The following is a 72,089-nucleotide window of genomic DNA, read 5'->3' on the forward strand; positions in this document are numbered from 1 at the left end:
TGACGAAATTCCATCCAATTAGTCCTTGTAATGTAAGCTATAAAATTATCTCAAAGCTTATGTGTAAAAAACTAAAGAAGACATTACCAAAACTAATTTCAGATACTCAATTAGCTTTCATGGCTATGCGTTTTATTACAGATAACATTTTGTTAGCACAAGAAAATTTTCATACCCTCCGTACAAACACTATTTGCAGAAAAAACTTCATAACCATAAAGACAGATATGGGTAAAGCATATGACCGGTTAAAATGGAGATTCATTGAAGCCCTTATGATCAAGCTAAGATTCTTCGAGAGATGGGTCAGTTTCTTGATGTTCTGCATTTCCTCGGTTTCATACCAAGTCCTTATAAATGGAGAACCGAGATGAAATATTAAACTATCGAGAGGATTGCGGCAAAGAGATCCTCTTTTTCCTTTTCTCTTTATTCTGTGTACTGAGACTTTTATATCACTACTCAATGGAGCAGAGGGGGAAAACATATTACCGGACTGAAAGTATCTCAAGCAAGTCCACCGGTCTCACACCTGTTTTTTGCCGATGATAGCCTCTTCTTTTGTAGAGCGGATATCCACCAGGGAGCCGAGATTTTTAGGATCATTAATACGCATGGATCAGCCTCGGGACAACAACTTAACCTGGACAAATCATCCATCATGTTTGGGAATAAAGTGGATCCGAATATAAAGCGAGGTATCAAAAATGCCATCGGTTAAACTTTAGAATGCGGTATGGGTATGTATCTGGGGCTTCCAGAACAAATTTGTGGATCAAAGAAGAAAGTATTCTCTTATGTCCATGACTGCCTGAGTAACCGTGACAATAATTGGTCGGCAAGACGTCTTTCCAATGGTGGAAAAGAAATTCAAATAAAATTGGTTGCAAAGGCCGTACCTACCTATTTCATGTCATGTTTTCTATTACCCCAAAGAGTGACTACCAAACTGCAGAGTGCCATTGCTAACTTTTGGTGGAGCTCGAAGCAAAATAGTGGCAGGATACACTGGATCGTCTAGGACAAGATTTGCATTCCCCAGGATATGGGATGTCTTAGATTTAAAGATTTACAGGATTTTAACTTAGCTCTTCTAGCAAAACAGCTATGGTGACTTATTCAGTACCCCTCATCTCTCTTGGCTCGGGTGCTAATAGGTAGATATTATAGAAAATCTGACCCTTTAGAGGATCGAAACGTCTATTCACCATCTTATCGGTGGCGGAATATTATAGCCGCAAAATATTTTCTGAAGATGGGCTTAAAAAAGATAATTGGGTCGGGTGAACCTTGGATCCCGGATCTTAGGGCTCGGCCGGCAAGAGCTGCCCCTCAGATCAGATATTGGGACTCGAGATTATTGTTATACTCTTTTATCTGTCAAGATACGAAACAATGGGATTTTCCCCTTTTTATAAGATTTTTTTTTCAACATGAGGATGTCTCTCTCATCTTTGGGCTGAGACCTAGCCGTAACCGCACCTTGGATGGATATACATGGAATCATTCAAAATTGGGATATGATCTGATTAAGAGGATAAAGTTAGATTGGAAAGCTGGAGCGATGAGAGAACCGAGTATTACAGCCCTTCAAAGTCAACTATAGAAAGTCCGTACGCCTGGAAAGATGAAACACTTTATGTGGCAATCTTTATCAAGGTGCGTTACTACTTGCCAAAACCTCACCTAGTCACATTTGGGCTCTAACAAAAGTTGTCCCCGTTGTGGGGATCCAGAGGAGTCTATAAATCATCTATTGTTTCTATGTCCCTCGGCCTTACAAGTCTGGGCGTTATTGGACTTTCCATCCCTTCTGAGCCTCTTCTCGAGTACCTCTATTTATCAGAATATGAGTTTACTCTTTTGGAAAATGAAAGAGCTAGGCATGACAGATCTTCAAATGGATATATATCCTTGGATCCTTTGGTTTATTTGGAAAGCAAGGAACGACAAAATCTTCAACGGGAAAGAAATTTTCCTGGAAGATACCTTGCTCCATGCAAAGGTGGAAGCAGAAAGTTAGAGAATCGCGAACCAACCTGAAGACGATGATGATATAGACAGTGGGACGTTGCTCCCTCCTCCGCCTCCGATATCTCTATCTGGGGACCAGCGGTTTCCGATATGCCGGATTGATGCTTTTTGGATCTATCACAAAACGGTTAGTAGCCTCGGGTGGAGTTTGAGAATGGCATAGGAAATGAGATTTTTGGACTACAGGCTGTCGCAGAAGCCTTTCGGTTCTTCATGTCGAGATGGATAAACTTCTATGGGTTATGTCTTGTTTGAGAGAAAGACAAATGATTTCGGTTCATTTTACTGATTGTTCGGACTTTGTGAGTATGTCTGAATCTCCAACAGATTGGTCATCCTTTATGACAGAGTTGGAAACCTTCTGTATCATTCGAGAGAGCTATTCGAAATTCACTTTATCTCATATCCCCAGAAGTTTAAATGTCTGGGCGGATAGTTTTGTAAAAAGATCTCGAACAAGAGGATTTATTTTTCTCCAAATCAATCATACCAAACCGGTCGAGAATAATTCCTGGACCATTTCTCCGACTAGTCACATGTGATGTAGTAGTTGGGTAGAGGAAATATATATATATATATATATAAGAGAATAAACACTAGAATGATCTCACAAACAGGTCAGTTTGCTAGAATGATGCATTACCCTTACATTCTTGTTGTACGAACCCTACCAGGAGAGAAAAGACTGTGTAGCCCCTGACATTTAAAAAAACTGTTTTTTATTTATTTTGATTTTTATTATTTTCGTAAATCAAATATATATATATATATATATATATATTAAAAACAGAAAATCATTATTATTATTTTAATAACTTTTCGAAATTCTGAAATTCAATATATCAATCAAAATAAATTTATTGTGTACTCGAAAAAAAACGAAAACCCTAGAAAGCGACGGCAACGGCGATTCCTGTGAGGTCGAGACCGAAGCTTCTATGTCTTTTCCGGTGGTCTGGTTCTTCGGTGCTTCTTCCGTCCTTCTAATCGGTGTGTTCTGCGTCTCCGGTAATCATATATTTGGTTCATTTTCCAGAAATTCGCAAAGTTTTTGTTTCGTTTTAAAAATCGCATTTCTTCACCTGTGTGGATCTGTCGGCGACCACCCGAGAAGAGTAAAGAGAAGTTGTGTAACCCTAATTTTTGTGTGTGTTGCAGCAAGCAGTCGTTCGGCGGTGGTTTCGTCGAAGGATTTCAGAACCGACGCGTCGAAGAGTTTTCCGATGAGATTAATAAATTTTTTGTAAAAAAAATTATATTTATATGTGGTAGACTAACATATGTTTTGTAATAGATTTATTTGTCGCTTATGGTAGAGTTATTACTTATGTCTAGTAGATTTGTTATTATAGATATGTTCGATGAATTAGTAGAAAGAACTATATGGTAGACTTATTATCTTTACGTATGATATAGTTGTATAATAGCTTTATATACGAATTCCCCGATATTGTCTCCCTTTGCTGAAACAACTTTCATCGAGAACTTGCATTAGCGATAAAACCGGCGAGTACGTCTTCTCATTTGTAGTTTGTCGATTTGTTTCCCGACGTTGCTAAACTCCGCTTCCGCTCCGTCGACTCCTCCTCACTCGTCCTGTCAGTTCGTCTTTTCTCTCCTCTCGATTATTAGAGTTTCTTGTACACTCTGTAAATTATAGTGCTATATGTTTTTCGACTTGCTAAACCAACAACCGTGTCATGTGTAACTATTCCGGCATGTATTATCGGCGAGATTTATTTTTCGTTGTTAATTGTTTCATCGTATTTGATAGACTTATTTTAGATGTGATAGACTTATATTATTTATGATAGACTTCTAGCCATATTAGGTAGAGTAGTTAGTTATGTGGTAGAGTTGTTGTTAAGATACTTACCTTATATCTTTCCGGTGGACAGGGACAATGCCGATAAGTTTTAGTGATAATTCATCTGAAGGAACTGAAATGGCTTTTAGGGGACTGGATCACATATGTGGAAATGGTGGGATGATGCTATTACAGAGGAATTTAACCGCGTGAAGAGAAACTTTGACAAGCATAACGAGAACCTGCAGATGCTTCCAGGACTCCAAACTTTGACTGTGTTTGCTGCCATTTCATATCTCTTCAGTAGAGAGATGAATTGATAACTATTTGTATCATGATAGACTTTTTATTCTTTTAAGTAGATTTCTTATCTTCTTATGTATGGTAAATTTGTTCTTATGTATGGTAAACTTGTTGTTTAGTTATGCATGGTATTTATGACTACTCTGATTACACTATTATTAATATGTTCATATGATGATTTATAAAGTAAAAGATTTCAAACAACAACAAACATATAAATTACACGATTGATCGAAAGCTTTTTAGCTTCAGTTGCTGCAACGGCATGGACGCACGGTATTTTATCAATGTCAAAACGTCGGCATGTACACGTTTATCTTGCCAAATTGACTACATATAAGGATGAGACACCGGTAACCTGTGTCAGATGGTCGTCAATCTCTTGCACTGCTAGTTGCTTAGCACCTTCAACTTTTTCTGGATACAAAAACTATACATAAGTCTATCGTGAAAATTAAAAAATCATCACTCCCAAGAAAACATGTCTACCATATATGTTTGGATAGCCAGTGATTGGATCTCTTCGAAAGCATATAACTAAATTGAATCTCATAACGTCATTGATCCAATCCTAAATCCTCTTAAACAGTTTGTCGAAAATCCACCATGCATGAAAAAGACATGTAGAAGAAAGAAATACAACATCAAGAGAGCATCTGATACATGGAAAATCATCGACGACACTTAAGGGCGGCTACCCTAGATGTAGCTAATGCAGTGGTTGAATATAGAAAATTCGGTAATAACTGTTGGACAAATACGTAATTTCGTATAAATAAGTCTACCTTCAAGTGCAGGAAAATAACTCTATCAGTTTGTATAAGTCTATCAATTTTTAAAAAGTCTACCAATTTTTACAGAACTCTATCAACATCGGTGCTCCAAGATGAACAATAAATCTACTACATTACCCTAAAATGTCAAATAATCTACCACCACCAAATATCTCTATTACATTGTATAATATATCTATCACTCAGAAAACATAACTCATGTAAGAAAATGTAAATATAAGTCTATCACTCAGAAAACAAATCTATTTAGACAGAACAAATCTACCACGCGTTTTTAAGTCTACCCAATACATAATTAAATCTATCGTTATGAATCAAAATCATTAGTAGTAGATTTATATTCTTCGTAAATAAGTCTATTTTTTATAAAACAAATCTATTTCAAAAGGGAAATAAGTCTATCAATTTCGTCAACCGAAGTCAACTTTCCGTCATTATATCTACCAAATTGAAAGAAATATACCTTACAGAACAACAAATCTATCAACAAAATAATATATCTACCAACAAAAACAAATCTACCAACAAAAAGTCTACTAACAAAAGGTCCACCAACAAAAAGTCTACCAACAAAAGGTCTACCAACAAAAAGTCTACCAACAAAAAGTCTACCAACTTTTTACAAATCTATCAACATTTACACAAATCTATCAACGGATAATATATCTACCTACACACGTTTAAGTCTATCAACAAAAATATCTCTACCATTAACGATGATAGACTTATTTTTTAGCGCGTTATTTTGACTGCTGATGTGGAAATTAAATAATAATAACATTTTCGTAAATGCGTTTTTTGTCATCAAAGCGTCTGAAAGGTAAAATCAGGGTTTTTCAAAAAACGAGATTGTTCTACTAATTTCGAGATTGTAAGCTTGTTCTCCTAATTACAAACCTTTTTAAAGTCCTTACAGCAATCCTCCCTATATATAGTTATAGAATTTATATAATATATACATTCTAAGTATGTGAAGCAGATGTGGTTATCGAAAAAGGATACGCAGATATGTGATTGGTTTAATGGGGGTGGAACGAGAATAACTAACGAATTAACGAATCACTGAGCATAGAAATGTCTCGTCCTCAAAAGGCAGTGTGTTCCGTACGGAAAGCTCATGGGCCACCACTGGTTTTATGCCGGATTTAAAGGAAATCACTCCCATTTTTGTTGCTTAGTTAATTCAATTTTCCTTCTCTTGAGAAAACAATGCACATTAATTTTCTCAGGAACCAATTACGGAGATTTGTTGACTGGCCATCATGCATGGTAATGTTTCCCTACGTTGTGGATTATCAGTTTTATCCATGCATCAACTTTTTCTGGTAAATATATTAAAAATTGTGTATATTTTACATGAAGTTTAACTTATGAAATTGGTTCAATGACTAAAAGAATAAAACACATGAAATCAATAATAAATTTGTAGTTCGGTCCATTGACAAACTACATATTTTTCAACTCACGCTGCAATAGTAATACTGTAATGATCTTAAAAATCTGACAAAAAAAAAGGATAACGATCTTGAAAATCTGACAAACAAAAAAAAAGGATAACGATCTTGAAAATCTAAAAAAAAAAAAACTAGGAGCAGTCTGAAATAAGCGGCAACACTCTGAAAATCCGTCAGAGCATCAAATTAGTAAAACCAAGTTACATTTTTGATTTTTAAAATGAACTATAATCATATAAACTTATACTAGTATCTAAAATATTTCATATATACCATTAAGAATATGTATACGAAGGTTGGTTAGTTGGTACATATACAGCACACTGTTGTGTCTCGTAATAGTAATCATGTTGTACTCATGATTTCAACCAAACGTAAATACATTTTTGGAAATATCATTATTAGACATTATACTATCTACTCAACTCAATCAATACAAAAGTTTTACGTTGAGTAAACATTAAGGATAAGACAAGTAGTGAACTGTACATTCAATTACTTTTCATTCTTTTTTTTCAGGTAAGTGTTGATCAGTCAGTTTTGGCCTTTTCTTAATTATTAGGTTTCTAAGAAGTGATTATACGGAGAAAACGTTTACGTGATTGAGAGCTGGCTTACAAAGTTCAGACTGAAATTGAAGGAAAACAAAATTTCTATATTCACATCAAAAAGTTTAACTGATTGAGAGCTGGCTTACAAAGTTCATACTGAATTTGAAGGAAAACAAAAATTGGGACATTGGAAGATTGTCCCTACCTCCAAATCTGTCGAAACAAAACCCATTGCATCTTTGGATTCGGTAAAAAAAAACCGCTAAACAAGATAAAAAAAACTTGGTAAAAGGATTAGAATATTTCCTCAGGAATAGTTCTCTTCTCAGCTTTGAAACTGAGGGAGGCGGAGATAAAATTCTCTCCTCAAAAGAGGAGGATGGTAAAAACGATCTCTTCTAGAGAGGAATTTGATCCTAATTAGTTCTCCACGGAGAATATTGGAATCAGTCTCTCCGTTGTAACAAAGGAAGGTGCAAGAAGGTACAAACCCAAATAAAATTTAGTGTTGAACTTCTTCTTAGCGGACCTTTAAATAGGGAATAACCCAGCATGTTTGATTCTTGGCCCAGGCCCAATTTGGTGAAGTCACCGAGTCGTCTCTCGGAAAGGAAGGTGACGATGATGGAGAATGAAGATGTGCATGGAAGAATTTGGAAAAAGGCAAAGGAGAGTGGTCGAGTAAATCCGACAGATGATAGTGGTCAAACGGCTGTGAGCCATTACTGGGGTAAATGGTGGACGGAATGTTGTATAAGGGCACAATGTATATAGTTTGTATAAAGATTTATTTGTCATTAGATATACCCTACAGTCTATTAGTATCTGTATAAATACTTGTACAAATATTCTTAATAATATATAACATTCAGTATCTATACGGTATCAGAGCAAATATGCTTCTAATACCTAAAGTTTTCTTTTTTTTTTCTCTTGTTAATCAAAACTCTGCCGCCGCTGCTTTCATGGCTACTCCTGACAACACCTCCTCCTCCAGCGGTGCAGAAACCATTGTGTGCAGCAGTCTTAGACCGAGACACATGGGGTTGGAGAGGAGCAGAGATCGTACCAAGGAGGGCACTATAGATGAGTCTGTCCTAGCGAACCCATAAGGTGTACTTTGATTGTCATTAATGACATCATTGGTGGTGACAGTCAGAGAAGTGGTGGCTTCATCGAGGTGACTCCGGTTGGCAATCCAACAATGACAGGTCTTACTGTCGCCCATCTTGACCGTACTTGGGCAAATGTCAGCTTTGCGGTGTTCAAGGACTTATTGCAAAGAGATGCTCTCGTTTCCAGCAGATGCAGATGACTATGGCGTCACCACAGAGTGATCCATTCCGACCATGGCAGCCAAGAGCAAATCTGGCTGTTGGATTACAATACGAACCGAGTCAGTGGCTCCTCAAAAGTGACACTACCCATCATATGACGTCGGATATCCAGAATCTAGCCTATCACTAACCCTACAATGGTGGTGATGATGTTCTTGTTGCTGATGGCTCTGGTCTTGCCATAATACACACGGTTCAAAATTCTTCCTTCTCACTCTTGTGACCTACACTTGAATAAAGTTTTATGTGTACCCGACATACATAGAAATCTAATTTCTGTCTACCACTTGTGTAAAATTAATCAAGTGTCTGTTGAATTCTTTCATGCTTCATTTCAAGTGAAGGATCTCAGCACAGGTGTTCCATTACTCCAAAACAAAACTAAGGATGAACTTTATGAATGGCCAGTGTCACCGTCACAAGCAATTGCTCTCTGTACCTCAACAAGATCAAAAGCTCCACTTCAGCTCTGGCATTCTTGTTTAAGACACCCTTCCTCTGCAGTTTTAAATACAATAATTTTTGTTTATGTTATCCCTGTTTCTAATTCTTCACAAAAACTCTTGTCTTGCTCAAATTGCCTCATGAATAAAAGGCATAAACTCTCTTTTTCTCAAACATCGATTGTCTCCTCTCATCCTCTTGTATACATCTACTCAGATGTCTGGACCTGACCTATACTTTCCATTGACAATTAAAAATAATACCTTGTTCTTGTTGATCATCACACTAGATACATATGGCTGTATCCTCTCAAAAGAAAATCAAATGTAAGACCAACCTTTATTGTGTTCAAAGCCTTGGTGGAAAACAAGTTCAAATAAAAACTTGGAACATTATTCTCGGACAATGGAGGTGAATTTGTGGGACTCTGTGATTTCTTCACCACACACGGTATCTCACATTTGAAGACCCCACCGCACATGCCAGAGCATAACGACCTGTCTGAAAGAAAACATTGACATATTGTTGACACTGGACTTACACTACTCTCGATGACATCTATTCCCACCGAGTACTGGTCATTTGCATTTGCCACTGCTGTTTACCTCATAAATCGCCTACTAACAACTGTTCTATCTCAGCAATCACCGTTCTTCAAGATGTTCAAAGCAACACTTGTGTTTCTGCTTTTCCTGGTTGCGGCCTTATACTCATCACAAAATTGAGAGCAGATCCCAACCCTGTGTTTTTCTTGGGTATTCCATTACCTAGAGTGCGTAATACTGCTTACATGTGAACACTGGTCGGGTTTACACCTCGCGACATGTCTAATTTGTGGAAAACCAGTTTCCATTCCAAGACATGGTGAAAGCGAAAACCATAGAGATTCAGGAATAAGTGTTGCTGTCTGAACCAGTGGTCTCTCCGATTCGCATACCAGTGTCGAGTAATGGACCCCCCAGCTCAGACCTTCACCAACATCAACCGACTCCGCCATTGTCGTCGCCATCACCACAAGTATCATCTTCTTCCTCTACATCAAACTCTTCTTCTTCTTCCTCCTCTCAACTTTCTGAGCCCACTGTTCCATCCAAAAATGGGCCTCAAACCTCGACCCAGACTAACCAATCTCCAATAAAGCCCACTGCTCTCACTGAGAATGAATCGCAACTTACGGTTTAGCCACAGCCACCATCAACAACCTCTGCAAATCCTTTACTGCGATTCCAATCGCCGCAAAATTTTCGAATAACCCACGCACGTGAACCACAAAATCCATAACCGTAGAACCACCTCAAAATACCCACAAGATGAAAATCCGAGCCAAAAACAATATACCTAAGCCAAACAAAAGTTTAATCTCAATGTTGCAGGACCTCAATACTCCAAAAAACCCAACACCGTTGCTCAAGCGATGAAAGATGAACACTGGCATGGCTCAATGTCGGATGAATATAATGCACAAGTTTTCAATCATTCATGGGATTTAGTGCCTCCACATCTTCTCATAATGTCATCAGTTGCAGTTTGGTGTTTACCATCAAGTATCATCCAGATGGTACAATACAGTGGGATAAATCACACTTAGTTTCCAAAGGGTTTCACCAAAGATATGGAGTAGACTACGCAGAGACTTTTAGTCCAGTGAAAAATTCCACCACCATCTGTCTTGTCCTCGATGTTGATGTGGCTCATTCATGGCAGATCAAGCAGCTCGATGTTAATAATGCTTTTCTCCAAGGTGAACTCACAGAAGAGGTTTACATGACTCAGCCATAAAGTTTTGTTGACAAAGATAGACCACATCATGTTTGTCGTCTCCGAAAGCCACTATATGGTCTAAAACAAGCTCCTCGAGCTTGGTATCTGGCTCTCAAAACACATCTTATCAACACCGGTTTTACAAAATATTTGGCTGACACATCACTGTTTCTCAAACAGACGGGAAAAGCTTTCACATATGTCCTAGTTTACGTCGACGATATACTTGTCACGGGGAGTGATCCAACATTGATTTCTGAGGTTCTATCTTTATTTTCTAACTGATTCTCGATCAAGGATCCCACTGATCTTGGTTACTTTCTAGGCATTGAAGTCACTAGGTCCAAAGACGGACTCCATCTTATGCATCACAAGTATATTCTCGATATTCTCACCAAAAATAACATGCTGGATGCCAAACTTGTTGCTACTCCACTTCCTTGCTCCCCAAAACTTACACTGACCAGTTGAACACCAATTGAAGATCCATCTCAATACCGCTCTGTCGTTTGAAGCCTGCAGTATCTATCTTTCACACGGCCAGACGTATCTTATGCGGTAAACTGACTGTCCTAGTTTATGCACAAACCGACTAACGAGCACTGGCAGGCTGCCAATCGAGTGGTTCATTACCTTTCTGGTACTCCGACTCATGGTATATTTCTCCGAGCTTCATCACCATTTTTACTTCATGCCTTCACTGATGCAGATTGGGCTGGTGATTTTGATGACTTTGTCTCCACAAATGGTTATGTCATTTACCTCGATCGTAATCCCATCTCCTGGAGCACAAAGAAGTAGCATGGAGTAGCAAGGTCTTCTACGGAAGCAGAGTACTGGGCGGTTGCCAACATGGCTTCTGAGGTGAGATGGCTCTGCTCATTACTCACTGAGCTTGGTATCTACCTTCCTACTGCTCCGGTCATCTATTGTGATAATATTGGAGCGACTTATCTATGTGCCAACCCAGTTTTCCAATCTCGAATAATACACATTGCTCTTGACTATCACTTCATACGCAATCAAATACAAGCAGGAATGCTTCGTGTGTTCGCATGTCTCCAATCAGAATCAACTGGCTAACGCTCTTACCAAACCATTACCTCGACCCCAGTTTTAACAAGAAATATCTTAGATAGGAGTCACAAGAGTCCCTTAAGGGCACAATGTATATAGTTTGTATAAGGGTTTATTTGTCATTATATATACCCTAGAGTCTACTTAGTATCTGTATAAATACTTGTACACATACTCTTAATAATATATAACATTCAGTATCTATATGTTGAACAAACTTGGAGATTTAGAAAGCGGCAACGGAGCTGGAGGCACCGTAGGGTCAGGAGGGTCTGGCGGCGCTGGATGGATTGACATCTACAAGAGAGAGAGAGTCGCGCTTGGATGCGGCGAGAGAGTTGAAAGCAGAGTAACAGACGGTGGGGCACGATCAAAAGCCATGGAGGAAAGGACGAATGTGACGTAGATCTCGTCGAAAACACAGGAAGCCCGATGGAAAGCGAGGAATGGTTCATTGGGAAGTCACGAGATGACCCGAGAGAGTAACAGTGTGTTGCTCAGGAGGAGAAACAGAATGGAAACAACAGTGGAGAAGGCTCATCCTTGCTCGGAGAAACGCAACAGTGGCTGCCTCAGTTGTCGGGTCTGGGAGGAAACTTCTAGGGCGAACTTGACCGATGTATCTTGTGGCTTTTACATTATCTCCGAAGAGGAATTGGCTTTTTTGTAGTTAAGCGGTTCCATCTGTTGACAAGGAGAAGATAATTAAAACAATAGAGAGGGCCGACCTGGAGAAGCGGACGTCGGCCGAAAACTATGAAAAAAAACGAAAAACAGATGGTTTTTATCTTATGAATTACATTAGAATCGCCAAACAAGAGAGATGGCAGACGGTTGCAATGTGTAAAATAATTAGATTATATACTTATATAAGAAAATAAGATATTGTTATATTTTTATAAAAATAAATTATATATAAATATACATATTTAAATATTTTAATAATAATACAGATGATAAATACATTGTTATATAATTTAATCATATTAAGATATAATTTTCTGAATTTCTTATATATAGGTTAGAAAACTAATCAAAAATCATAAACTCTATCATTATTGTATATTTACAAAAAATAATAAACATATGATATTAATTTAAAATTAAAATATTCAAATTTAAATAATACTAGAAAAAGTAATAAAATGTGTTTTAAAAATTGAAAAGTAATAAAACAAAAAAGTAAAGTAGGAGATATTTAAAAACTACAAATAAAAAATGTAAACTAATATATATATTTAAAAGATTCATAATATATTAAATTAGATTTGGTTTTAAGTTCTAGAAGATTTTGAATTTGTTTCTAAACCGTCGTCTCATTCATAAAAAATAATTGTTTACGGTTGATATGAATTAACTTTATTTTTTTGAAACTGTAAATTACAAAACATAATTTCTGGATAAGGAAATAAAATATAAGTTTTAAAATTAATTACACGGATCATAATTACACAAATTATTAGTTTTAAAATTTAAATATAACATACGCGTGGAATCTAATTAGATTCTTAAGAAAACAGTAGAAAATAATTTACTTTTGAAATTAATTTAATTAATATTTTTATTAATATCGTAAAAACATCATAGGAAAAAAGTCATAGAAAAAAAGATAAAAAAAATTGGTAGGAAAGTGATAAGAGAATGGTCAGATATTTTCTACAACTTTCCTACCAAATTTTTCGTCAAAATTTTCCTACCAACATTTTGTAGGAAACGTCCTATCATTTTTCTACCTTTTACATTTTTCGACGGTCAATTTTAACAAAATTTTATAGGAATTTGATAAGAAAAAGCTGTTTTCTATGCTTTTTCGATGATATAGTCTATATACTTATTTGTGTAATGATTTGCTGATGTGTCATGCTCACAACGAGTTTCACAGTGTTTCGTTTACGTGTCAGCTCCAGAATGAGTTTTGGCTGCAAAAAAAACCGTTTAGTCCATTTACAATTACGTATCATTTTTTTATTGGTTCTTATCTGATGATATGTAAAAAAAACTTAAAACAAACCAGTCTTAATTATTATGGTTTAGTACTTAATTCCATAGTCAAAAAACTGTTACCGAAATTTAGAAAAAATTAGACAAAAACGTTTTAAAAAAATAGAAATTTACCATTTCTTATGTTTCCGAAATTTAGAAAAAAAATATTTCAAAAATGTTAAAAGAAACAAAAATTGGAATAAAATTTAGAATGTCGTTTCAAACAAAACAAAAAAATAAATTTTATGCTAGAATATCACTAATTATTATAGTGTTTACGATTTCATATATTTATAGGGTTTTTCGTTTTTTTATAATTTTATAAAACTAAAATTTTGTAAAAATCTAAGAAATAAGTTAAAAAAAAACAATAAATGAAATGCATATGTTAATTATGATATCTAGAATAGGATTTTCGATTTCTTATCTATATACTTCAAAAAGATTTTTTAACTCTTTTGTTAAAATCAGAAGCTTATTTGTAAATTTTAGATTCGTCTAACTTAGAACAGAGATAAAAAGAAATTTAGTGTTTTTAAAATCATTTATATATAAAATTACACTTAGTAGACATATATAGTCTATGCGAGACGTGTGCAAATTAATTAGTCTAATATTAAATAAACGTATATTTGTATGTTTTATGATTTATTAATAGGTGAACACTTCTTTTTAGGAAACAGAGACTATAACGCACGTTTAGATTTTAATAGGTAACGCACTTTTTTAGATTTTTTGTTAATTAGTAACAACTAACAGTCTAACAGAGCTCAAGTATTCAAATGGCATATTTTCAGTAGTAAATTACACGTACGTCTAGAACCCCATAAACGTCAAACGGCATATTCTCAGTACAAAGGAAAAAGGAGAAAAAAACCACCCAATATTTCGTTATTGTCGTCAATGCTCGAGACCATCAAAACCCTACATGAATGTGGAAGTGGAACGCTGAAACCACAAGAGACAACTCGTGGATAACCATCATGGCTCCAGCAAGGGCAACATTATTCATCATCTTCACCCCTTTACTAATCATGATTACAGTGACCTCGACGTCGTTGCTTCTTGCCACCGGCGACACAATCCCCACAACTTTGGACGGCCCGTTCAAGCCATTGACCCGCCTGTTCGACCCGTCGCTTCGACGAGGCAGTGACGACTTGCCTATCGATCATCCGAGGTTGAGAAAGAGAAACGCCAACTCCGATTTACCAGAACAGATTTTTCTATCTCTTTCTACTCCAACTTCCATGTGGGTTTCTTGGGTCACTGGTAAAGTAATTCTGATTTTACAATATAATTTCAAAATCAATTGTTACTCCACTTCAAAATTATCAATTTCAAATTTGTTTTTTTTTCAATTTCTAAAACATCTAAGGCTTTGAGTTTGCCTCTTACTCGTATTTGAATAACGAGTGTTACATTTTGCTCGTATTCTTTGTGTGAGGATAGAGTAGCATATCATATTTTGGCTGAATGTTGCTTGTTTTGGAAATCACACAAGTACTATGATTCTTGAATTTTCAATATAAGGCCTTGAAATCACACAAGTACTAGGCTTTGAATATTCCTCTTTACTCCCTATATATTTGTTTGCTACTAATTGTCAGATATGTTCATAATTCTTGTTTAGGTGATGCTGTGGTTGGAAAAGATGTGAAACCGCTTGACCCGACATTGGTTTCAAGCGAGGTTTGGTATGGGAAGGAGAAAGGAAAATACCCGCAAAGAAAGAAAGGAAATGCAACATTTTATAGTCAGTTGTATCCCTTTGATGGCCTTCTCAATTACACATCAGGCATCATACACCATGTCCTCATTGACGGTAATAACGAGAAAGAACGACTTAATCAATCTCTTTTTTTTATTTTCTGGTGTGTATGGAACCATTCCGACTTCATTTTTTTGAGCCAAGCCTTACATAGCTTTAAAGAGTTGACGACAACATTTTGGCTAGGCACCTAATTGTGAAAGAAAACGTTGAAGATATACTATACGAGTGTTTGTTTTTACTATGATTAGTGACTACTCTGGAGACTTCCTTGTAGGTCTTCAACCAGAAACTAAGTACTATTACAGGTGTGGAGACAGCTCTGTTCCCGCGATGAGCGAGGAGATTTCTTTTGAGACTTTGCCATTGCCAAGCAAAGACGCATATCCTCATCGAATTGCCTTTGTTGGGGATTTGGGACTTACTAGCAACACAACCACCACCATTGACCATTTGATGGAAAACGATCCCTCACTGGTTGTGATTGTTGGGGACTTAACATATGCAAACCAGTACCGTACAACTGGTGGCAAAGGAGCTTCATGCTTCTCATGTTCGTTTCCAGATGCACCTATTAGGGAGACGTATCAACCTCGTTGGGATGCCTGGGGAAGGTAAGTGGGTTACTACAAGTTGGATTTGAAGAACTTTGGTCATGTTTGGCTTTTTGTCAAGGTTCACTCTATGTACGCTACTGATCTTCATTTTGGTGGCAAAATTATTTATTTTTGTGTAGGTTCATGGAGCCACTGACCTCCAAGGTCCCAACGATGGTCATTGAAGGCAACCATGAGATTGAGCCTCAAGCTTCCGGGATCACCTTTAAGTCATATTCTGAAAGGTTTGCGGTTCCTGCAAGTGAGAGTGGCTCCAACACCAACTTCTACTATTCTTTTGATGCCGGAGGATTGCATTTTGTTATGTTGGGTGCATATGTTGATTATAATCACACTGGTAAATCCATGGATACATTGTACTTTGATTTCAGCAAAGCACATGCATGCTTTGTACTCTAATGTTTATGAATAATTCTTGTGTTTATTTTAGGAGCGCAGTATGCATGGCTAAAGGAAGATTTATCTAGAGTTGATCGTGCAGTAACACCTTGGCTTGTTGCAACAATGCATCCACCTTGGTACAATAGCTACTCCTCGCATTACCAGGAGTTTGAATGCATGAGGCAGGAAATGGAAGAGCTTCTTTACCAAAACGGTGTGGACATAGTTTTTGCAGGACATGTAAGTTATCCAAATTTTTTTACTGGAATAGAGATTTGATCGATGTTCTTTGATCTCTTCCTCTTGTTGTCGAATTTTGTCAGTGTTTGTTTGAAACTCAGCCATATTGTAGTAGTGAGATAGTGATTTAGAAAAGTTTCTGAAATCTCTTCCCATTGTTACGGTAGGTACATGCATACGAGAGGATGAACCGTGTATACAACTACACACTAGACCCATGTGGGCCAGTTTACATAACTATTGGAGATGGTGGAAACATAGAGAAAGTTGATGTGGACTTTGCAGATGACCCTGGGAAGTGTCCATCCCCGGGTGACAACGTTCCTGAGATTGGAGGATCATGCCCTCTAAATTTCACTTATGGCCCTGCCAAAGGCAAGTTTTGCTGGGACAGACAACCCGATTGGAGTGCCTTTAGAGAGAGCAGCTTTGGGCATGGAATCCTCGAGGTAGGTTTCATAAGCTTTATATGGTTACTCTTCCAAAACACGGATGCTCTTGTAAGATAGAAAGATTCGCCTCTTGCGTTGAGAGCTGATCACTAAAATGTTAAATGTGTTGATGCAGGTTGTGAATACAACGCACGCCCTGTGGACATGGCAAAGGAATCAGGATGTTTATAAGAACGAAAGATACGGTGACCAAATCTACATTGTCCGTCAACCAAATCTCTGCATCTCCTCTTTAACTTCAAGGTACTAATCCAATATATCTTACTTCCTTCGTTTCAGAATATAAATCTTTTAAGGTTTTCACACATTCTAAGAAAATTATTTAATTTTCTATTTTATCTCTTATTAATGTACTAAATATTATATTCACACTAATTAATTAATTAAAAAAATATGGATACAAGTGAAAATTTTCAATTGCATTGAAAACCGAGAACGACAATTATTTTAAAACAAAAAATCAATCCTAAAACGATTTATATTTTGAAACAGAAATAGTATTACAGAACACTGAATCTTTCAACGTGGACTTGAAAAATATGATAATTTTTACTCACAATAGTATAATCTTTTGTTAATTAATATCACAACATTTTTTCAAAATAATAATATGAATAAAAAGAAAAAATAATATAAAATTTCTTCTTTATTGTTAATATTAATATTATGTGTTTAAATAAAGTTGGAAATTTATTTGAAAAGTGTCAAAATATAACTAAAATTTTATTAAACATGTATTAAAATCTGATCAATTAACTTAACACGTAGGACAATCAGTGGCGGAGCTACTTGGTCTAAGAGGGGGGCAGCTGCCCCCAGTCAAATTTGTTTAATTAATGCAAATTATTAAGGTATTAAATAGATGCCCCCATTCATAATATTTTTTTGCCTCCATAACTAAACTATTTGGACAACATATATTTTTGCCCCCACTAAGAAAATCTTCTGCCTCGGCCACTGAAGACAATTATATGCGAGTTCTGTTTTATATAATAAGATACTACGTGATCCATATACATTTGACATTTTGAACATATTGGCTTAATGAAAAGGGAATCAGGCAAAAGAAGGGAGAAATCAGGCGGCAAATCTGGAGTTTCCTCACCCTCATTACCAATGTTAATTTGGACAATCTTCATGTTTGGCACTTGTAGGTCCGGTTTTGCTGGACATTTTATATAAAACGTGTGTTACAACATTCATGGTTTGCTTTGTGATTGCTCTGAATTTTCTTTTAATCTCTTTTTTATCCTTTTTAATGATCTGTAGGCTGTAGCTATGAGCTATTTACAAAATACTTATTTGCTTAATTCCTAAATCTGACAGACAGCCAAAACACTCCATGGCTTTTGTATGCCAAAACACTCCATGGCTTTTGTATGCCAAAACACTCCTTCTGTGTACCCAAATGCCTTGATATGCATATAATTGCATAAATATCCTAAAAAAATAAATATTTCTTTATTCAAACTAAGATTGGCAATTTATCTGCATATGCAAGCACCTGATGAGGCAGCATCCAACTATTGTTTGGTTCTCGCCATGGGAAGTTTGTCCTCTTTTATCTGTTTTGGTCACTGGAAAACACAAGAAGATTTTGCTTGGAAATATACATGTACGACTTGTTTCATTTACATTTCATCCTCTTACATTACTTTATGTCTCATTATTGCAGTTAGCTCTAGGATTGTTCTTTTCTGGTAAAATGAGTTGGTTCACTTCTCTTGTATAGAATCTTCCTAACAAATCACAAGGCTGAGTGTCTGTTTGGGCACTCACCCCCCATCCCCCCTAGTTAAGCGGGACTGCGTGCATTTGCACTGTGTCCCAATATGTAATCCATCATAATCGGTGCTATGAAAGATCCTCATATTAGTCTCAAACTGAATAGAGGGAATGTTGATATCAAAGTAATGAATTTTCTTCACAGGGCTTTAGTTTACAAAGTAGTTTGCGTTTTCAGCGTCCAAAGGTTTCGAGATTGGACAAGCTAATAGTCTTGTATTCAATAAAAAAGAGTGAATAGCTAATAGTCTTGTATCCAATCACAAAGAATGAGTAGCTAATATCCTTGTATTCAATCACAAAGAATGATGTTTAAAAATCAATTCGGATAATGGTGGTATATTTTTAAACCCAGTAATTCGAGACCTAATTTTTTTAAGCATTTGTGTGGCGGTATTAGTGAAGAACTTGTGCTAATACAATGATTCTGATATCAAGAAACGTAACAAATCAAAATATTTTGCTGGTTTTTATGTTATGATGAGTGTTAAGATCTCTTAACCAAATAGACTGACAACTGAACAAAAGAAGAAATAAGTGACTAGCTCTTCGTGAGGTTGCACTTAATCCACTTCCAATGATTTGTTGTTCATATTCAGAACATTTTACTTATCGTTAGCCTAGGAAAAGTTTTTTCTGACCTGAACTATTGACAAATGTTAAATTCATTCGCGACTTTGTATCCGGTGCTTAAACATACTTCAAGTTCTCCAAGAACTAACTTATATCATTTTGTTTTTCTAGTTTTTTTTTGAATTGAATGTAAAATTTATTCCCGAACCAGACTTGCATTCCCTCCTCATCTTCTCTTTTTTCTTTCAACAAATGGAACCCGAAACCCGAGTCACATACACACACAATTTGGGGAATTCTTCACATAAGTGGTTAGAAACGATTGACGTATCTCCGTGATAATATTTTTTTAAGTGTAGGATAATAAGATGTCAGTGGATTTAATCAATATAAAAGTAAAGTAATCTTACTATGGTTTTGAGATGATGGTCAAAATATACTTTTTCTTTGGGATTAGAGATGGACAAATAATTTGTTTACTTTGTTTGAAAGACGGACTTGGTCAGATGAAATTTCATATATTGTTTTGCTTTGAGTTTTAGGTCTCAGACTATACGGGCCGTGTACATAAATCTACATAAAAGATGCTCTGGATATATGTAAATTTCTGATCAAATGACATATTTGCATATTGTTTTACATCTTTTACTTGTAATGCAAACGATAAATCCATATTTTCTGGTCTTAAACAACCACACACAGACATATCATTGATAAACACATATAACTGATTTTGAGGGTGGAATGGGAACTCCAAAATATAATTTTTGAATCTATTAAGAAGCATATGGTATCCCGAAATACAATTTCTCCTAGGATAAATTCGGATTATGAAGAGCATTGGTGTTATGTTAGATGGTTCCGGGAAGCAGCCTAATGTTTTTTCAGGATTATGATTATATTATTTTCAGAAGGGCGTTGAAGGAACGATAAAAGGAGTAAAGAATATTCGTAAAATTCCTCATCTCTACACGCTGAATTAAAAAAAGTTATATAGACACTGCATTCTATGATTGCATTACAATAGATAATATATAACTGTTTTTACAACAAACTGTTCCGAATTGGTGAATATAGTGTCTTGCATTGATGAACTGGTCTGCATTATATCTCCATAATATAGTTGGGTTTTACTCCATTTTAACTCTATTCTTTACTCCAAAATAAAATGATTAAACCTATTTATTATTCTACATTTGGAGTAATTATATTAATTACTCTATTTAGAGTAAAATATAGAGTGTGGTTAGATGTAATGCTTTAAACTCTATTTTGGAATCAGATTTGAAGATGGTTTACGGAGGTTTTTTTTTCTTTATTTTTTCATGCTACGTGAAAACAAAACAAAGATGGATAAATTAGCATAAGTGCTCATGTGTCATGTCTACCATTCTAAAATATCATATGTAGATTCAGTATCATCAGCTTGGATTTCTGAACTTTTTTAATTATCTTTTCTGTTTATTAAAAATAAAATTTATCAAGCGAATATATACTGGGACCCTTGCTCTCTCAAAAAATTACTAAAAATAGGAATCTTGATCTAAATAATATGACTATCTATACCATAAAAACAAAAGCATTTTCGGAATATGTTTCCAAACATTTCTTATTTTTTAAAATAAAATTAGTTAACAATTAAATTAGTTCTTAGTCCTCATTTCACATTTTATATATAACAAAATATAATTTACAAAAAAATTATATCCCAGCAATATATATATTTCAAACTTCAAGCTGGGATAAAAAAATTGAACGTAAATTAAGTTTTAACCAAATCTGACTCATCCAGAGAAATACAATGTGTGCATGTTCGAAACTCAAATTAAGAGTTATGATCGATTGGCCACTATCTAACCGAAGGCCTAATATTCAGAGTTATCAATGGTTCTGGCTTGGGTTAGTGCATTGATGGCTAGAGATGTCAAACGGGTCAACCTGCGTCCAAATAGTCTGATCCGATGCGGGTTTAAATTTTTTTTGGGTCTTGTGGGCTGCCCCATCATAAGCTGCGGTTCCAAATTGATATGTCCAAGCCCGACCCACCTATACTCTACGGGTTTGCAGGCTGGCCCGCGGATTCATATTTTCTTCTTCATCTTAAAGTTTTTATGACATTTAGACTTATAGAACCAGAAAATCTATAAGAAGAAAATAAAGTTTTGCTCGTAACTGAATCACAATATGCATAAAAAACAAGACTAAAGAAAATTCTTGTCTGAGTAAATTCGATGAACAAATAAACGAATTCGATAAATCTCTTATACAAAACTTCTAGCCCTAGGATGCTATAAGATTTGAAAAATCAGTTTAACGGTAAGAATAGACACTTAGTTTTAAAAAGCAAATAAATGAATTACAAATAATGATACACATCAAAACTGGTAATTTAAGCTAGAGAACCATCAAAATACAAGCAACAAGACATTCACATATAAAATAAAAAAAAATAGATGAACAAAGCTTATTTGTTAGTCCAGCGTACAAACAAATATGGTTCTCAAGCAAAACTATTTATTGTCAATTCAAGATTTAAATGATTCTAAATTGTCTTTACATCACTGCAGACAAAATAAAAACCACGTCCGTGATATAGTCGATGAGCAAAACTAACAAATTAAAAAAAAAAGCAAACTTATGATATTAAACTAAAATTAAAACAAACAAAAAAACTAGTTTTTGGCTGGAAAGACAACAACCAGATTTTTTCCCAAATTCAAAAATCGAGTCACAGAATCTGAATCGAATCAAATATAAAACACATACCAGTTTGATGATTCCTTGATCTCATTGAAATGAAGCTATCATAAAGCCCAATAGCTGAATGGTGTGACTCCACTAGACTTCAATTCACTCCATGAAACTACTACTTCGAAATCCACCAATCAAAGATGAAAAAATATTTCACTTTTCGATCTTTACAAGAAAACATTAAATTCTGCGGTCGGACCGCAATCCCGCAGATCTGCTCTGACCCGACCCGTAAAAACTTAACTTTCATGTGGGTTTAGACCGTAAAACCCGCTTTTTATTTGGACAAATTTTATGGAGCCCAAACCCGCACTGCTGCGGTTCTAGTTAGGCCAAACCCGCGGGTCAAAGCTCAATTTGACACCTATAATTGATGCTGATAATACGCTGTTTGAAAGGTAAGTTGGGCAAGCCTTCTAACATAAAATAGCGGAAGGGATTATCGACCAGGACAAATGCGAAAAAATTGTTTTTCCCCTTTTTGATTTTACGTGTGTTATTTTATTTTTTCCATATTACCTTAGTTTTGTTTCATTAAACAAAAAGTTAGTTTAGTTATTTTTGATGAAAAAAAAAAACACTATTGCCTTGTTAAAGGGATGATAAGTTTGTCTACAAAACTTCATTTGGTCATTTAGAGAAAAAACCTTGTCTAAGGGATCATAAGTTTGTCTACAAGACTTCATTTGGTCATTTAGAAAAATTGCCTTTAAATATATTAGATTTTAATGAATTTCGGTTAGCTCAATTGGGTTTTACATAGTTCGGAATTCGGTTCGGCTAGAAATCGGGTAATTTGATATTATTCCATTCAGATTATTTTAAAATTCGGTTTAGATTCGAGTTCAAAATTTTGGTTTGATTCGGAAAATTTTCCCAACCAGCCCTAGTCAAAAATATATCTATGTAGTTGGCGGGAAAATTTAGAGAAACTAAAAGCTAAAAACAATAAAAATCCTCTTTTCATCAGAAGGCGAGCCACGAGTAAGAGAGGAAGAACAATGAAGAAACCAATTCCTAAAATTAGGGTTTTTGGTCAGCGATCGATTGCCCCTTCTTTCCTGAATCGCACCTCGATTCCGTAAGCGTGTTGCAAATCTCTCTTGATTTGCTAAATTCGTCTGCTCCCCTTATCCCGATACTTTCTCATGTTTAGAAATCTGTTCGACAGTGATGAAGAAAATCCGTCGAAGAAATTGGACAAGTCTGCTTCGTTTTCAGATTTCCTCGACAGCAAGCTGAGCAAATCAGTGCTCTTTAAGGACAAGAACATAAAGGTATTTGATTGCCTGTGTTTGAAGAACTTTTAAGGTCGTTGCTTGAATCTATGGTTGGTCTTGAAAAAGTACTTTAAGGTTGAGTTGGTAGAAGTTAGTGTTCACCCTTTCTTACTGTCTTTTTAGTTCTTTGGGGATGTAATAGATTAAGATTGTCTGGTTCTTTTGATTCCTGAACAGGGCTCATTGGTTAGCTCTAAAGATCTGACTCCACTCTCTCATGGGTTTGGGATTGAGAAAAAATGCAGGGAAGAGAAGAAATTTAGTGATGTTGGTCTTGAAAAGACAATGCTTCAGCAATTCAAGCCAAGAGAGACTCAGGTAAGTGAAGAAATGACTAGGGATGGTACTACGGGTGACACCACAGCTCTTAAGCCGTTGGATCGAACCACTGCTGAAGAAATCGATCTTTTGACTTCGTGTTTCACTGAAATCAGTGAAGATATCATTGTGAAGGACGATAAATCAACAAAGAAAAGAAAAGATCCTTTTGAAGGTGTGTCTTTACTCTTTACTTGATGTTTTGTTCCTCAGGTCAGCATGCACTTCTTTTTCTTGTTGGCTTAGACCAATGATCTTAGTCTTTTCATGGAATGGTTAATGACCTTTTTAGGTAACAATAGTTGATAAAAGTGTATACATTGAATTGCTAGGTATGGAGAGCATGAACAGAACGGGAAAGCCTGTGATAGTCTTTGGAGACAACTCAAATGCATCAAAGCCGATGCAAGGGAAAGGCGAAATAGGAAGAAGCAGCTGTAGTAAGAAGCAGAGACCTGCATACAACCATTGTGAGTGATACTAAGTTTAAATTACTAGAAACAAAACTCTTTTGTAGTCCATACTTCTAAACTTCCCAACAGATGCAAATGGTTCAGGATTTTGGGACTGTGACATGGAAGGTGTTGACTCAGAAGAAGTTGGACATAGTGAAGTCTGGGAGGGAGTTGGTTCGACTACGTTCGGAGATATAGTTGATTGGCACTAACAAATAGCAACCGGGTCGGGCCATGTTTAAGAGTGAAAAAAGATTGTAACTAGCCTAGCTAGCAGAGTCCTTCGTTTGGTAAAAGTTTATGTTCCTGAAGTTATTTGATCTATCGACTTTCTTAAAAGTTTGTGCATTGTATATGTTGTCGCTAAACAGATGCTGATAAGTAGGATCAAAAAAGGAGATGGGGGTGAGAGATGCTCGAACTCTTGACCTCAAAATTACTCAGAAAGCTATTGAGACCTATGTGTCATTCTATGCCACCGCATTTGAACTTATGCCGAGACAATCGTGTTTTTACAAGATACAGATCAAACTTCAAACTGATATACAGAAGAGTTGTACATTTGTCTTCATAATAAACATGTATGACTACATAATTAAGAAAATGTGTCTTGTGAACGAAACATAAACCTTGATTATTTGCCATCGCAGACATCGCAAACTGTAAAGCCAAGACCTTCACAGTAGGCACACTTCGTATCTTCACCAACCCACTCTATAAACTACAACCATACAACATTGAAGAAGAGCTTCTCCGCTTTAGGATACTTGGAATATACATATACACATAATCAAAGCAAGGTCGTTTTTATTTTACTCACCTGCGGTTCGATGTTTGGTTCACCGGTTCCATCGCACTCTACATCAACCAAAATCCTCATCAGGTTTTCATTTTAATATAATCAAATAATCTACTACAACTCGGTGTGTGAAGTGTCACTAAGAATATCGATTTGTTGCCTACATTGGAAGCAAGATTCTACCGTTTTTCTACTTTCGGTTTCTATTAGCACTCTTGATTCTAGCCTTCCTTCTTAACTTTTAAAGAACTGATGATTTTCACTTAAACCAGGGTCATAAAGGGATTTACCTAGGCACAACAATCGACCTTCCCCTCGACAAGTGATGCACTTTGTTTTGGTATCTGTAGATTTACTTCCGCCTACCGGTTTGTTGAGCCTGGACGGATCTTCCCATCGGTTTTCTCCGAGAAGGTACACCCGATATTGAGAACTGTCACTTTGATCTTTTGTGATTGCCTGCTGCTTCTCAGAGACCTGTGTCTTCACCGGTCCATTACCAGCTTCCTTGATCAAGGGAGATGAAAGAATTGTTCAGCAGAAAGAATAACTCTTACAAGGTTTAAAAATATTTCTCAGAATATCTACTTTCCCTATAATCTCAAACAAGATAAAGTATTTTTCTCCTTTCATCAATGGTTTTTAACACTCATATTAGACACTAGTACACAGAAACATTATCTCAAGGACATAGCTAAGAAGGTATAAGATAACAAGCTTGTGACGCCAAACCATATTATAGGAGTCCACATTAGGTTATAGGGAGACTGCATAGAGAGACCAGACTGCATAACTAACCCAAAGGATTGCTACATAGCTAAAAGTAAGTGTGCTAGAAACGAGTCATGACTTTAAAAAAACTAATGAAGACCAAGTTGTAGTGGTTTCAGTTTTTACCACTTGCTTCCTTGTACTTGCTTCGTCCTTATCCGTTATTTGATCCATGAACAACCTCTCAAGGAGCTCTTCTGTCATTATCCCGTCCTCACGGACGCCAAGCGTTGCCTTTCGAAGCAAAACATAAATAGTCTCAGCAACCAAAAACCGCATCAGAAACACGAGAAATCAAAGGTGAGCTATATAAAAAACAAGAACATACTTGCCAAGTCATTACAGCGCTTTCTGTCCCACTTGAGAAGCTGGAAAACTCCATGTCCTCCTCTCCTGAATAGAATCCTAATTTGAGCAGAGCTTCCTGTCACATGGAGGAGACAAAAGAAATCATCAAGAAAAGAGCAATCCTCAAACACTTCCAACTTAAAGACATCTCAAAATTGTTCATTTCAATCAACAAATAGCTCGCTGAAGATGGCTAGACGAATATGACACAATTATAAGCTCTAAATCATCATTAAGCCTAATCTTTCAAAAGTATGATGAAGAAGTATTTCAAGATCATCATTAAGCCTAATCTTTAAACATTCATCTTCTATAGTTCGATCAATTTCAGCTTTGATACAACTAGATCGATGACGGGTTCACTCGCCTTTGTTCTAAAACCGAACCTGCATAGCTTGAACCTCTTCGCCTTCGCTTCCCACCTTCAATGTCCTCCTCTTCTTCTTCGTCACCGTCTCCAAAACCCTAACTTTCTCCTCAGCAATCACAGCCTTCACTTCCTCCTCCTCTTCATCTTCTTCCTCCTCGGGTTCCCTCGTATTCTCCAATACCATCGACGTTACACTCGACCCACTCTCCGAAATCCGATTTTTATCCTTCAGAACCTGTAACAGAGCAGCAATGTTCGAGATCGTATCGGGAACGGAAGTCCCCTGCTGCGGATTTCGAGATTCTAGGGTTTGGATACGGAGCTGGAGATCGGAAATTTCGCGTAGGAGCGATTCACGCTCGCGAATCCACCTCTGTTCCTCTCGAAGCCATCGCTGCTCCTCGCGAATCCATCTTTGCTCTTCTCGGAGCCACCGTACCTCTTCGCGGTCGTAGCCGGAGGGGTTTTGAGTGGAGAGGCAAACGAAGGAAGTAGGAAGAGAGAGAAAAAGAGGGGAACATCTGAAAGGAAGAGCTCGAGCTCGGGATCGAAGAGGAAACGGGAGAGCGAGAGGAAGAGACGAAGAGGCCATTGAGAGGATAAACTCGAGAAAAATGCTTTTCCATTATTTATTTACCACTCGCTTAGCTTTACCAGATGGCGGGAAGATAATATTTTTTTTTTTATCTCTTCTTTTTTTTTGATTTTAATCCTTTTCTAATTGAATTTAGAATAATTGCATTGAAGTCTAAACTCGAATTTGCGGATATAATCATGGGTTACTGTTTTAGGTACTGTTGTTTTTTTGGAGAATTTTTTTTAGAGAAAATTAGAAATTTAGGACAATTTCCCAAACCATTTGTCCTTTTAAGATTTACTAGCTTAAACATTAAACATTGTCCCTTTAAAATTTATCATATCATATATAATATATATGCAAAATAAAATTTTGAGTCAAAGCTCTCTCATTCAATCTTAGGGTGGCTAATTAATCTTTACCCCTTCTTATATTTTTTAAATTTAAATCTCATAAAAATTATTAAAAATCGTAAATTAATCATCATCATATCATATATATTATAAGTAAAGTAAAAATTTGGGTCAAAGCTCTCTCATTCAATCTTAGGGTGGTTAATTACCATTTACCCATTCTTATATTTTTTAAATTTAAATCTAATAAAAATTATTAAAAATCGTAAATTAATTAAAAAATATTAAAAAACATAAATTAATTAAAAATTATGAAAATTTTTAAAATTAATAAAAAATTATTTAAAATCGCAATTTAATAAAAAAAATTTAAATTTAATAAAAATTATTAATTAAAAATCAGAATTTAATCAAAAAATCTTTAAAATAGAAAATAAAAAAAAATTTAAAAATTGGAATTTAATCAAAAAAACATTTAAAATCATATCATATATAATATATGCACAGTAATTTTTTCGCTATAAGCTCTCTCATTCAATCTAGGTGACTAATTACTCTTTATTCTTTAATAAAATCTTTTTAAATATCCTTAGTTAATTAATTTATATTCATAATTTGTATAACAATTTTGCTGTTATTTTCATACAAATTATCAAAATAAAAGAAGAAAAAAACGGTAGATGAAGAAAATAAAGTATAAGAAGATGAAAACCCGAAGATGCAAAAGAAAAAATAGAAGAAAGTAAAGATGTGAAAAAGACAAACAAAAATTAGAAAAAAAGTTTGGATAAAAAAATGACCAAGAAGAAGTAAGAAGCATAAGATAAAAATGACTAATAAAACCAAAAGAAGAAGAATAAAAGATGTGGAAGAATAAGAATTTAGAGAATACAATGACAATAAAAGAAAACAAAGAAGATGGGGCAGACAAATAAAACAAAGTAAATCAACAGAAAAGAACGAAGAAAAAACCGAATGAAAAAAAATTAAGAAGTCAAATAAGATGAATACAATACATAAGATGAAATAGTCAAAAATAATAAAAGATAAGAAAGAAAAAACAAAGAATATGAAAAGCTAAACAAATAAAGAAAAAGGAGAAGAAAAAGAAAACAATGAAAATATGAACAAAAATTAATACAGTGAACAACTAAGATAAAAAAAAGCCGGATAGGTCGAAGACGATGAACAAAAAAATCAAATGACCAATTGGAGAAGAAAAAAAAAGATAATGAGAAGAAGAAGTCATAGAAGAAAACCAGTAGATAGTAGACGAAGTGAAAGAAAAAAATAATAAAAAGGAAGAAAACTAGAAGATGAAGAAGACAAATTAGAAAAAAGGTAAATATGATGAAAAAATGAAGACAAATAAGAAGTAAAAAAAGATGAAGACAATAAAGAAGAGCAATTTAAAAACAAATAACGATGAAGAAAAACTCAAAAATACAAGGAAAAAAAAATTAAGAAAGGAAAAATATAGACCAGAAGAAGAGTAGAAAGACAGATAAGACAAAGATCTTTAAAATATGATGAAGAATTTGGAGAGAGGAAGATAACTGGAAGAAGAGGAATAAGAATCCATAGAAGGAGAAAAAAATAAAATAGAAGACAAAGTAGAAGAAGAAGAAGATAGAAGAAGTCGGTGACAACAAAGAAGACGATAGCAATGAAAAAGGAAAAGAAAAAAAAAAGAAGAAAGAGAATAATAAAACATTGAAGAAGAAGAAGAAAGAGAATAAAATCTGGAATAGAAGAAAATCAAAAGATGTATGAGAGGAAGAAGAAAAATATGTGGAGAAGAAGAAGAAGACATGAAAAAGAAAAACCGGAAAAATAAGAAGTAAGAAAATACATAGAAAATAAAGAAGAAAAAAATAGGAAAAAAAAACAAAAAAGAAAACAGAAAAAAAGAAAGAAAGAAGAAAATGATAGAGAAAAAAAATTAAAAGATAAAAAGAGAAGAAGATGAATAATTTATATTAATTTTGATTTTAGTTTGTGTTTATTAATTTTATACACTTATTAATATTAATTTTAATGTATTTAATGTTAAACAATGATTATCATAGATTAGCTTTATTTTAATTTTGTATGTATCAAATTGTTGATTTAATTCTTTTTGATTTCTGACGTAAAATAAAATTTTACGTTTCAATGAAACTCTTCGGCCTGCGCAAGGCGCGGGCTAAACACCTAGTTTTAATTAAAACCCAAAATTATCCTTAATTTTTTTATTCTAGTAATTTTTGTTTGGTTTTTTAAAATTCTGCAAGACCTTAAAACCGTATTCGCTGGGGTTGAAGACGATTTCCAGATTCTAAGGTTTTGAATCACACATATGTATATGTATACGACCCGTCGACACATACATATAAATACCCTTATTTGTTCTGCATTTCTTTCTTTGCGTGTGCTGCTACTTTCATTTTGGCGTGAAATGACTATGTTCCTCTCTGTGTAAACCGTTTTTTCTTCGTTTTGGAAAGCCATATCACCAACGTTCACCATGTGTTCGACCATTTGTCCCAGTGACCAGTGTGACTAGGCTTTCCGATTGTTGTTATTCATTTATTTTGAAGTTCTCATTGTCATAACAGAGAGATGTTTTCTCTGAGATTCTCGAGCTCAGCTAAGCTCACCCACTCCATAACTATTGCTACAGAATTTGTAAACTCCTAATACTTGTCTTTTATGGATTTGCTTTAGGTTTTGTTCATACATAATCCTACTCTGCCAAGGTTTTGCTTTATGAATATGAGACTTTATGCACATTCTTACAAGAAACAAGATTTGTCATCACTATTTTCTTGATTAGTATAGCTTGTAGGATTGTAATCAAGTAACTAGAGTGGGAATCAGCTGACATGTGGGATAATGTGTTCACGTTCTTCTTTATATATAGTGCTCCATGCAAATAGGCGACTCATCTAGACAATTCTTATCACCAAACAAATTAAATTTGTTTATTATTAATGTATTATTATTGTACTTCTCTGTTCAGTCCAAGTTGAGAAGTTAAAATGTGTCTGACGTGTGTTTGAATTGCAGGAGCAACTAGAGAAGAAGAAAGCATAGTAATTAGAGAAGATGAAGAATAAGGTTGCAGTGATTCACAAGAAAGCCAAAGAGAGGAGAAGATATTCTTCAAGCAGAAGAAAGTACTGCTAAATACAGAGCCACTAGAATTGCAAATAGAATTTCAAGAGTTCTCAATTGTAAAGTGTAAACATTCTTTCTTATGTTTTCGATGGCTTGTAATCGTGTTTGTGTACTGTTCTTGTGTGTAAAGACTACGTAGTGAAAAATTTGTCCATTCTTTTATTTATACAATTTTCTAAAGCATTATTAAATCATAAATAGGAGACCTTTTTGGTGATCAGGATTAAGTTAAAGTCCAGATCACTTGCATCACAGTTCCTGTGTTTGATAACAGATATGTTTGATAATGGATATGTGGATTTAAAGTCGTAGGAACATAAGATAACTATGTACATATACTTTCTGTTTCTAATGTTTATGGAAATTACTGAGCTGAGTGAGCTCCATTTGTTTGGTATTAAGATTTGAAGCTAGCCAATTTGTTGAAGAAGTGTGAGAAGATAGTGAAAAGAGCTAAGCAGAGAAGAAAAAAATTTGTGGAAGAGAAAAAAAAACATGGAAATAAATCCAAATATTTAGTGTGGTGGATAAACACATGAATACTAAATTTTCTCAGATTCTGTTAACGACTTAATAGAATATATGTTCTACATTACGTTGAACAAAGAATGTTTACTAGAATGCACATTCTAGTAAAATGTAAAACGTAACGAAAAGTATAGAAAATGCATTCTACAAGCTGTAGAACGATGAAGAGTCTATAGAATACCTATTCTATACGTAGAATGAAGAAGAACATGTAGAACATCGATTCTAAGTTTTGTAGATTGTATAGGAATGTCTAGAAAACATATTCTATAAAACCGTAGAATGTAGAATACGTTTTCTAGGTGTTGTAGAAAATAATTTTATAAAATTTAAAATTTTCCATAGCTAATTCGGTAATTAGTTTATTTTCTTTATTTGGTATTTTTGAATTTTTCTAAAAAAAATTAAACATTAAATTTGAATTTCTGAATTTAATGTAATCATTAATTAAAGGGTAATTAAGTCCAAAAGTGACAAAAGTCCAAAAAATCTTATAGGGACAATTGTTTGTAAAATGTGTCCTAAATTTACAATTATCCCTTGTTTTTATAATGCCAATTTAAATCAGATTTTTCTTTTTAATGTTTTCTAAAAATTTTTTGTCCTCTTAATATTTAAATTAAGACCATCATCAACGCGGTTTTCAAGACCGTCTCTTAACAATATTCTGATTAAAAATAATCAGTATAAGAGATTTTGACTTAGAGACGTTTCTTATTTGGGGACGGGAAGCGTTTCTTGAAGACACATGTTATCTCTCCATTGGGTAATAGAATTAGGGGAAAAAATGATGCATTTTCGATGGATATCATAAACTATTCGTTCCTCCGCCTCCCGGCAAGTCCGTTGGTCCGATTTCGAGTCCTCTCGAAGCCTTACTTCTCTCTGATCGACAGTTCCGATTTCATAGCATCCCATCTCAGTCCTGATGCTCTTATATACTCTCTCTCCTGGTATGAATCAAAATCTTCTTTCTCCTCATGTGCTTTAATCGTTTTGAAAGTCCTGCCTTTACTTTGATTCGCACACTAATCTTTGCCTGCTTAGTGAGAACTTCGATTTCGGATTCTCAACTATTTCGTCCTCAGAATCTTCGACTGGAATTTTCTTTTTAAAGCTGCTTCAAATAATCTCGTCGGACAAATCTCTTTGTATTTTAAGGCGAGAGGTGAATCGAGAGAAAATGACTAATTTCTACCCCAACTGTTCCAAATGGTGCGAATTCGTACCTGACAAATTTACTTGCCCGAATTCATATCCGAACCCCTAAAAACCGCATAATTTATACATGTACTATATTTTTTTTGGCGAACATAGACATTGACCCGTTTCCTGTTAGTCAACAATCCCATTCCGTTAACGGAAAAGAATTCCATGCCACGTCACTGTTGGCACCAGAAAATAAAACGAATTAATCAAAACGACGGGTAAGTTCCTTCATGTGTTCTTCTTCGCTAAGTTCCTTCCTGTGTTCTCCACTGAATTTGGATTGAGAAGAGAAAAATTGAGATACCTTGAGAGCTTGTAACCATTACTTTTTGGCGATGAGATCGGACAAAGTTTCAGTGACTGTACAAACCCACCCGTAAGCTTTGCTTCTCCTGTCTAATTTCTTCTTCACATTCTTAATCGGGGTTTGTCTGGGATTAACCGGCTCCGTGATTCTAGGAAACTCGCCTTCCTTCCAAAGCCTCTTCTTCGTAGTACCTCCCGGTGAAGGTTTTGAAGCAGCCAGAACGCATAGTACGAAGCTCACATCTCTCTGAAAAAATCAACACTCTCCTTGAGGAATTCGAGACGAACATAGCGAAGAAGAAAACGAGAGAGACATTGACGCCATCATCTTCTTCCTTCACACCTCCCTGTCACTCTGTTACTCGAAGTGAAGAACACAGGAAGGAACGAACTTACACGTCGTTTTGATTAATATTTTTTTTGCGACGTTTTGATTAATTTTTTTTTGTTCTTCAATATCAACTAGGTGGTTAGTCCGCGCCTTGCGCAGGCAGAACTGTTTTAAAAATATAATCATTATTTTCTATATAATTTTTTCATATGAAATCGAGGTTTTCTTATCTATGATTTACTTTTCTGAATTATTGTTGTGGGTGTGTTTAATTTTAATATGATTTCTAATTATTTGTAAATTGGCTTACAAGAAAATAAAAAGAATTAGAACAACCATTTTGAAATATACATGATAAAAATAAAACAAACCCAAAAAAATAAACATCATCCACAATTAAAAACTCAAAATGCTTACTTAAAACTCACAAACCAATTGAACTTAAAAAATGGGTGTTTTTTTCTCCACATAATTTTTTTTAATCCTCTCTCATCATTTTCCACATTTATCTCTCATTCTTCTTTCATGTTTTCTTCTTAGATTTCTATTTATTTTTTGTTCCAATTTTTATTTTCTCTTTTCCTCTTCCTTTTCTATATCTTCTCTTACTTCTTATTCTTCTTTTTATTCTTATTCTTCTGATTTTTTTTTGTCACGTCTTCTTTTTTTTTTCTTCATGTTTTCCACATCTTTTCCGCATCATCTCCTTCTTTTACTTCTTCTTCTTCATAATTACAATAATTAAAAAAAAATTATTTTAATAGTTTTGAAACCGCTTTAAGCTTTATCTCTAAATAGTTATTTTTTCTATATTAAGTTAACAAATTATTTTAATTCTTTATTTTTCCTAAACGGTAATTTCTTTTTGTTTTGCTGAAATTGTTGCTTTTTCTCGTCGATTTGTATTTTTTCGCAAGCGTGGATACAAAACCATAGTAATATAGTAATAGAGCATAGGTAAACTATCTATTTTGTAGCTTTGATATCAAGTTCAGTTTCATCTATATATTAGTTATTATGTATACATTAAATTTATGGGTATATTTAATTTTTTAATTTTTTGTTCAGCGTAGCCAAAATTGTCTCCCTGTTTAAAAAGAAATGTGTTTCTTTCATGTTGCGTTAGTGGTAGCACGAAATAACAACATGAGAGCATTGGTAAATAATCCTTTTAGTTGCTTTGGTGCCAGATTAAGTTTCATATTTAAATTAGTCTAGAACTCTCTCCCTGTTTTACATGAATTATCTCTTATTCTTGTCGGTTAATATTTTGTTTGCAAGTATGGACTAAAAACTATGTTATCATAATGTAGGTAAACAATCCCTTTGGTAGCTTTGATATTATGCTAAGTTTCATCTCTAAATTAGTCATTATTTATATACATTAAGTTTATGGACTATTTGTTAATTCTTCATTCTCCTTAGACAATAATCTCTCCCTGTTTTATAGGAATTATATGTTATTTTTTGGTTCTTATCTTTCTCATAAGTGTGGGCATGAAATGATAATATTAGAGCATAAATAACAATTTGGTAGATTGGTTTTTCTTCTTTAACGAGATAAATATAATATGGACGAGCAAACATATAGTCTAAAGATATGACATAAACTCGTATGGTTATTGAAAAAATGATCACACAATATAAGAAAAGTTGGTACTAAAATCAGTTGATCAAAAGCATAAGATATCCGAATGTAACATAAACAAAAAAAAAGAATAAAAGTATCCAAAAAACCAAAAAATATTAAAACAATTATCATATTAAAGAGACCAAAAACATTAAATAGAGTTGCTAGCAATATGAAAAACCAAAAAAATATGAAAAAAAATTATCATATGGAAGAGACCAAAAACATTAATAGAGTTTCTAGTATCCAAAAAACCAAAAAATATGAAACAATTATCATATCGAAGAGACCAAAAACATTAATATAGTAATATAATTTTTTTTTCACGGGTCTAAGAACATTGATGCCATTTTTGAACCATAGTCGTTTCTACGAATATTTTCAATTATAGTGTAAAAAACATTAAGAATTGTTACATATATTTTTATAGGTGCGGGCAACAAACCCATCATGATTCTCAAGATATCTCTTTGAAGCCTTCTTGATCCCAAAATAATTGTGGTGTCCCAGCTTATCCTTGAGAGGAATCTATCATCATATGAAGCTCGATACCATTTTCTCCCCGCGGAGCTATGTTTAAGTAATTAAGCAAGACAGAGCAAGCTAAATAATACAGATCAAACAACAAACGCAATACAACCTAAGAAAATATTATGTTTGTGTGTTGTTTATCTTCTTCGACCGAGTTATTACCTTTTTCTTCCATCTCGTCTTGAGTTCCTGATTTTTAAATAATACAAAACAGAGAAGTTTACATTTTGTTACCGATGAAACATGCAACATGTGGAGATATATGTCACAGCAACATCAAATCTATGAAGAAAGTTCAGCAAATGAAAATCATAAAGGAAAGCATCTCTATTGTCTCCAACACAATTTATAAGGGCCACAATAACTCAAAAACTTCACAACTAGTCTATTTGAGATACATTCTTTCATCTTCTCCAGCAAAATAACTCTCAAAGCACAAAAAAGTCTGAAAAGGTTAAAGGAATTATTACAAAAAAGGTTAGATAAGCCATGCCTACTAATATAAAGAAAAAGAACCACAGACTAAAGATCTAAACGGTCCATAAAGGGGTCGAGGCTTCCTGAAAACGACAATCTTCTCAATTTCTATAAATTAAATGGCCATCTTTGTCTTTGTCAGACGCCATTTCCTTCAATATGCTGGCTTCCATAAACTCATATGCTCAAAGATGTCTTCTGTGATGCGCCACCTTTATGCAATCGCCAAAGAAATCCATTTTCTTCCTTTTTTAGTTCTCTGAGTGCAGCCACCTAAACACAAAACAAATTCCCCCATGAAGCTGTGTTAATGGCTTGATTTTATCATTTTAAGCATTTTAAAATTTAGTTTAGGAATACTAACAAATTCAAGGGAAAGCGGCCTATTCGTGCCTCAACTGGCCTCCCTGGTACGATTTACTGCCTGTACTCTTGAGCTGTGCCTAAGCATACCTCAACTTCTAAAAATTTGAAATTTCATACCTGTACTGACTTCCGTTTGGCCAATTCATGCATTGACAAATTCCCCGTTAGTCAACCCCGTTAAGCTGTTAACGGATGCTGAGTCAGCTGACACGTAGGAATACACGTAGGAATCTCCGTTAGAACGGCAATTGAATACGACGTCGTTTTTACCGAATCTGGGTTTAAAATTTTTTTTACAAAACTCGGGGAATCGAACCCGCAACCTGTTTGCGTTCAAACGGACTTCAGAACCAGTGGACCATGTGTGAAATTAATAAACCATCACCAGTTAATAAATATAAAGCTGATTCGCATTCGTCATTAAAAAACAAGTTAAACGACGTCGTTTTACTGGTTGCAGGATTTAAAAAGATGTCCAACCTCTAGGACTCGAACCAATGACATGCTTGTGATAAAACCAACTGCAGAACCAGAACCAATGAGAGTTAATATTAATTAGGTTAGCAATATTTATCGATTATCTAACATAGCCTAACATAGCCTACTGGTTCTGCATGCCATCTCATCGCTGCCGCTGTTCTTTCAGAATGATACATTCGTTTCAACCTATCAGTTATAGGAAGGTACCACATACGCTGAAATTGTACTTTGCTGCGACTACTTCCTTGCGGCTTATATCTAGGCTTATGACAAAATCGACATTCCTCCAACTTATCATCATCTTTCCAAAATAGCATGCAATTGTCAACACAGACATCTATCATCTCAGAAGGCAATCCTAGACTATAAATAAGTTTCTGGATCTCATAGTAAGTTTCAGCTGCTAAATTGTCTGCCGGCAAATACTCTTTAATCAGGTCAGCCCAATCATCCATGCAAGTCTCAGCTAAGTTATGATCAGTTTTAATAGTCATCATTCTAGCTGCCAGTGATAATTTAGATTGTCCTTCTTTGCATCCATTGTAAAGTGGCTGATTAGCAGCACCTAACATATCATAAAATTTTTTTGCATCTGCATTGGGTTCCTCATCATGGACAGGTGCAAATGTGTTTGTGGTTTCGTGAAATGCATCTGTAAGCATGTCTTGAATTCTATCATGATCAAACCTTTGCTGCTCTGCATGATAATATTCATCTTGATGCAAATTATTTGACGAGTCTTCAATATTTGAAGCTTGATAATTGCTATTACTACTACCTGCACTTTCTCCATGCCCTTCTCCATGATGGTACCATATAAAGTAATGTGGCATAAATCCTCTATTTAATATATGCGACCACACTTTCGCGATTGTGATAAATTTTCTATTCATGCATTTAGGACAAGGACAATACATCATACGACTGGCAATCGTTCTTGGGAGTTTTCCCGCCTCATGCATGAATCCCTCAACCCCTCACTGAATTCTTTTGTCAACGATCCCGTTGAATCAATACGATTGTACATCCATTTCCGAATTTCATATATGGACGACATTTCGTATATATATTTAATACTCACTACCAAGTGATCAATTCAATCACTCTTATTTAGGAGCATTGTGATTTTTTTTGGGTTATGGGAGGCCCTATATATAGATTTTTATTCTGCTTACCATCGAATTAACAACGAATTAACGAACGAAATGTAGTTTAGCGACGAATTAACAACGAAAATGAGAATCGGGTTTATTCGTCGTTAAATCGTCTCTAAGTTACAACGATTTAACGACGATTCTTATAATCGTCGCCAGATCGTCGTTATTGCACGACGATGTAACGACGAATTCTTTTCGTCGCCAATTAACGATGATTTGGCGACGATTATAAGAATCGTCGTGCAATCGTTGTTAATTCGAAGGGAATTTGCGACGATTCTTAATCGTCCTAAAAAATCCTTGCTAATCGTATACTTTCTTGTAGTGTAAATGTTATGTACAGACGACAGTAAGGGAAAGGAGAGGCAGTGATGTTGAGTTGCAGCCATACTTTGTTCTTGGTGATGTATGGGAATCGTTTGCAGAGTGGAGTGTGGTATGATTTGGCGAGTAAGAGTTTTGAGATGCTTGGGATAAAGGACTGTGACGGTTCATGTTGCGCAGAACTAGTCGTGAGTAGCCTTGTTTTGGGGTGTAAAGGAGATCCTCACAGAGCTCGAGAAAACAAAATGATGCAGAAGAGTAACAAAAGGTTGTATCCTCATCTCTACCTCTTTTTGATGCCTTGATGAGATTTTAGATTATGGATAAGACAATGAGGCAAATCTGAGTCTTAGGGTATCTTTATCCGATATATTTGAGGGTTGCAAATGGTAAAATGTGTATCAACATGCTTAAACATCTTTTATACAATCTCAGGGATGGTTTTCTGTCCAAGGGATTCAAGCTGAAGCTATGAGCAAACCAGAAGAAGCCCTAAATCAAGGTAAGTGTAATGATGATGGTCATGAGTGTTTCCTCAAGTTACATAATTAGAAGTCGTAGCAAGTGGAACTTGAGTCAACATCATAGGTTAACTGTTATGATTTAGGAGAAATCTGAGTATTTCAAGAGTTCTAGAGTTTGAAACATATAGGTGCAAATCTTGAATTTGGTTTGATTTTTCATTTTTCAGGTGCAGGCGTAGGAGGAAAGGAAATGGCTTTAAGCAACTTCGTCAAATCCTAATCCCATCTTGGGTGCAAACATTGTTACAGAAGAAGATTTAGTAGAGATCACAATGTTATCATGAACATCTTGGATTAGCAAAAAGAGACACATAAGAATTGAACTACCAGCAGGAAACAAAAGCGTAAGATCCAAGTTGTGAATAGTGCGTCATCTCTACATTGAGTTTTCTCAAAACGTTATGTATTTACATTTGATACATCGAAACCAAATCCAATCAATTGCTGCATAAGAAACAGAACATTTGCTATGACTAAAAAAGGATTCACCCATGAAGATGAGAATGCTTAAAGTCAGAGTTTTTGAGGCAAATGGTGTATATAAGTACAAGTGATTATTTAATATTTATGACAAACTTTATGTTTTAATTGTTTTAATGTTTTGTATTAAGTATCTTTTAATCAAATATTTTTTTTCTAAATGTGGACATAAAATATATTTTTTTAAAAGAAACACTATATAATTTTTAGCATTGGACCATACAAAATCTATGGGTCTCTTAACTAAATTTCTTATCCAATTTGAATATTAAAAAATAAATAAGAGACCTATATGGGTATCTGCATTGATGATGCTTTAATACTAGTGAATTTGTCCACGCTAGATATACTTTTTTTATTTGGTTGTTTGAAAATTTAATAATATTTTGGATTCATTTAATTTGTTGTTTATTCTCTATTGTTGAGTATATTTGTTTGTTAGATTTCTTTACATTTTAATGTTTGAAGACATGACAATAAAAACAGCGTAAAAGAGAGTATATAAAAACATATTAATATTTAAATAATTTAGTTTAAATAGTCTTGACATCTTCATCTTTTTTTTTTTTTTGACATCTTAGTCTTGACATCTTTTGATCACTGTTCTATGTATTTTAGGCGTAGTTTTTTGATGTATCGTACAAACTTATTCGAAGAAGAAAGAAAGAGTTAAATAATTTAGAAGGATGTAAGAGAATTAGAGAGAAGTCGTACATATTTATACTAAAATATTTAAAATCAAAAACCCTAATCTAGACATCACAAATACCGTCATTCCATTAGACATTTTATTTATTATTTTTATATTTTTGTTAGACTTGACTAAATATCGGTTTTATTAATGAAATGGTTGATATTTATACCAAATCATAAGAAATTGAAAATTTTATAAACATAAGAATCGTAAACACTAACCTATATATCATAATTAGCGACATTCCATTAGTTAGAGATGATTTCTTTTTTTTTAATTGATATTCAATTTGTTAGAGATATAGATTCCTTTTTTTTTCTTTTTTTGTTAGTTTTTTTTAGTTTTGGTTTTTTAAATTTTAGAAATAGTTTGATTTGACAGTAAAATTAAGTATTAAACCATAATAATTTGGAGCGATTTATTTTTAAGTTATTTTTATTTTTTTATCACATAAAAACCAATAAAAATGACACATAATTGAAAAATGGGGCTAAACGGTCTTTTTAAAACCGAAACTCATTTTAGAACTGACACATAAGCAAAACACTGTGAAACTTGATGTGAGTGCGACACATCAGAAAATAACTACACAAATAAGTATATAGATTAACCTTGTTTTACTCTTTAATTATTGATTTGTTAAATATTATTAAATTAGAATTTTTTCTAAAGAAAATCCAACTCCATATTATTTCTAACACGCTATCTTAATACTTAAAGTTAGAAATATTTTATTCACACACACATATATATATATATATATAATTACTCACACACACATATATATATATTATGATAATAAATTTTTTCAATCGAGTTCTAAGTAATTCATATTTTATAAAGTACGTAAACTTAAATAGCTACTAGCCAAAGACGAATTTCATAAGGCCTAACCACAATGTGATTTATCATGAAACATGGATGATTCAGCATAGTGATATTCTGTTTTGTTCTCACATAACAAAAATTTGATAAAACTTATGTAGTTCTGGGTGGAAAAACGTGAAAAATTCTGGATGTTAACCGATTTAGTTATGGGTGAAGAAAATTATGGGTGTTAAACCAATTTAGTAATGAGCGTTAACCAATAGACATATAACTGATTAACTAACTCTTGTCATCTTAATCAACTTATCACTTAGATTTGACAATTAACTTTCGCTCTTATATCAGAAATAAGATCATGCACTAAATATTGAATTCTTCTGCTCACATCTTCTCTATAGGTAGCTCTCGAATCCTATAACGACTATGTTCTTCTGAAGCTAGGTACAGATGATCTGATACAACACTCTCGTGGCTCTGATCGATCCTAAGCTCAGAGACTAGGTCATGAATCTACTCTCATGCAATATGAATAACTTAGAAGAGATGAGATCCAGAATATGGTTTAGAACTATAGAAATCTTAATCGATATGTGTACCTATCGAAATCTTCAAACAACTTGACTCTCTGGGACTAATCTACATGATGCAATGAATGATAAAAGACATAGAAGAATGCAAAATAATGAAACAGAAAAGTTAATATGATAAAAAGGAGAAAGAACAATGGATCTGGGGAAGAATCCCCGTCTCCATCGCCTAACCCTAGAAAAACAAAGTTTGGTGGCTCAAAATCTCATTACACGAGCACACACTCGTTTAGGGCTGCTAAGAAATATATTTATAGGTCCTAGGGTCTTCCAGGTCTCATTTAGGGCTTCTCTGAAGAGGAATGGCGAAGTGGGCTTTGATGTTGGGCCTTGTGGCTCGTCCTAAGATCCACCGGGGGTGAGAGTCTTCCAGGGCAGGTAAAACATGTTTTTCCCGCGGGTGAGAGTCTTCCGGAACTGGTGAACTGGGTCAACTTGTTCTCCATTTATCTTTTGATTTCACCATTGGATCTTTGTGATGTAAAGTGCTATGTAAATCTGGTTGTCTCCTCTTGATTGTCTCCAAATTTGAGCTGGATCGGACGGTGGGAAAGCCTCCATTTGTTACCAAAATTCCGACGGTCTGACTATGAGCTGAAAAAGTGGATTTATTCTATTTTGCCATCATATTCCCTAAGTTTCTTGAAAAGAGCCTTGAAATTACAAATACATGGAAATCATAATAAAAGTTCCTAAAACTGATTAGAACCTTTGAAAAAGTATTTGAAATCAATGGGGAAAATATGTCAAAATCAGGTGTTATCAACTCCTCCAGACTTAAGACTTTGTTTGTCTTGAAACAAAACAAGATGAAATCTGGAAAAATATCATTCAACAGAAATGAGAGGGAACTCAAAATAATATCAGCAACCATACTTCTAGACCTTAATTATGGACAATGCATCAATCAGTTCAAGTCTAGAAAATTCTCACCAAAATACAAACATAAGTAATCCGTTAATCCGTCATGCGAAAATCCACACACTTAGAACTAACTTCCAGTCAACTAGCTCTTAACATTCATTAACATTCTCATCAAAAGGATATTAAACAAGGCATTCAAGGTTAGGTATTAAAAGGCTTTTTAATGGTAAGGTTTGATGTGTTTAGGGTTACTTTTTTCTAGAGATACATGACATTATGCAAAACAGCAAGAGAGGATAGAACTGTAAATGCCCCCACAGTTTTCAGTCACATTCTCCTTGCTTCAAGATTTCTGATCTCCTTTCTTCAGGTTCTGCTTATAATTCCCCCAGACTTGGATTTTTGTCCAGGTTGTGAATCCATAACTCCTTAAGTGAATACCTATTGCCTTCACTCAAATGATTTCGGCTTCTAAGGCTCTTTAGGCTTTTGGTTTCCTTTCCTTTCCTTTCTTTTTCTCTTTTTTCGTTTTTTTTTTGGGAAAGGGGAACAGCCTTTTGACTTAGAGTCTTAGGGAGCACGAAAATTACCTTTAAGAATGAGTTTTTTAAGACATCATGAGGCTTGCTGAGATTTCTTGGTACACTTCCTTCCCGGTTTCATTCAGTTCTTCTCTTGAGTGACTGAAAACTATGTTGTTCCTCCTTATCTGGCATTTTTGCACATATTTGTCGATATAGACTTAAGAGAGAATGCATGAGGTTTGACCATAAAGGTTTGGGTTAAGGTGAGGTACCAGCTAAAAATAAACTAGCAATCTAGGATAACAAAGAGTGGTAACAATAAGGTAAATATGTCCTAGATGTATATCATGATGCCTTCTTAAAACCATTGATAAGAAAATTAGATGTCAAGATTAAGTCCAAGTAAAATGAGTTAGTATATCCTGTCAGAAAATATCTCCATACATAGAAGTCCTCTGGTGGGATTTCCTAGTGTAAGTACTCTAGCTACCGCCTAGTCTAGTACTAAACCTTGAAAGAGCTTTTTATGAGCTAATTGGTGTAGAAGAAAACATGTTGGTTATCGTCATCGATTTTGTCATTATTCTCTCAAATTGTATTTGACATTTGAAAACACTTTTTGAAACTCAAAAGATTTTTGAAAAGTTTTAAGAAAAACTGAAAAAATAAAAAAAAATTTAAAGAAAAAAGCAGAATGCAAAGGCTCATGCAAGAAAAGGTGGTTAGAAAGGGATGAAATCCTCCCCCAGACTTAAATCACACTTTCCCCAGTGTGAAATAAATCAGGCAAGGATGAGAAATATAGTATGTAAGAATTTAAAAGATTAAGGAAAAGAAAACTTACCTAGTGTTGGTGATGGATTGTGAGGTGGTTGTGATGGTGGTAGGATGTTGAATGGTGGATGGTGGATGATGTGGAGTGGTGCTTGATCCAATTTAGATTGATTTGAATCAAGGTAGAGGTGGAAGTGGCCAAAGGTGGCCGAATGGTGCTGGCCGCGGATCAAGACGTCCTAGCCGCGGTAGGACGCGTGCTGGCCGTGGTTCAAGGCCTCGTGGCCGTGGCAAAATGCTTGCTGGCCGCGGCTAAACATCCTTTGGCCGTGGTCAGCTCGTTTTTTTTTATGGCATACTAAAGTCTGTCTAAAATAAAAAAAACAAAACTTTAATAGAAAAAGAAAGCTAAACAGAAGCAATTAAGTACCTAAATGGGTTGCCTCCCATCAAGCGCTTTGGTTGATAGTCCTTAGCTAGACTTTGCAAAGAAAAAGACTTAGTTCAAATAGGATCTTGTCCTAAGACAAGTCCTTTTCGAAATCCTCTTGTTCTGTCTTGCAGGTTCTTCATCACTCCAGAGTTCTTCTGGTTCAAATGCCTTGGCTTTATGCTCTCCTATTTTGCTCTTAAGTGGTGTAGCTTCATAGAAGATGTTCTTGTCGATATTTGCAAAAGAAACTCTCCGGTTGGGCCAATCCATGATGGCTCCATCAGTTGCTAAGAAAGGCCATCCAAGGATAACTGGATAAGAGTTATCTTTGGTCTTCACTATGTATAGATCGACAGGTGCAATGCAATCTCCAATCCTTAGAGGAATATTTCGGGCTATCCCTCTTGGTGTTGCACTTGAATCATAAGCTAAACTAATCTTTGTCCTGGTACTTGAAATGTGCTTAATGCCAAGTCTCAAAGCAGTAGCTTTGGACATCATGTTAATGCAAGCTCCAGAATCACAAAGAATATTGAGAAATCTTTCACCTCTAATGTCACAAGAGATAAGAAATTGACCTTTGTCTTGAACTTTGTGCAGAGTTCGAATTGGTCTTTCCTGTGGATGATCTGGTGCTTCAAATGCAGAATAGGAGTCACAATAGAACTTTGCTGCATCGAACTTGATGATTGAATCTATGTATGGCATTTCAGTTCTCTTAGGTGACTCATCTTCCACATCTATGACATCTGGTTCTTCTTCTATGATCTTCATGCATGGGATGTAAGATTCATGCTCTTCTGGGTCTGCGGAGTCTTGGTGATGTGAATTCAGGGAAGGAGGGAGGTCTCCCGCGGATGGAGACGTCGCACCCACGACCAAATCTCTTCCTGCTGTGGGTGAAGCTATCGCAGCCACGGTGAAGATGGGCCTGGCCGCGGTTGAAACCCTCGCGGCCGCGGTGAGGAATTCCGAAGGTTGCTCAGCTGCTTCTCCTTCTTGCTCTTCCAGGATGTCTTCAGGGTCACTCTGGGTGTCTATTGTAGGATCTCCTGCATCAGAATTGGTTGATCCTCCTTCTTTTTGCTGACATGAACAAGAGAATCCTTCTTATGATTCTCAAAGATCTACCTCACAGCAAGGTTTGTGTCTCCTTGGCACTTAGAGAAATGCTTGATGTCAGAACTGGTTTCCATGCTCTTGTGTTCAAGCTTGCTTAGGCAAAATTCAATCTCTTGAAGTTCACCATCTGTCCTTCCTCTGTACCATGAAGCGATTTCATTGGCCTCCTTGATCTCTAGCTTTGCAGCCTTGGCATCGATGGATCCTTGAAGGATATCATACTTCTGTCTTGGCTACTCTTCCTCAAAAGCATCTATCTCTCTTTTTAAAGCAGAAATATCTTGAGAGTGCAGATCTTCCAGCGATTTCACATGGTGAGTGAGGTCATCGATCCTCTTGTACAGGGTAGCTTTCGTAACAACTTGGAAATCAAGGTATTGATCCAGCATAACTCCTAATCGATTCAGTTGGAGCCTAAATCGATAAGCCTCAGCGTTTTGGTGCAGAATCTGATGAGGTAGAGGATGAGATGGTCGACGGTTCACCAGGTGTGGCGAGTAGGGCTCATCTCGATGGTATGGAGGTCGCGAGTCTCCATGGTGGTGGTTCGGATTAGGGTTCCAAGGATGATGATCAGAATCACGCCTGGATGGTGATTCACATGCGCAGGGAGCTTCACACAGGTCGCAAGACTTTCGCTCGGGATTAGGATATCTTCTTAGATGATCCATGCTTCAAAGATTTCTGAAACTAGGGCAAACAGAAGAAAGAATAAGCAGAAAAAGAAAAGGTTAGGGTGTTTATGAATTTGGTTTACTTCCTACGTTGTTTTGGTAGAAACTCGACATATATATAGTCTTCTGCGGCTTCAACCTCCCAGATTTAGACCTCTGGAGACTAAAACTTCTCCGGAAACGCCGCCAAAAACTTGATGCGAGCTAGGGTTGATGTCGCAAAAGAGTTTTAAATTTATAAACCCTAGTGTCTACAACTGCACAGATGTACGTTGTAGGACTTAGGGTGTCGATCCACAGGGAGGATGTTTAATCTTCGAGAACAACAAACTGGGAAAATAAGCAAAGTCATAAACTGATGGAGTTTTTGGGTTTTTGGTTAAAGATCCTAAACTAAACCTAATCTAATATTCACAAGAAATAAAATGCAATGCATGATGAATTGTTAAAAGAATATCTCAAGCATATCGACTCAAACTATAAACTCTTAAACTCATAGGTTGCGATTTAGACGTCTCCGGTTTACTCTAATCGATGTATTATGGCATTTTCAATTAGCTTCCGGGCGATTTATATTCATCTTTTTCTGGGATCTGCATGGAACTAGAATAGACATATATATGATTAACCAACTCTCGTCATCTTAATCAACTAATCAGTCAGATCTGACAATTAACTCTCGCTCTCATGCCAGAAATAAGATCATGCATTAGACATTAAATTTGTCTGCTCAAATCTTCTCTATAGGTAGCTCTCGACTCCTATAGCGACTATGTTCTTCTGAAGCTAGGTATGGATGATCTGATACAACACTCTCGTGGCTCTAATCGATCCTAGGCTCAGAGAATAGGTCATGAATCTACTCTCATGCAATATGAATAACTTAGAAGAGATGAGATCCATAATATGGTTTAGAACTATAGAAATCTTAATCAATATGTGTACCTATCAAAATCTTCAAACAACTTGACTCTCTGGGACTAATCTACATGATGCAATGAATGATAAAAGACATAGAATAATGCAAAAGAATGAAACAAAAAATTAAATAAGATAAAAAAGAGAAAGAACAATGGATCTGGGGAAGAATCCCCATCTCCATCACCTAACCCTAGAAAAACAAAGTTTGGTGACTCAAAATCTCATTATAGGAGCACACACCCGTTTAGGGCTGCTAAGAAATGTATTTATAGGTCCTAGGGTCTTCCAGGTCTCATTTAGGACTTCTATGAAGAGGAATGGCAAAGTGGGCTTTGATGTTGGGCCTTTTGGCTCGTCTTAAGGTCCACCGGGAGTGAGAGTCTTCCAGGACATGTAAAACATGTTTTTCCCGCGGGTGAGAGTCTTCCGGGACTAGTGAATTGGGTCAACTTGTTCTCCATGTATCTTTTGATTGAACCGTTGGATCTTTGTGATGTAAAGTGCTATAGAAATCTGGTTTGCTCCTCTTGATGTTCTTAAAATTTGAGCTGGATCAGACGGTGGGAAGACCTCCATTTGTTACCAAACTTCCGACGGTCTGACTCTGAGATGAAAAAGTGGATTTCTTCCATTTTGCCATCATATTCCCTAAGTTTCCTGAAAAGAGCCTTGAAACTACAAATACATGGAAATCATAATAAAAGTTCCTAAAACTGATTAAAACCTTTGAAAAAGCATTTGAAATCAATGGTGAAAATATGTCAAAATCAGGTGTTATCAAGAGTTAACTAATTTTCCTATAATTTTTTAGATTTTGGTAGAAATTGTATTCTACGTTAACATAAAATAAAGACCATATGTAGAAGAATTGTTCTACAATAACGTAGAACCTGGTCATAAGTAGAAGTTGTATTCTACCAACATGTAGAATATAGTTTATCTAGTATAACTTGTAATCTACCGTAGTATAGAATATAGATAATATATAAAATACGTTTTCTACCAACCAGTAGAATATAAAAAAAAGTATAGAAAACAAATTCTACAAGCTGATAGAATATATAAAGAACTATATAAATGAGATTCTACGTGGATATAGAACATAGAACATTGATTCTACCATGCGTAGAACAAATTTTAAAAATATTTTACAAATATTTTTTTTCCTTAAATGATATCCGAAAATATTTTTATTTCCTTTTTTAGGTATTTTTGAAATTTTGAAAAATAGTTTTGAATTTGTTTTTTTTATTATAACTGCCATAATTAATTTAAAAGGGTAACTATGTCAAAAAGTGGTAAAAAATAGAAAACATTAAGGAAACAAATCTAAATTGAATTAACATTATAGCATCTCTTCTCCAATTTCTTCGTTTTTCTTCTTTTGCTTTTCAAAATTCAACAGCACAGCTCTGATAAAACTCAGTTTCATGTTAAATAACATAAAACTGATTACGATTGAATAGACAAACAATTACAGATCTGATATCGTACAAACAACGGTAATTCAGTTTTGATTTTGATTTTGAATTTTTCTTCATTATAAATTTTGAGTTAGACTCTGTTTTTCTATCTTCCATGACCTTGGGGTTGCATGACCGTGTGATGCCTTCCAAATCTTCTGGATTTGGTCTATCAAACACCGCTAATTTTTTCTGTTGCAAACTCACAGAGTTATGTCAAGCTCCACCGCCGTCTTCCACGAATCACATTTATAGAAGATAAGCATCTCTCTCTGAAGCTCTAGCTAAGGAAATAAATTTGTTGTATCTTTAAAATGTGAATTGGTCTTTCAATTCAATGTTAAACCGTTAACAAATTCAAACAATGTGTTATATTTATCTATAGTGCACTACGCAAAACATACCACCTTCTAACAATCTATATAACTCAATATTGTTATCAATCTAACATGTTTTTACCATGTAAAAAATAATGTTAGATGTAATTTTATATGTAGCGGGCTAAACAAATCAATTACACCTTTAACAATCTATACAACTCATTATTGTTATCAATCTAACATGTTCTTTATCATGAAAATAATAATGTTAGATGCTTACTTACTTAATCATATTTGATATAATAATTGTTAATCACTAACTTATTTGAATCTGATGTAGTTTTCCAAATTTAATATAAAAGTGCTAACATGTTTAATAGTCGATAACAAATGATTTTTCAGTAATATCTATTATCACACAACTCAAACAAAGATTAGAAGAGAGAATAATACATATATTAGATGCAACTTGCATAAGTGGGAGTCCCATATTCTCTAGATGTGACATATATAATGAAGGGTTTCTTGGTTATTTCTGATCACCACACAAATACTAATTTATCTTGTATGTCACATCATAGTTAAATCTGCAAATTCAGCTGTTTTTATGGTTATTTAGTAAATTGACTCTTGAATTTAAGATTTATTCAAAAAAAATAAAGTTTAAAAAAAACTTAACAAATTTGATGTAAAAGTTATAGTGTCGAGCTTCCAATTTTGAGATGGGAGTCAATGTAGTCTAATATAGTACCAGAGATCGATTCATCCTACCCAAGCGATTCATAATTGATCCAACTTAAAATTGGTTTCGTCGATCCTTGCAGGAACATACTATGACCTAAAATTGGTTTCGTCAATCTTTGCCAGAACATACCATGATTAATGGTCAAAGAGCCATTTTCTCATCTCGGAGCCCAGGAAGGGAGGGAAAGGGGTGGAGGGGGAGGGGGAGAGAAGAGGGCATATTAGAGAATATTATTGTACATCAGAAATTGGAAAAGATACTAAAAATATATAAGAGATATGAGCAAATCAATTTGTTGTCCATTGGTTTTAGATAGAAAGCTCATGTACTCTAACACCAATGATTTTAGATGTTTTATTGTTGGTTGTGTGGTAAACCAAAAGAGAAGACCTTCCAAGAAACTAATAAATGAACCAAAAGGTGATTGTTTCAAACATTTTTGTCTATAATCTTGTATGAGACAAAGATTGAATAACGAAACTCTTAGTACCAATCATTCATTTCACGACATCTTTTCTATACTATTATTTGCGAAGTCAAATCTCCAGAGCGATTTGGTTATGTGTCTTATTAAAATCTATATATGTGTCATTTTCCTTAATTCTGATAGGATGATCATTAATCCTACGTGTTAATATGTGTGACATGGCTTTCTCATCGTTTACGGGCCATCGAATTTGTTAATGGGCCAGCGGTTTTATTCTCGGTCATATCCACCGAATCTGTTAAATAGGCCACCAACAAAGAAATCCTAAACCCTAAAGTATCTATCCTACACTATATATATCATTATTGTCTACATATGTTTTTCGCGTACAACAACTACACTCACCGTTCTCTTAGGTCTATTTCCTCTTCTTAATTGTTCATAAGCATCTTTTATAACTCACCGTTTTTTACGTCAATTTTTTCTTCTTAGTTTTGTTCATAAGCGTCTTTTATATATATATATATTTTTTAAGGAGATGTTAATCTCTGTATTCATAGCTCTAAATTAAACTGTGCTTCTTTGTATAGATAGCCAATTTCCTCTTCTTAATTTTGTTCATAAGCGTCTTTTATATTTTCTTGTTCGTAAGGAGATGTTAATCTCTGTATTCATAGCTTCTTTTCTTAAATTAAATTGCACTTCTTTGTATATAGATAGACTATTTTCTTATGTTTGATCTTTGTATAGATAGTAGTCTCAAAACTACCAACGAAATTTGATGGCATATTTTACGGTATGTCAGAATACGGTTGCATGGTCTCTTTGCAGCTGAACCATTCTTTTGTGGCCTCACAATCCTCCTTGTAGCAATGAGGATGACTTCCTTTCCGCTGAACTTCTTCAAATCAAAGAAAGCGTGAGCCACTTGCAAATCCATTTCAGAAAGTTCCACTCCCTCATCCTGATGAATTTTATGATGTGCAGAAAACATATTTCCATACAAATGCAAACTCCCAAAAACCTTAAATAAGAGCTTTGAGGCAGAAGTCCATGGAGACAATATGGTTTTCTACTAACTTTTTGGTAAACTTTATAAAATACATAAATAAAAACTATGGGCGTCTTATAACGATAATTTCTATATCTTTTTCTTTTTCTTATACCAAAAAAGGTGAGATTCAGTCTAAAATTTTTTCAAAAATTCTATGAATAGAAGTTATACATTTCCCGAAATAATCGTCCTAGAAGGCTATGCCTCCAGGATTATATGATAGATTATGTGAGAGAACCATATAATCATATAATCATGATCATAATCACAATAATTACATGGTTATAACGTGAGAAAACAATTGATAATTCGCAATTCTGAGGTAGCGTTTTACCATCAGCAGTAATGAACCCTTTCAGTCAACTGATGATGTGATCTTTGTTCACGGACACAACCCTTGAGCATCAGCAACGAATCATTGTTAGCCTCGGCTTAGAATGGATTGTGCCGATTGGCTGTGAATATTATGGTTTACCATAAAAAAATATGTGGGCCCTATTTTCAATTTACATTATTAGGGTTCTGATAAATGATACTACCATTAATATGGTTCGATGACATTATATGGTGGGCTCTATTTTTAACTTAATTAATGAAGTATAGATTGCGACTATATATTATTGTAGTATATTGAAGTATAGAATATGAGTATATGATAACACCGTATTTTGACCACTTTTATGGATCGTTTTGAAATACTTTTTTATGTTTTTAATTACTTCTAAGTACTTTTATTACATTTTTCTAGTATTTGTAGTTCCAAAACTCTTTTCAGGTAACTTAGGGAAAAGCTTAACAAAATGGATAGAAAACCAGATTTCAGCTCAGAGTCAAACCGTCAGAAGTTCACCCCTGATTGAAGGCCTTCTCACCGTCTGATCCAGCTCAAATTTGGAGACCTTAAAGATGGAAGTATCAGCTTTCCAGTGCACTTTACAGCTTGGCAATCCAAAGGTTCAATCAAAAGATACGTGAAGAGCAAGATGTCGCGTAAACCAGCCGGCAAGCACTTCCACCCGCGGCCAAACACTCATTCCCCACGGTCAGGAGCATCCCGACCGCGGCCAAACACTTGTTCCCCGTGGTCACACTTGTCCCGACCGCAGCCATCAACCTTCGAGCCCAAAAGCCCATTTCTGAAGCCCATATTTGGAGAAACCCTAAGTGACGTCCAGAGAGGTCTTGAGCACTATAAATACATGTCTTAGGAACCCAAAATCGTGTAACATCATCACCATCTATCATTACTTCAAACTTTTATTGTTTTTGCTTTAGCTTTTAGGGAGAGAGAGATTTGTTCTCTTGAACCCTTGTTCTTTCTTTTTCAATTTCGGTTTCTATTCTACTTATTAATACTATGTTTATGATTTCGTTCATTATGTCTGAGTAGTTTTATTGTTGGGATTAAGGGATTTTCGATGGGGATTTATATGTTCGATGAGGATTCCATGAGCTTTTGAGCCGAATCTTAGAACTTTTTCTTCTGAATTCGTTTTTACTGCATGAGAGTAGCGTCATGAACTACAATCTGATCCAGATGCTTGGTGACACGAAAGTATTCATCAGTTATCAGATCTAGTTTGGGAGAGCAAAACAAACATAGGAGTGGAAACCTACCTATGGGCGATTTGTGAATTAGGACGAGTCTTAAACATAATGCATATCTTCTCTTCCAGGGCCAGAGTGGAAACCTACTGGTCAGGGTTGAGAGAGATAGTTGTCTATGATCACGACAATGGCGTATTCATACGTCCGTGACTCCAGTTCGAAAAGTTTAAGCTAAGATCTTATCAATTTTACTCTCTAGCAATGTTTTGAATCGTTCGTACCCCTGAGAAAACTTCCCTGAAGCCCAACGCCTTCTTTCCCATTTATTTACACCAATTTTCTTTCAAGCTTTAGTTCAATATTGTCTTTCCTTTTTAGTTCATTTTCATTTAAGCAATTAGATATCCGTTTTTACATTTTTAGTCATTTTCGTTAAGTTTAGTTATTACGTCATTTAATTTCCGTATTCTCTTTTAATATTTCGTTTTTACATTTTAAACACACTACCAAACCCCCACAAAACCGTTTTGGTTCTAGACTTCCTTACTTTATACTTATTTCAAAGGCTTTTTGCAGGAAAAGATCCTCCTTCCCTGTGGATTCGATCCCTAAGTACTACAATCAATCAGCTGTGCACTTGCGGCTATTGATTTCAATTAGGGTAAAACTTGACAACCCTCGACACCCACATCAAGTCACCACCATCAGTACATATATTTAGATTATTGATGTATAGATTATGAGTTTTAGATTATTGAAGTAAAGATTATGCGTATATATAATTCATTGAAGTATGAATTTCTATTGGGTGAACTAAAACAATGTCTTTGATTACTGCAGTTACATCTCTATATATACATGGATCCCTATATTCGTGTGTTTCAATCAATCAATTTATAATATAATTTTCATATCTTAAATGTTGTCTTTAAAAATTTAATTATTTTCAGGATAAAGTGGTATTCGTTCTTGTATAGTGATGCCTCCAAAGAAGAAATATAGACCAAGATCACCAAAACCAAAACCGATTCCTACTTTTAATAGGCGTGACATGATTCCTATTATTACTAACTCTATCTCACTGAAATAACGATATCTCAATATCAAGTTTTTAAAACATTAATTATTGGGTTATGTAGGACTACTGTCGAAAAGCCAGCAATATGCACCAAAAGATACCATGTTTAATCAATCTGAAGATGATATTACCGTGAAAGGAAAACGTTCTCAAATGGCCAGGGAAACAAGGATGGAAATTTTGCGATAAAAAAGAGCTTGTCATGGTCATCAAAACGCAGGTTAGTCTTCATCTGAAAACAAAGACACTCATCACAAAGAAAGATCATCGAAATCACAAGATACAGCTGATAAAGTTACAAATAATCAACAATTTATACGAACCGACTGTTCTGATTTTGCTGATATTGGATTGACTACCGACGGTAATTTTTTTTACAATATCTAATCTATACTATTTCAAAACCATATATTCGAATAAACGAGTTGTTAATATATTTCATAATCAATCTATATAGGTTATTACGATGAAGGGGATCAAGCTTATATGTGTAGTCATTGCAATGCATACATTTGGTTTGGAGAAAGAGTAAATAAAAGGCGCATTAAAGGGACGCTTGTCTTCACGATGTGTTGTCATAAGGGGAAAGTAACTCTACCTCTTCTTAAAAAACCACCGAATACAATACTTTCTTTACTTTACAACAAAGGTGATACTCGAACACATTTTCTTAAGAACATTCGGACGTACAATATGATGTTTTCCTTTACATCCCTTGGTGGAAAAGTGAATAATAATATCAACAAAGTTTGTGGGCCATACGTGTTTCAGCTGTATGGTGAAAATTATCATAGAATATGTGATATGATACCAGCTACTGGTAAACAACCGGCTTTCTTGCAGCTTTATATACATGACACGGTCAATGAAACAAAAAATCGTATGGTTCATTTTAGGTACTTTTCATTTAACATCTACAATCCAAATTTTAAAGTTCTAAATTCTATCTACTAAATTACTAAATCATTTACCTATTATGTAGTAATGATGGGTCGCCTAATGGTCTAAGAGTGGAAATAGTCGAGGCATTGAAAAAATGTTGGACGCTCATAATACTCATTTCAAAGCATTTAGAACAGCTCGTGATAGGCTTTCAATGAGACCTGACTTGAATGATATGCGCCTGGTACTCAGAAGCGGTAAGGGAGCGATGGTAGAACTTATAATCTTCCAACCGAGAATGACGTCGCCCCACTAATACCTGGTGACTTTAGTGGTGATACAGATAAGCGTGATGTTATAATAGAGAGTAATTCAGTTGAATTTCAACGGATCAGTGAGTTGCATCCCACTTATCAACCATTGCAACCATTGTTGTTTCCATATGGTGAAGACGGATTCAGGTTAGGTATTGATATTGGTTTTATTGACGTGGAGGGAAAAAAGAGAAAGCATGTTACTATGCGTGAGTTATTGCTCTCCGAATCCAAGAGCGTTTGGGAGAATCTCCTATATTGTGATGTCTAGAAGACTTTTTCAGCAGTTTTTAGTTGATACTTATATGATGATCGAATCTAACAGGTTGCGATATATTTGGCTGAATCAGAATAAGCTTTGTTCAGATCATTATGATATAAGATTGTCTTAACGGCTGAAAAAGGTGAATCTAATCTTGCAGAGCAAGGTAGGATAATTTTCATTCCATCTTCATTCACCGGTGATCCCAGGTATATGATGCAACACTACTTGGATGCGAAGGCTGTATGCAAGTATTATGGATATCCAGATTTCTTTATTACAATAACATGTAATCCTAAGTGGCCAGAGATTACAAGATATTTGCAAAAACATAATTTAAACATAGAAGATAGGCTGGATATCTGCTGTAGAATATTCAAATTGAAACTGGATAATCTTATGGACTATTTATCTGAAGATAAAGTATTGGGAAAAGTAAATTCAGGTATTTTCATTTTTTAAAAATTTAAAAACATTTTGTATTTTCTTAAAAAGAGAGAAATACTAAGCACTTTTTTACAAGTTTCTCTATAACTTATTAATATTTTGTTTTTTCTCGGCTCAGCAATGTACACAATCGAGTTTCAGAAGAGAGGTTTACCGCATGCACATATTATACTTTTCTTGGATCCAGAGTTTAAAGTTCCAACCAGGGATGACATTGACAAGTTTATTTCCGCAGAGATTCCTGATAAGGATTTAGATCCCCATCTTTACGAAGTGATAAGTGATTCAATGCTACATGGACCATGCAGTGAGTTAAATAGGAACAATGTGTGCATGCAGGATGGGTTGTGTACTAAGTTCTATCCAAAACCTTTTAGTTCAATCACAAAGATTGACGATGCTGGTTTCTTAATCTACAAGAGAATACCTGACGGGTTAGTTATCACCAAAAAGGGAATCGAAATTGACAATTGATAAGTTGTTTCCTATAACAAAAAGCTCTCACCGGGATTTCGTGCTCATATTAATATTGAGTGGTGTAATCAGAACTGATCGATTAAATATTTGTTCAAATATATTAATAAGGGTCCAGATTATATACAAGCTAAAGTTGAAAAAATGGTGATGAAGTTATAATTGATGACGAGGTACAAAGATTCTTAAATTGCAGGTCAGTTTTATTTCAACTATACATCTATACTATTCCATGTTATTAACAATTATTTTAACAAGTTTTCTAAATATTAAAGCATCTCTCACCATACGAAAGCAGTTGGAGGATTTTAGCTTTTTCGTGCCACAACAGTTGTACAGTTGTCTTTTCATTTACCTAATCAACAATGGGTTGTTTATAATGAAGACAATCCCGTTGAAGAAGTAACTAATCATCCATCAGTTGCACGGTCAAAGTTTCTAGATTGGTTTGAGGTGAATAATCAATTTAAGGAGGCTGCCAACTTGACATACGCTGAATTTCCAACTATGTTTGTTTGGGTAGCAAAAACCAGATCCTGGAAATTACGGCAAACAGGTTTTGCTATTGGGAAAATAACGTATGTGCCACCTTCTTATATAGAGGTGTACCATCTAAGAGTGTTGCTTAATATTGTCAAGTGTTCGAAAAGCTTTGAGGATTTACGCACAATGACTGGAGTTATTCATCCTAAATTTAAAGATGCGTAAGGCTTTAGGATTGCTTGATGATGATAAAGAGTACATTGAGGCTATTAAGGAAGCAAGTTTGTGGGCATCTGGAAAGTTCTTGTGCCGATTATTTGCTATTATTCTGACTTCTAATTCTGTCATTGCACCTCAAGATCGTTGGAATTGAATGTGGGAATATCTTACTGATGATATCTTATACAATATGAAAAAAACAAAAGAATCAAAGTACATTACCTAAACGTCTTTTTCATATATTTCTATAAATGATTACTCATATTCTATAGATTAATAATTTTTTTCTTGCCTTGCAGATTTGATTATGTCTGATATGCAGTTGAAGAATCATGCATTGTTTAAGAGAGAAAATATATGCGTTGAAATGGTAGCACTTTAAAGAATTATGAAACAATGCCTCGCCCAGATGATGTTTCATTCGAAAAAGACAAGAATCCTCTGATTCTCGAAGAAAAAAGTTATGATCGTGAAAAATTACATGCAGCACATAGAGAAATGTTGAAAACCATCACCGATGAACAAAAAAGTATATATGTTCAAATTATTGGAGCAGTGAAAAACAATACTGGTGGTATGTTTTTCGTATATGGTTTTGGCGGAACGGTAAGACTTTTTCATGGAGTATTCTTGGTGCTGCTCTTAGATATCAAGGCATGATCGTTCTTAACGTTGCGTCTAGAGGGATAGCATCATTGCTGTTACAGAGATGCCGAACTGAACATTCACGATTTGGCATCCCGATTGCTGTTAATTCAACAACAATGTGCTCAATAAATAGCAATTCACCTCAGGCTGATTTGATCAGAGAAGCAAAGCTAATTATATGGGACGAGGCTCGTATGATGAGTAAATATTGTTTTGAGACTCTGTATAGAAGTATGCGTGATATACACAAAAATGATAACATTTTTGGTGGCAAAGTCATTGTATTTGGAGGAGATTTCAAGAAAATATTGCCTGTTATTGTAGGAAGTAATAGCACCCAAACTCTTATGGCTACCAAAATGTTTTCTACTTTATGGGATAGTTGTACGGTTTTAGAACTATCCAAGAATATGAGGCTTCAAAATGGTGTAGGAAGTGATCGCGTTAATGAGCTAGAGGCCTTTTCAAAGTGAATTTTGGATGTAGGAAACGGCAAAATTATTTCGACTGACAACGATGAAGCCGAAATTGAGATCCCTGACAATTTACTGATATAAGAATGTGCCGATTCTGTTAAAGAGATAGTAAGATAAGTGTATGGTGATTCATACAGATCGAAAAAAGACCCAAATTTTTTCAAGATAGAGCAATTCTCAGTCCGAGAAATGCAAATGTGGGATTAATAAACGAATACATGTTGTCGGAAATACAAGGTAAACATAATTAACGCTTTATACATACGATGTTACACATGAGCTTCATAATGTGATCAAGTGAACTTCATAAACCATTTTTCTAGGTGAGGAACAATCATTTTTAAGCTCGGACAGCATTAATACGTCTGATAAGGGCAAGATTGATGAAAAATTCTACACACAGGAATATCTTATTAGTATTAAGATCTCAGGATTGCCAAACCATGAATTAAAATTGAAAATATGGACACCTATTATGTTGCTTTGGAATATTGACCCTAGAGGTGGTTTATGCAATGGAACAAGACTCTTGGTAACACAGTTGGCCAAACATATTATTCAAGCTAGCCACATAACTGGAGAATATATTGGTCAAAAGGTCTTGATCCCACAAATGTTTGTTTCCCCCCATCGAGACAAAGTTTCCTCTTAGAATGAGGCATAGACAATTTCCGGTAGCTATCGCCTATGCAATGACTATCAATAAAAATCAAAAACAGACTTTGCAAAAGGTTGGTCTGTATTTACCAAAACCGATATTTTCCCATTGACAACTTTATGTGGCTATTTCACGTATTACCTCAAGAGCTGGTTTGAAGATTCTGATAATGGATACAAAGGGTAAGCCACAAACAAAAACTTTGAACGTTGTATACAAGACCGTCTTTCAGAAAGTAAGAAAACGATAGTTTATTTTTTGTAGGTTTAGATTTTTACTATTTAAATGGTTTATTTAATCATTTATTAAATAACACTTTGGTTTACTTATGCATCCGAATTGATACTCTTTTTCTTCATATTAATGATTGTCCTCATTGTCGAGAATCAACACTTTTATTAAACATAAAATAAATAGAGTACAAAACAATAATGGTGTTTGTACATAACGAATTAATAAGTTTTTCAAAAATACAATTATCCAACTAACAAAATTTATGGATTTGATACGATACATGTTACAATAACTACGAATGCTCTTCGAAATTAAAAAGTTTATATAATACATAAGCGTTTTAACATTATAAAAAAAAATAAGTATTCAAATTCATAGCCCTCGCAAACCCGCGCATGGCGCGGATCCCCACCTAGTTACAAATAAAAGTTGAAGTTATATGCTTCTAAACGCATTCACATAGGATTTAAAAGTTTATTTCTATTGGTCCACATTAATTTTTAAAATAAAGAAAGTTTCTAAATTTTAAAATTGTATTGTTAATACAAAAAATATAGGAAAAATTCTTAATTTAAAATTTTTTATTACTAATAATAGTTAAAGCTATATGCTTTTCAGAGCGTCAAAAGCAGCATTTAAACTTTCAATTTTATTTATATATATCAGAATTCAAAATTTCAAAAAGTTTACAAATTATAATATTATTATCAGGAAAAAAAATTAAAAATAAGAAAATCTATAAAATCTCCATTAACAAAAAAAATGATTTGAAAATAATTTTATTTATAATGAAGTAATTTTATCATTGGTTTAGTTACAAAACTTATTTATTATATATTAATATATTTATAATATATATATATATTATTCATACAAGTTGAAGTTATTTGATTTTAAGGCTTTCCACGTAAATTGTTTTTTAATAACTAATAAATTTACATTTATCATAATTTTTTTACATTTACAAAACATATTTTCACATAATTTCATATAATATATTGTGAGAAAATGATCGAAGAAATTATATTTTGTATATTCGACTTGGAATGGCCAAAGATCAATGTACAAGTTCTTAGTTTTGAGTTGATATAATTGTTCTTTATTTTTCTAAAATTTTATGTAAATACTACTAGTACTTTATACTTAATTATAATCGGAAAATTTGAGAATGAAGTATGATAAAACTGAATATAAATCATCAAAAAATCATTAAAAATTTGAATATAATATAATAATTAAAAACAGATATAACAAGGATAAAAATGAACATGATAAAAAAATATTTCTCATTCTGATTGGAAAAGGCAGGGTATAGTGATTGAAAATTTATTTAAAAGTTATCACAACCAATTGATAAATATATATGAATTCACATATTTTCTGTGATTTTATTCATTTTATATTGATCTGTTGTTTGGTTTTAAATTTTAAGTTGTTATTAATCTTAAAGAAAGAGTTGTGCTTATTAGTTTGTTTTTCAAATTAATTAACCAAAATAGAAATTTGTATTGTGTAAACTAAAGAATTTTTTTTTTTTGAAATGTTATTAAATCACAAACTTTATCTGACTCTGCCAAATTAGACATGCCATCAAATTCATTAATGAACTTATTAAATGGGATTATATCCTCTTCCAAACTTCTGTTAAACTGAAACAATGTGTTCCCAGAAAGATAAAATCCCAAATCAAAAATTTCAAATCTAATTCATAAATTGATTTCTATCAAAAACGAAATCTTCTACTCGATTTCTCTTATCGAAATCTTGATTCATGTTCGATACTCGTCTATTCTTTTTCTTCCTATTTTAATGAATTCCTGTTCAACTCTCTCGCGGCATGATTCCACAGGATAAGATATCCAACCAACGAACAAGGGAAGTAGCTTTAGATAAGAATCGATTTTTATTTGAGGGAAATTGATTTTAGGGATAAGGGTTTGAGTGTTGTCGATTTGAGGATTTTCTGTTTATTATAATTAAGAGCAATGATGTTTCAGCTTAACAGAAGTTTAGATGATGATTTGATTCCGTTTAATAAATCCGTTAATGAATGTTGGCTTAATTTGGCAAAGTCAAAAAAGTTTGTGATTTAAAAACAAAGTCAACATAAATTTGTGATTTAAAATATTCAAGCAATAGTTAGTGCTTAAATTGGCGGAATTTGAAAGTTGAGGATTTAAATGTCATTTATTTTTTTGGTCAGGCCACCATTAAAACCATTTTTAAGAGGGATTATATATTACATAACTTTTATTACATATCCATCACAAAAACATTTAGAATTTTAAAGTAACAGAAAAAAAAACATGAAACATATGAAAGAAAATATTGGTGGTGTGTTTTATTTGTATGTATTTTGAATTGACCAGAACGTAATTAGATGAATATTTTCAGAGATTCATCCATACGAGTGTACTTCACATCCGGGTAGAGTCTCGAAACTTCATCGTCATCTCTGACTTCATGATCTGTGAGACAACCTTCATAGAATATGTGATAGAAGTGTCCTAATCCTGCTTGGTGTGCTATGCCCTTATCCTTATCTGCACATACAGTCAAAAAAATATGTACTCCAAAACTTACCTTTAATTGAATTAATCCAAGTCTCGACCATTTCGATTTTGTTACTATTATACGATATATGCTGTATATGAATGATCGAGACTTAATTACCTTCAATGTCGGCAAGAAATTCCTTTGCAGAAATATAGGTCTTTTACAATTCTTTTCCGGATAGTTTCTCCCATATTTGAACTAGTTCCATTTGCGTGAGAATGTTATCTGCAGGTCTAACATACATGGTTTTATTAATCGTTCGGGGATCATTAAGTGTCTTTGCCGTATATTTTCCGATATCATCTTCATCCACGAATACCACTGTAATAATGATTAAGAAAAATGATTAAAACATATTTTTGATCCAAATCGATGAAAAATGAAAAATAAAAATAAAATTCTCCGTAAATGTTCCATCTTTAACATTTCCATCCCCATAAATATTGATTTTTTCTTTTGGAGGAATCAAAGTTCCCATTTGAGATAGATTTCCTGCAAAGTACGCGGCAAAACAAGCGCCAACAATGTACGTGTGGGGGATTCCAGCGGCCTCAATTGCATTTCGTACTTCCATTTTTTGATCAAATGTTTCTCTTCCTGGGGGAAACGCATGTCCCATACGCGGTGGATCCATTCCAAATTCGGATGGTAAAAAGCGCTGAAAATTTCTGACTTGTTAGTGCTTTATAAATAGTCGATCATATGGATTTGATAAAATTTTTAGTTTAAACATAATAGATAATAAATATGAGCCTAATATTCATCCAAAAGCTATTTCAATAGTAGAGAAATACAACACACTTTTATATTATCTACAAAATTTGCAAAATTTTGATGTTAGACAAAAACTATTTTAACAAAGCACAAGCAACATAAGCTAACACTGTGGTGTTCAAGTTTCCGTATTTTTGATGATTATATTCAATGATTGACTGGTTTTTTTTTTGTTCATGTTCTTGTCTAAAAGAATTTAGCGAACACCGATTTTGGAGTTGTCAAAACTAATGAAGAGCAACAATGGAGCGGACGAAAGTTTGGTGGTATGCTCATTTTATCTGGTGGTTGTTATCATAATACTAGGCAAATTAATCGTTTCAACATATATTAATCGGTTCCGTTTAATAAAAAATATAAAATATTGATGTTAGGTGAGAAAATGTTCATCGGTTAGTGCATTTGTCTGCATGACTGTGCATATGTTGACAAAAAAGACGTGTGCTGAAAAAAATGGAATCTTTGAAAAAAATGGCATCTTAAACTGAAACTATTAGTTTATGTTGGTGTATGTCAGTAGAGAACTGCATTCACCTAAATAATATTTTCTTAACATGTAAAATTAATTCATGTTGGTATATTTTTCGAAGAAAAATTTAAAGGAAACGGTTTTGGAATACTAACCTATAGTATCCGGTAATATACATTGCTCTAAATTATGAGGTAACCCCGGTCTAAGAAAACGTAATAACAACGTAGACAGAGCCAATTTCGAGTTTTCGAAATGCTACAAATTTGGCCCTATATATTTTTCACTTTCTAAAAGTATTTTAAAGAATAATACTTAGAAACTAGCCAATTAAATTTGTTCAACTAGACGTAGTGAACATTTAAATCAGACTGAAAAATATTTATAAAATTGGGACACCTCAAGCATGAACTTCACCATTTTGACTGAAGGATTGGCTTTGAACCAGATACCAGAGATATCCTTACTCTGTTTCAGAATATAAATTTTATTTCAAAATATAAAATGTTTTCACATTTCTATGCAAAAATTACATTTATCAGATACTACATGACTAATTATATTTTGCAGTTTTTTTTATTATTGGCTGAATTATTTGAAGAAAATAATTTTATTTATTTTTTTAGTTTTACTAAAAACATATCTTATATTATGAAGCTATCAATTGAAATTCACTGATAAGATTCATTTCATCGATCTGATACAGTAATATATATATATATTACCTTGATGTTACCGGCCTCTTTGATGGCTTCGACAAGCTTGAGCTGAACAAGAATATTGTGGCTGCAAAAATGAACACCCGACATGGCCGAGACAACAACATGGACTTGCTTCACAGCGGAGACAAGGCTCTGATGGTCGGAGAATGAAGCTTCAACTAGACGTGCGCCGAGTCTTTTGAAAGAGTGAAGTAGCTGCACCTTCTCAATGTCCACTCCGATCTCTGACCGCTGCAGAACGTAAGTCTCGTGTCCTTCAGTCAAACAAGCCGTTACAATCCTCCTCCCTAACGACCCCGTCCCACCAATCACCAGAACGCGCGTTTTCTCGTCGCAATTATCCTCTCTCATTTCTCTAAGATATGTGTGGTTTCTTGATGGATCTGATGGATTGTCTTCCTCACAGCAGCTCGAATATTTATACACATACGTTGCTACATATATATGTCATTTAGTGTATATATATAGGTTATTAAATCAAAACTTTCAGACTTTAGGCCCGTAATCTTTTTTAGAATAAGTAAATGTTTATATATATTGGTTATTAAATCAAAAACTTTCAAACTTTAGGCCGGTAATCTTGTTTAGAATAAGTAAATGTTTAGGCTCAGATTGATAACCTGCAGAATGACGAAATTGCGTTTTTAAATACGATTCCGCAAGTTTTTTGCCAATCAATAAAAAACTATCAATACAAATCTATGAAATGAGAAAATACACATTCTGCAAAATTTTTTTTACCATTCCACAAAATTACCAATCAAAACCTTAGTTTTTTTTCGTATGTGTGCACCTAATATTGTATATGCATTATGATTTCTAAACAAAGGTATGGATTTTATACTAGATCACGATATACTGATAATATCTCTAGTGCAACCTGCAGTAAAGTTAAAATAAAAAATTCTCAATTATACGTTTATAGCTTTATGTAGCTATTTTGCTTACATTTTTTCTTTTTTTGCGTACATTTCAATCTCATAGAAAGACCTCGTTTCTTTTTTCTTTCTTAGTTTTTATCAACAGCAATATGCATTATCATATAAAAATATATTTAATGAGTAAATAAACGAGCTCTTCCTAACTTGATTGGTAACTATATATATATATATATATATATATTTGGCTTCATTATGCGTATATATATATATATATATATATATATTTGGCTTCATTATGCTAATGATTAATCAAGTTTTGGATATATTTGATGGAGATTAAACTAATCGGGCTGCTTCGAAGTGGTTCAATCCAAACCCGTTGGATAATTGTAATTTATGTATGTGTAGTAGCTAGGTTTTGATATATAGTGCAATCATTAAAATAATCTATGATTTTATAAAAAAAAAAGGTCGGTGTTGTGAGTTGTGACCCACACGGCCATGCTTCATACAAAGGTAATTCTTGGGACATATAAATATTTGAGTGATTGCATTTTCTGTAATTTATAGAGACTTCTTGCTATTGGGGTACTTTATCTCCTTTTGCCCCACATAGAAAGACAAATAAACCCTTCATCCTACTAACACAAATTTCACCATTCTGTGTTTGTTTTTATTTTTACCATAGTTATTATACTTAAAAACCGGCGATGTTCTCCGAGAAGTTATTACCGGAAACATTTGTCCGGCCGTCGTTTACCGAGAACTTATTACCGGAAGTATGAATTTGAAATTGGGTAAAACTTAATTGCCGGCGGAATGAAATTCAGTTTTGGAGTAATATGTAATGCAGCGGATGTGAAGGAACTAGAAAAATGCGGCGGATGTTAAGCAAAAAATTGGTTGGAAAAAAAGTTTCGGATGAATTAGTTGAAGACGTTGATTTGGGATTATATTCGAACAATCATTCCTTGTTTGTCCTGTATATTTGGCTTAGAAGTTTGCACATGTGATTATGTAATTCAGTGGATTTCTTCGATTTCCGATATCTTGGTCGAAGACTTACAGAAAAGGATTTGCCGTAAGATGTTGTGGACGAAGAGGATGTGGATACAAGATTCAGACGATACTTACAGTGATGTAGTGGATACAATTCCATGGATGTGTTTGAAACAAATATGTAGGGGGACCCACATTTAGTTTACGTATGCGATCATGACCGTTCCTTTTGCACGCCTGCATTAAATTATCTCGATCGTGCGTCTAATCTTGCTTTGGTAGGTAAACGTCAATTCGTACAGCTGAGCAACGTTGTAAAAACTAGGTTTAAGCTTGTTCCCAATTTAGCAGACAAGTTCGGCGCTGGCGGACATAGCTCTTCGAGGTTTCCCGTTTTCAACTATTGTGTTTAGTTCGCCATGGATGGTGTATTCGTGGACATGGTAGTAAATGAATCTTTTTATTCATTGCAGGTATGGATGAACATTGCCTGGTTATCAGTGGCGAGTGGATGCGTTCGAGAGAAGGTCTATGAGATTTTGTTGTGGACAAGCTGAAGATGTCGAGGGTTGTACCTGTGAGGGCAGGAATGAGTATCGAGCAGCTTAAGAAAAGCGTTCTGAATGAGTTTTTTGACGATGGAGGTGAAGGTGTAAGCGTAACGTTAAGCTACTGGCCTCCTAATAGCAATGAATTGGCGACAGGCATTTCTACTCCTCCAGTGATGGTGACAAATGAAGGTTCCATTGGTTATTTCCTTAAACATTTCCGCGTTCAACCAAATGTAAATCTTTTCGCAAGGTTTGTTGGAGAACAGATAAAGTTTGGGAGAAGCGGTTTAGAAGGTGGTAGCAGTGGTTTAAAAAGTCCGGTAACGAAACGGAGCAAGACGAGTGATTTTATTGGTCCAAATTCTGGGTACAAAACACCTTTCCCGACGAGAAGAGGCCCAAGTGATTACGAGACAGGGGGTTTTATGTTTCAAACTCCTCTGAGTACCCCTGGTAATGGTCTGACAAGTGGGGAGGGTTCACACGTTTTGTTTAAAGATCCAGTTGTGTCTACTATACCTGACTTTTGTAGCGATGAAGTTTCGTGGAATGGGCGTAAGGTTGGTTTTATGCCGACAAATCCGGACAGTGAAATGATACAATCGGCGGGGATTTCAGAGGATAGTGCTGGTAGCGTGATTAAAACGCCAGTGTCATCAGGTGGGGCAACTTTTGGTGAGGCTTCTATTCACTCTGGGAAAAACTTACCTAAGACGTCGAGAATGTCGCAAGATGAAGTCTTCAAAACACCCGTTGCTCCAGGTCGGGCAGGGACCGAGTATTTGGGGGGGGAAATTGGATGAGCATACAGCTAAGCTAAAAAAGAGGTCCTTTTTTTTTATATCTAATTTCTTTTTCAGGAATCCTTGCTCATCCAAGTTTGTTCAGCACACCCATTAAGTCAAGGAGCTTTTCAGAAGGTACTGAAGGTAGTGATCTATCGATGAGAGGAGCTTCTGCACCAAGACCTTTTGTTGAAGGTGATATGTCAAGTAGGGAAGTTTCTGCACCACCAACTTCCCAGAAGTTACTGTTTACTGAGTCTCAAGATGACGATAAACTATTACAGCACGGCGATATGTTTGAGAAAATGTATAAAGGTGGTATTGGTAATGGGGAGTTCCATGATCAAATGCATTCTGATTCTGATGCAACTGTTCTTACAGACAGTGACGATGATGATGGTGGTTTTATGGATGATCAAGACAAATTTGATGTAATGCATCATGAGTATGATAAGGAGTTTTGGGAGCCTTTTTTAGATGAACAATTTGGAGGCTCCAATGCAGCTGAGATTATGTGCGATCCCGTGGAAGCATCTGACAATAAGTGGGCTAGTGTTAACGATGTAAATGTGATAAGGTGCTGTACTAATGATGCTTTTGACCACGATGCTAAAGTTGGCAGAAACAAATTTAGCCCACGCAGTTTAGGCTCTGTGGATGACGATGAATTCGACATACCTCCATTGTTTGACGACACGCTGTACGAGAATGCTGAAATTCCTTATTTGGATTTGGCCGATGGTGAGGACTGTGTGCGCGTGGGGAAGGTCTATCCATCTAAGGAGGATTGTAGGATTGCATTGGCCATCTATGCAATAAAAGAGATGTTCCACTTTAAGCAAACACGAACAAAGCACAACAGTTTTGTTTTGAGCTGTGTGGATACTCGTTGTGATTGGAAGGTTTTAGCAAAGGAAATCCATAATAGTTCATATTACGAGATAAGAAAGGCACACCTTGAACACACTTGTGACATAGAAACTCGCAAGGAGTTTAAGAAGAAAGCATCCTCGCGTGTAATTGCTGCTGTTTTCAAAGCCAAATTTGGTGACCCTGTAAGTGGACCTAAAACAAGAGAGTTGCAGCGCCTTGTCCTGGAAGATCTCCGTGTTAACGCTTCCTATATGAAGTGTTATAGGGCGAAGGAAAGTGCAGTTCTGGGGTTAGAGGAGCGGATGATGACTCTTACAGCAAGCTCCCTGAATATCTTTACATGCTGAAACTTACTAATCCCGGTACTGTGACTAATATGAAGACAAAGACAGATGAAGATGGTCTTGAGAGGTTTAAGTACCTGTTTTTGTCATTTGGCGCGTCGCAGGCTGGGTTCCGGAGATTGAGGCACCTAATTATCTTAGATGGAACACATTTGGGAGGTAAATTCAAAGGAGTGTTACTGACAGCTAGTGGGCAGGACGCAAATTTTCAAGTTTTCCCACTTGCCTTTGCTGTAGTGGACAGTGAGAATGATGCAGCTTGGACTTGGTTCTTGCAGAACTTAGACAAGTGCTGCAGACAGCAACAACCAAGTTAACTATATCTCAGATCGGTACAACTCTATTAAGGCAGCTAAGAAGGATGTGTACACTAAACCAAATCCCCGGAGCCTTGCATGTCCATGTCAGAGGAATGTGACATCAAGGTACAAGAATAAAGGATTGGCGAAGTTGGTAGGTGCGGCTGCTTATGCATTTACAATTCCAGATTTCCCGTGAGCTGTACGGCAAGATAAAAGGAATTAATGGTGATTGTGCTCGATATTTAGAGAAAAATGGGCACATCGTCGTGGACACGGGCTAATTTTCCTGGTGCTCGTTATAATCTGATGACGAGTAATATAGCCGAGACGCTGAACAAGGCTTTGAGGGAAGGGAGGAATTCCCCGATTATAGAACTGTTGACATTTATCCAGACAATGATGACTAGATGGTTTGCGGCTCGTCGTAAGAAATACATCGGGGGATTGTTACTCCCGAAGTAGACAAAGTGATGACGAAGTATATGGCCAAGGAGAAAGGGAGCAAAGTAAATAGTGTTTCCAGCTGGAGTGTTCAAGTTGTTGGTCGGTTTGGATCAAAGAACAATGTTGTTCTGAAAGACCGTAAGTGTACATGCCATGCATATCAGAAGCTCAGAATCCCTTGTGGACATGCACTAATTGCTGTGGATTCAGTTGGTCTTCCATATGTGAGCTTAGTTGGGGATTGCTACAAAACTTCAACCTGTGTTGAGGCTTACCAAGGTGTTATTAACCCGGAGGCTAGCCCGAATGATGTTGAGATACCTACAGATCTTAGGGACACAGTTTTGTTTCCACCTAAAACAAGGAGGCCATCTGGGCGTCCAAAGGAGTTGCGTATACCATCTACTGGCGAGATTCAGGTACTTCAACAATGATGTGGACTTGAACTGTAATTTATAAGAAAGCAGTGCTAACACAAACCTTTAATCTGTGATGATGTTATTCACTCTTTTATGGTCAATATATAAAGAAAGCAGTGCCTAACAAGTGTGGGAGGTGTAGAATGTCAGGGCACAATCGCAGCAGCTGCACAAATCCTATTTAAAATTGTTTAAGCTTTTATTTGTAATGAGTTTTGCAGTTTTGGTGTTGTCGTTGAATGTTTTTGAGGAAGAACTACACACTATTTTGTAATTCTGGCGGTTTCCGCGGATGTAATGACTTCTCTGGATCTGGTTGCTGTTGGCGTTGATTGTTTTTGGGAGCGCACAACAGTGTGTGGTTATTGGTCTATGGATACTTCATTGACTTTGCATTTAAGTGTTTTGATTTAATTTCCATGATTTCATTTTATAGGTCTTTGTTTGGTTTAAATTTTCATATCAAATTAACTAAGTAATGAATATGTATCTCCAAATTGACGGATGTTAAAGTGGACGGGGACTTGTAAAAATTAAAGGGCACGCATCCACTTAAATGTTTGCGTCCCTTTGAAGCATAGATGCTGTGTATGGACGGTAGAACATGGATACACATTGTAATTTGTTAATTACCAAAATACCCTCGCGTTAGGTTTAGAGTGCGTAAGACTATAAGTAGTGTCTCTGTATCATTAAAATAGTTTCCAGAACGGCGCATATTTTAGCTACTCAGCGAAAGACAGCATGGTCAGCTACAGCGAAAGACAGCATGGTCAGCTACAGCGAAAGTTCGTCTTCTCGAGCAAGCTTGAATTCCTACTATACTGGTTTGTACGATGAGGAGATACCGAAGAAGTGCCGTTGTGGAAAGCCGCAGTTGTTGGACACATCAGAGACTATAGACGATCGGGCCAGCGTTTTTTCAGATGCAAAATGAGGGAGGTAAGAGTTTACTGTTATAATTTTACCGTAAATATAAGACATAAAGTGATTTCTGTATTATATTTGTGAAGCATGACGGTTGTAATTACCATAAGTGGTGGGATGTGGCGGTTATTGAGGAATTTAGCGAGCTAAAGGTCAGGCTAGGGTATCAAGCCGATCAGTTGAAGTATTATTTATCGGTTAAAAATGGACAGGAAATCGATCCTCCTACTGTGTGGCGAAATGTCGATGCTCTTCGTGATGAGGTTACTACGCTAAGGGTGCTGATAAATGAGCTGAATGAGCTTCTTTCTAGATCCACTGAAGAGTACGATGAGATGAAGTCGGTTGTTCTTGGTCTACAGAGTACAAGGTATGGAAGGTCAAGTGGGCTTACGCAGACGGATGTAAGACTGATTGTCGGTTTGATATTTTTATTTGGAATTCTTATGTTCATGTGGCTAACATTCTCGTGTAAGTAGAGACATTTGATGTATGAGCGGGTAGTCCATTAGTTTTGTAATTCTGTAATGGATGTGAACTTGGTAATGTCTCACAGTAATGAAAGTTCCTTCAGTTCCAAAGAAGAATCGAAAAGTAATATTGCTTATCCTACGTTGAGTGTAATGCAATTACAGGACTAAGTAATCATTTATAGGATAGGCTCCCTGAAGACTTCTCGTAGCCGCAAACGTATCCACGCGTCTAGTGTTCCAATTGTAGTGTAATGTATTATTATCCATTAGATAGGTTGGAGTCCCGCAGATGGATATTCTGCCTTGGATAGAAATTTGTAAAAGTAATGTTGATTGAAGGCCACGGGTGCGATTACCTGGTTTTTAGAAAATTTGTCGAGGTGGATAATATGTTGTGGACGCGTGAGGTTGTATACGTAAAACAAGATGATGAGTATTCGTGGACTACGACTTATTATGGACAGGAAACTCTGAATTATTCTCTTTTCGGAATTTGTGTATACGAGTATATGTCCGGGATAACGTCTACTATACGTGGACAGCGTATGATAACGTATGTCCATGGATATGGTATGATGGACGCCTTTATCGTATAGATCGGACGACGGGGTAATCCTATGGCGCGGAGATTTGAAAAAATCTCAAGGTTGATAAAAATTCTCGTGGTCGCGTGAGGTTGAATACGTAGAACAAGGTGATGACTAGGACTTGTTAGGGACAGTAAACTCTGAATTATTATGTTTTCAGAAATTTATACGCGTATATTTCTGCTGCCACATATGTTAGACGTGGATACCGTATTACAAACGTATGTTAGTGGATAAGGTACTGTGGACGCCTTTATTGTCTAGGTGGGTCGACGGGGTAATCGTTTGGTGGGCAACAACTTGCCGTGGACACGAAATTCCGGATTAATTTTGCTTGTGAAGCTGTGGATATGTGTATGGCTACGTAATAACGTAGAACATACGTGGTTAGCGTAGGTGGCAACCATCGTGGATAATGGACACTGGACGCATTACAGAATAAATATATAACCAGGACTACGTGGACATTATTCGGTGGACATTAGGAACATAAAGTTTTTCAACCAGAAAGTGGAGGTTGATGTACGTTATTTGGACCACAATAGGAACATAAAGACATAGCTGAGCTGTCAGTCTTTAAATACTAGATTTGATGGTACATAATAGCTAACAAAAAGAGTAATGGTAAAACAGGTCGCGTGGACAAAGCGACTGATAGAGCAGACATAAGGGTACTGTGTTCCGGACTGACATAAGGATTCGAGCAAACATTAAAAAGTCTGGTAAAACATTAGAAGCATTATACTGTTTCATTGAGAGGGAGAAGGGTAGTAGATTGAGACGACGAGGTGCTTGTAAATATCCATTGCGTAGTTTTTCCGGAAGGCATTGACGGCTTCATCCGTGACATCCGTCATACCTGTGTCCCCATGTGCGTGCAACTCGAGAAACTTTATAGTGACTGGACCACAATCACCACCTCGAGTATTCTCGTACAGTCCTGTTGGCCTTGTATAACTAAACGGATTGGAACCGTATCCGTTTTTGATTTTGTGTGCACACATGGATTGGAGAATGTGTGGCAGCAGTTCCAATACAGGTTGCAGATATCTGTCAACTTTCCGATCGGCATTGAGTGAGGGGAGTGGATCGAGTACCTCGATGAAGCAGCCTCGGAGATTTATGACAAGGCCGACCCAATGTTCATTATCCCAACACATTGGGGCGTAAACTGTATCGACGTCCACAAGCCATGTATGGCGTGGAGCTTTGACAAAGTCGGCTAGGTGATCATCCCATCTAATTTTCGATTTGACTTTGGCCGCTTTCCAAGAACGGTGCTTCCCTTGTTGATGGCTTATTAACCATGGAGAAGCAAAGCAAGCTTGTTCTGCTTCTAGTATTTGTGAGTGCCGGGCGCCGAGGAATGACATTAGTACCTCCATGTGCTGGAATTCGAGATGACCATTTTAGTGTTTGATAAATGTTATGAGAATTGAATGGAAATGGCTCAGGAAATTACCAGACTTGAAATCCATTTCCGAGGTGTTGGTAAGGTAAGGAGGAATTCATTGTCAAATGTGAAATTATCTGCAGTTGTGTGACGCCTGGAAGAAGGTAGGCAATGGTTAACGTTAATGTTATGTCCGGAAAAAAAGCTACGAATATGGTTGCGAAATAAGGAAGTCCATTCAACGTCTTACAATCTGATGGAAGTGGACAGGGTCTTGTGGAAGAACTGCCATTCCTCCTCATCGACTTTTGGCAATAGCACGGTTTCCGGAAGTGATGGTTTATCCTTGAAAAAACCCGCTAGACGCTTCTCATCCGATGAGGGGCAATGCTGAACCCTTTCTGGTGGAGGCGATAAATCACTTACGTCTAGTACGTCGACATCGTCACCCGTAGGATGCTGGTAGTGAATTTGGTTAAACATGAAAGTAGTAAGTTCAGGTAATTGAGGTTCGTCCACCGTGATGTTGTCCACGCTCCCTGGTTCAGA

General features: G+C 35.2%; 4 protein-coding genes across 4 annotated transcripts; 2 read left to right on the forward strand and 2 right to left on the reverse strand.

Annotated features, from left to right (window-relative positions):
- Positions 1–14,528: 14,528 nt before the first annotated feature.
- Positions 14,529–18,188, forward strand: LOC18030063 (purple acid phosphatase 23). The gene is made up of 8 exons (XM_006414800.2): positions 14,529–14,817; positions 15,179–15,370; positions 15,594–15,930; positions 16,053–16,270; positions 16,364–16,554; positions 16,722–17,003; positions 17,122–17,249; positions 18,059–18,188. Exons 1-8 carry the CDS (start codon positions 14,529–14,531, stop codon positions 18,186–18,188), a joined length of 1,767 nt encoding a protein of 588 aa, XP_006414863.2.
- Positions 18,189–23,090: 4,902 nt separating this feature from the next.
- Positions 23,091–24,446, forward strand: LOC18030064. Its single transcript, XM_006414801.2, has 5 exons — positions 23,091–23,196; positions 23,287–23,392; positions 23,573–23,888; positions 24,046–24,183; positions 24,256–24,446. The coding sequence occupies exons 1-5, from the start codon at positions 23,117–23,119 to the stop codon at positions 24,378–24,380; spliced, it is 765 nt and encodes a 254-aa protein (XP_006414864.1). The 5' UTR covers positions 23,091–23,116; the 3' UTR covers positions 24,381–24,446.
- Positions 24,447–24,575: 129 nt separating this feature from the next.
- On the reverse strand, positions 24,576–27,058 carry LOC18030065 (protein disulfide isomerase pTAC5, chloroplastic). Its single transcript, XM_006414803.2, has 6 exons — positions 26,473–27,058; positions 26,067–26,162; positions 25,865–25,972; positions 25,258–25,474; positions 24,989–25,026; positions 24,576–24,889 (listed from the first exon to the last, which is right to left on the reverse strand). Exons 1-6 carry the CDS (start codon positions 27,046–27,048, stop codon positions 24,803–24,805), a joined length of 1,122 nt encoding a protein of 373 aa, XP_006414866.1. The 5' UTR covers positions 27,049–27,058; the 3' UTR covers positions 24,576–24,802.
- Positions 27,059–60,383: 33,325 nt separating this feature from the next.
- Positions 60,384–62,944, reverse strand: LOC18030066 (pinoresinol reductase 2). Its single transcript, XM_024149926.1, is given in 4 exon segments — positions 60,384–60,584; positions 60,715–60,920; positions 61,017–61,255; positions 62,566–62,944. Coding segments are annotated over 4 exon segments (960 nt in total). The 5' UTR covers positions 62,914–62,944; the 3' UTR covers positions 60,384–60,417.
- Between the last annotated feature and the right edge of the window lie 9,145 nt (positions 62,945–72,089).

The sequence above is a fragment of the Eutrema salsugineum genome, unplaced genomic scaffold (genome assembly GCF_000478725.1).
Source record: "Eutrema salsugineum unplaced genomic scaffold, Eutsalg1_0 scaffold_1, whole genome shotgun sequence".
NCBI lineage: Eukaryota > Viridiplantae > Streptophyta > Magnoliopsida > Brassicales > Brassicaceae > Eutrema > Eutrema salsugineum.

Coding starts and splice junctions, on each gene's coding strand:
- LOC18030063 (XM_006414800.2), top strand. CDS start 14,529: ATGGCTCCAGCAAGGGCAACATTATTCATCATCTTCACCCCTTTACTA. Junction 15,931..16,052: donor CGTTGGGATGCCTGGGGAAG/GTAAGTGGGTTA, acceptor ATTTTTGTGTAG/GTTCATGGAGCCACTGACCT. Junction 16,555..16,721: donor ACATAGTTTTTGCAGGACAT/GTAAGTTATCCA, acceptor TTGTTACGGTAG/GTACATGCATACGAGAGGAT.
- LOC18030064 (XM_006414801.2), top strand. CDS start 23,117: ATGAAGAAACCAATTCCTAAAATTAGGGTTTTTGGTCAGCGATCGATT. Junction 23,197..23,286: donor CTGAATCGCACCTCGATTCC/GTAAGCGTGTTG, acceptor TCTGTTCGACAG/TGATGAAGAAAATCCGTCGA. Junction 23,393..23,572: donor TTAAGGACAAGAACATAAAG/GTATTTGATTGC, acceptor ATTCCTGAACAG/GGCTCATTGGTTAGCTCTAA.
- LOC18030065 (XM_006414803.2), bottom strand. CDS start 27,048: ATGGCCTCTTCGTCTCTTCCTCTCGCTCTCCCGTTTCCTCTTCGATCC. Junction 25,475..25,864: donor CAAGTACAAGGAAGCAAGTG/GTAAAAACTGAA, acceptor CCCTTGATCAAG/GAAGCTGGTAATGGACCGGT. Junction 24,890..24,988: donor AACCAAACATCGAACCGCAG/GTGAGTAAAATA, acceptor GTATGGTTGTAG/TTTATAGAGTGGGTTGGTGA.